Genomic DNA, 70735 nt, shown 5'->3' on the forward strand with positions numbered 1-70735 from the left:
TCCACCATTGACAACCATTAATAAGTTTTGAAACTTTGAAATCGAATTTGGGTTTTCAAAAACCATTATTTGTTTGAAATGAGTGTTCTTGCAAACAATTAAGAATACTATTTGGAGTTTATATCTCAATTTTGAGGGTGTTTTGGTGAAGATTAGACTTAATTTTGGCTGAATTTCATATTGAAACTCGAAGAAGAAGAAGAAGAAGAAGAAGAAGAAGAAGAAGAACACATGGCATACAATATGTAATGACCCGACCGGTCATTTTGCTTTCTAGAACCCCCTTCCTTAAATAAGACTCCCCATATGTGCTTTTACTGTTTTATGACTTACGGGGGTGGTTAGTTTGAGATTTGAAAGGGTTCGGGTTGAAATCGGGACAATTGATTCCTTAAGTTGGCCTTAAAAGGCTAAATTTGACTTCTGTCAATATTTTGAGTAAACGATCCCGAAATCGGGATCTGACAATCCCAATAGGTTCGTATGATGATTTCGGACTTGGGCGTATGCTTGAATCGGGTTTTGGATGACCCGGGAACGTTTCGATGCCTAATAGTGAAGGTTGGTTCATTTTAGGTTTAGAAGTTCTTTAAATTTGGTTTGGAGCGGGTTTTGGTAATATCGAGGTTCAAACGGAATTTCGAGAGAGAGGATGGCTCCGTAATGTCATTTAAGACTTGCACGCAAAATTTAGTGTCAATCTGAGTAGTGTAAGTATGTTTCGGCGCATTGGGAGTAAATTGAAGAACTTGAAGTTCATAAGTTTGATTCAATTGGTTTTGGGGTGCGATTCTTAGTTTTAATGTTGTTCTGGGCGTTCCGAGAGCTCGAGCGAGACCGTTTTTATGATTCCAAACTTGTTGATATGTTCGTGTGGGGCCCTGGGTGCCCCGAGTATCAATCGGACGAGGCTCGGACCAAGTTGGAAGTTTGGAGTAGCTGTTGAAGCTCCAGTTCTGTCATAATCGCACATGCGATTGGCCAGCCGCAGGTGCGAGCCAAGAGCCGCAAAAGCGAACCATTAAGGGCAACCCCGTCACCGCAGATGCGGAACATTTGGCGTGAGGGACTTGATCACAGGAGCGGATGGAATCGCAGAAGCGGCCCCAATGGTCCGCAGATGCGGAGCCTGGCTAGGTGAGAGGAATGCACACCTGCGGGGATTTTGCCGCAGGTGCGGGACCACAGATGTAGCCAAGGCACCGCAGGTGCGGAAATAGCTGGGCAGAAGGGTTCATTTAATGCGGGACTTAGGCCATTTCTAGCATATTTTCTTTCACTCTTGGGCGATTTGAAAGCTTTTAAGGAGGGGATTTCGACCTAGCTTTTGAAGGTAAGTAATTTCTACCTAATGTGAGTTTAATACATAGATTATGGGTAGATTTTAACATGAAAAATTTGTGAAAATCGTAGGTTTAGATGAAAAACTTAGATTTTGATAAAAATAGAATTTTACCACGAAAATGGTTATGGAACTTAGTGAAAAATCATATATTTATGTTTCTAAGGTTATGGGTAATAACTTTCTTCAAAAATTTTCGAAATCCGGGTACGTGGGCCCGGGGGTGAATTTTTAGAATCTTGCATTTAGGGTTGGGTAACCTCTTTAATAATTGAAATCCGTACTCTTGAGAACGTATTGATTAATTTGTATATTATTTGATTAGTTTGGATTGATTCGGCACCGACTTGAGGGTGTGAACGCATTCTTGAACCGGAAAGTAGGTTTTGAGACGAGGTAAGTCTCTTTTCTAACCTTGTAAGAGGGAATTAACCCCATAGGTAAACTTAATGAATATGTACTTCTAATTGTGGGGGGGAGGGGGGGCTACATACGCACGATGTGACGAGAGTCTGTGCGTAGCTACTATTCATGCTTATGTCCGAATAGATTTAGGCTTACGCCATGCTTTGTTGATACCGTTGCTTGTTTATGCTTACTAGTTGTTGGATTAAAGCAGAAGTTGAGGGTTTCATCATTTAAAGCTCCAAGTTGAATTTCTTATTTTTAGAAAGGAATTGAGAAATTATATATTCAACCGCTTCGCAAATATATTCCGCGAGCGGGGTAAACTTCCACTACTCTCATGGGAGCGGGTCGTTCGCCTCGGCAGAATTTATTGATATATTAGATGGTTCTGGCCATTCGACCATCGGCAGTGCACAGTATATTATTATGTATATTTGGATCGGGCCGTACGTCCTCGGCATAACTCGTACATAGTGATACCAAAATCCCTTTTTATATTTAATAATATTTCACGGACTTGAAGGGTGAAAGGAATAGATGAGAGAAATGGTTTGATTCTCACTTGAAAGAAGGATTTGCTTACTTACTTTATGTTTTGAGCGCTATTATCATTGTATATTACATGCTTAAGTAGAACTTCACATTATTATATTGTTGACTCTTAGTAAGTGTCGAAGTCGACCTCTCGTCACTACTTCTTCGAGGTTAGACTAGATACTTATTAGGTACATATTGTTTACGTACTCACGCTATACTTCTGCACTTGATGTGCATGATCTGAGGCAGGTGCATCTGGTTACCAGTCTGGTGCGCACACTTGACTTCTAGCTCGAGACTACACGGTGAGCTGCCCTTCCGAGCCGTTCAGCAGCAGCCGGAGTCTCTCTTTTGGATTTATATTTCTGTCTATTTCCTTGAGATAATAGACTAGTATTCTTTTGTATATTCTACTTGTAGCACACACACTTGTGACACTAGGTCTTGGCATGCACTAGTAGACCTATGATTTTGGATTTATTGTTATGACTTCGATTTGCATTCAATTGCTTTTGTTTAATTACTTCACAACAGTAAATTTCTAAAAATTTTATGAATGAGGAAAGTTATTCACTTTGCAAATATATTAAAAGTGGAAACTACTAGATTTATCAGTGTTGGCTTGCCTAACAACGATGTTGGGCGCCATCACGACCTATGATGAAATTGGGTCGTGACAACATGGTATGAGAGAACTAGGTTCACGTAGGTCTCACAAGTTATGGGAACGCCTAATAGAGTCTTGCGGATCGGTGCGGAGACGTCCGTATTTATCTTCGAGAGGCTATAGGGTGTTAGGAAACTACTCTTTGTTCATCTCTTATCATGCAATTGATGGTGTACTACGTTTCTTCCTTTAATTCTCTCACAGATGGTGAGAACGCACGCAGCAGACGTTCCAGACCAGGGAGGGGCTGCTCCCCTTGTGGCTAAAGGCCGAGGCAGAGGCCGGGGGAGGGCACCAGCCCGAGGTAGGGGGCGAGAACGTCCTAGAGTTGCCCCAGTTACACCGCCAGCGGAGCCAGTGGAGGATCCCATTATGGAGAAGCAGGGCGAGGTGCCCGCAGCAGAGCCAGCCGCCGTAGATTTCACGTTAGCACCGGGTTTTCAGGAGGTCATGGGCTGTATGTTGCGGTTCATGGATTCTATGACCTAGGCTGGTTTATTTCCAGCAGACCCAGCCACATCTCAGGCGGGAGGGGGAGCACAGACCCCTACTGCTCAGGCACCTGGGCATGCAGCTGTCGTATATCAGACCCCGAGTACACTACCCGTAGGCGGGGCCCAACCAGTTGCAACGGCCGTACCTGAGCCTAGACCAGCTGCGGTCGGTGAGCCGCAGAAGCTTTTAGACAGATGGACTAGGCTTCACCCTCCGGTCTTTGGGGGTGAGCGACATGAGGATCCCCAGGACTTTATTGATAGGTGCAGGGATAAACTGCACAACATGAACATATTGGAGTCTCACGGGGTGGATTTCACTACCTTTCAGTTAGGGGGCAGTGCACGTAGGTGGTGGAAGACTTATCTTCTTGGCAGACTAGCAGATTCTCCTCCTATGACTTGGGATCAGTTCACATGCCTATTCCTGGACAGGTGACATGACCCAAAATCCCACCACAGGCGTCGTGATGGTACTTAGTCTCTAAGATTAGGTAAGCCGATTACAATTACAATTCAAGCCCTTTTTTTTGATAAAGATATAATTTAATACACGTGTCGAAACCAACAACGAAAATAATTTTAAAAACCTCCCAAGACTGATAATACTGAGTCACAAACTCTAACTGAATTTATGAAATGATCTCAATGATTGAATATACAATATTGTTCGAATAATAATTAACAGTACAATAAAATGGAAAGACTCCAAGGGACTGCGATAACCAAGCAGCTCTACCTTGAATCCTTGCGATCAACACACTAACTCTGCCCGAGTCCGATATCTCCAATACCTGGCTCTACACCAAAATGCGTAGAAGTGTAGTATGAGTACACCACGGTCGGTACCCAGTAATTATCAAGACTAACCTCGGTGGAGTAGTGATGAGGTACAGTCAAGACACTCACTAATCAATTAACTTGTGCAGTGTATAATAACAACAAGAACACCATAAATATTGTTCAAACGAATAAGGAACACAAATACAACCAATCAATCAAGTCCCTCAAATATACGTCTTTCCAATGTAAGTACTTTAAGTATAAATCTTTCAAATATAAATTTTTCAATAAAAATCTTTAGAATATAACCTTGTCAAATAAATATATATTTCGAATATACTCCCTTCAAATAAATTTCTTTCAACTATAATTCTTTCAAATAATATTTTTGGAATATAATTCCTTCAAATAAAAGTTACCTTGTGACACCTCATTTCATAATCATAAAAATACGGGTCTCAACCCACTTCCATATTTTCACAGCACCTCGTGCCCATATTTCTATCACAACTGCACGGACAACTCACGTGCCAATAATATCAATGTATATAAGATCCACATGATCAATTTATTTTCACTAAAGTGAGTTTACAATTTTTAAATCAACAAAGAAATAAATTTATTTTAGAAATCATTTGGGTGAAGAAAATAACATTGCACTTAGGTTAAAGCATCAGATAAACTACTGATTTGGATGTAAAACTATTTAATTTAAAACATAATAATAATTTCTTTTATTTAAATTAACTCAATCATCGAAAATCAGTAAGAAAAAACAGAAATATACTTCTTCAGAGTCTCGTGCTAAAAAGCCAAAGCCAACACAATATAACTAGGAGCACAAAATACATAATAATAAAGTCAACTAGTACACTACGGAAGAAGACAAGAATTTACATATTAAATGAAATAAAATCACCCAAGACAAGAACATAAATAAAGAAATATCAACATGGCACTCGTACCGCCTCGTAGTCCCAAATCATAAATAAATTGACAATATCTCATTTCCTTATATCACCGCGGGAGCCTTCACATTTAATTTTAAAGAAATTATTTTTTCCGAAATAGCATCCCGCGTTTTAGCCACCCTAATCACACCGCATGACTTCTAGTAGTTCCCCTACTAGCCACGCGTTTCAAGCCACCCTTATCTCACCGCATGCGTTTCAACACCCCGACCTTATATCACCGCATGCGTATCAATATCACAATATTTCACAAACCGCACCCCAAGTGCCCAAATATCACAACATAATACAACTTGCACCTCAAGTGCTCACATATCACAACATATCACAAATTGCACATCAAGTGCTCAAATATTACAACATATCACAAATTGCACATCAAGTTCTCAAATATTATAACATATCACAAATTGTACATCAAGTGCTCAAATATTACAACATATCACAAATTGCACATAAAGTGCTCAAATATTACAACATATCACAAATTACACATAAAGTATTAAATATTACAACTTTCCACAGAAATCAATAATACATTATTTTTTCACAATAAGAAGCTCATGGCTCGACCATAATGTGCACAAAATCTTAACATATATATCTGGGAGTGAACAAGCCAACAAAATAATATTTCATATAAAAATCAAGGTGGCAATCACACCAAATCATCATATAAAAATAAATCGAACAAAACAAGGATTTAGGTAAGACAATTAAAGGATTTAATAAGTGCCAATAATTTCCAATTTAATACATAAAAGAGTCTAAGGATTTTAACCAATGTAATCTGCACATATAAACCAAGTACGTACTCGTCACCTCGCGTACATGATTTTCAATCACACAAATTGCACATAAGACTCAATGCCTAAGGGGAATTTTCCCCACTCAAGGTTAGGCAATATACTTACCTTTTTGAAGTTAGGCCGATATTTCAAAATCGCATTCTTGCTTGAATTGAACTCCGGACAGCTCAAATCTAACCAAATTAATTCAATTAACTGAATACTAATTATAGGAATTAATTCCATATGAAAATACTAATTTTCCAACAAAATTCGAAATTTTAGTCAAAACTCGCCCGTGGGGCCCACATATCGGAATCTGACGAAACTCACAAAATCCGATAACACATTCAATTACGAGTCCACCCATACTAATTTTATCAAATTCCGATAACAACTCAACCTCCAAATCTAAAATTTTCGTTCTTGAAAGGTTTTGCAAAAATCTTGATTTCTTCAATTTAAATACGAAATAAATGATGAATATAACCATGGATTTATGAAATATAATCACTTTTGGATATAGGACACTTACCCAAGTCGAGGTCGTGAAGAAATCCTCAAAATCGCCCAAGAACCGTGCTCCAAAAATCCAAAAACGAAATGAAGGAAATGACCATTTTTGGTCCTTAAGATTCTGCCCATCCGTCACTAAAAGTCAATTTTCCGTCACTAAAATTCTATTTTTCGTCACTAGAAGTTCACACCAGAACTTGCTTGCACAAACAGTTATTTTTTCACTAAAAAGGTTCTAACTCCATCATACGAACTCGAAATTCGACGATTCTTGTTCCTATGAGTCACAAATAATAATATGAACCTAGTCGTTCAATGGAAACTCAATTTGGAGCTTATTTGCTCAATGCGATACCAATTTCACTCGTTAAACAATTAACTCATATTTTGCGCTAAAAATCCAATCGCGACTTGATGAAATTAGACCAAACTTTCCAGATCACTCCTATAATTCATTTTAAAAATTTCGAAAGTCTCAAAATCAAATTTTGATCTCTAGAACTAAAAATTAACCTTTGGATCATTACATTCTTATGCTGAAAACATCAAACTCTTCCAAAACTCTTCCCCGACAGCCTGTAGTATATCAACCATAACTTCTTGTACTCAACTCTAACTGCCAAACGGTTTAAATTTCTGGAAACTAGATACAAAGGGATACAACTTTTATATTCTTCCCATCGCCCAACTCCTTATAAATTGTGAGATATAAGCTCCCAAATTCAGCCCTGTGCAGAAGAAATTTCTGGCGATGCACATTGCTGTAGCCAAAAACTGCAGTACCAGCTTTAGTCAAGCAATCATAACTTTTTGTAAATATGTCCAAATGATAAATGGTTTATCATTCTGGAAACTAGAATCAAAGGGCTATAATCTTCATGTTTTGAAAATTTCCAGATTCCTTATAGATTTTGAGATATAAGCTTCCAAAATAGGTTCCACGCATCCGAAATTTCTAGCGAAATTGCTTTACTAATCTTCATTCAGTTGACCATAACTTTATGTACAAATATCCAAATGATAAATGGTTTAACTTTCTGGAAACTAGAATCAAAGGTCTACAACTTTCATGTTTTGAAAATTTTTATATTCCTTATAAATTTCGAGATATAAGCTTCCAAATTTAGCTCTATGATTGTACCAGTTGATGTCCAAAAACAACTTCTGCAGCAGAAATATTCCAGCAGCTCCTTTTGTCCGAAATCCATTCCGTTAACTTTCCGAAATCCACCCGAGGCCCTCGGGACCTTAACCAAATATACGAGCATGTCCTAAAATACAATGCGAACTTAGTTGAGGCTTTAAACCATGCCAAACAATGCCGAAATTATGAATCGCGCATCGAATCGAATTATGAGTTTTCAAATCTTCCAACTTCTATATTTTGCACCGTAACGTATCAAATCAATTCCGATTGACCTCAAATTTTGCACACAAGTCATAAATGACATAATAAATCTAAGAAAATTTTCAGAACTAGATTCCGACTCCGTTATAAAAAAGTCAATTCCCCGGTCAAACTTTCCAAAAATTTAACTTTTGCCATTTCAAGCAAAATTCCACTACGGACTTCCAAAAAAATTTCTGGACACGCTCCTAAGTCCAAAATTACCATACGGAGCTATTGGAACCATCAAAACTCTATTTCGGAGTCGTTTACACATAATTCACTATCCGGTCAATTATTTCAACTTAAGCTTCCAAAATAAGAATTGTTCTTTCAATTAAATCCTAAATCATCCGAAAATCAAACTTGACCACCCTCGCAAGTCATAATACACATTTCAAAGCTGCTCGAAACCTTAAGTCACCGAATGGAACGTAAATTCTTAAAATGACAAGTCGGGTCATTACAATAGGTATATCCTACCCTCCTAGAGGGAAGAGTTGCGGTGTCAGTTTGAGCGGCTCGAGCAGGGTCAGATGTCAGTGACCGAGTATGAGGCGAGATTTTTTGAGTTGTCTCGCCATGCACTTATGATACTTCATACTGAGGCGGAGCGAGTACGGAGGTTCGTTACGGGGCTGCACTCTAGTACTCAGGCTAGCATGGCTCGGGAGGTTGAGATGGGGACTCCCTATCAGTTAGTGGTGGAGATTGCTCGCAGGATTGAGGGTTACCGTCAGAGGGGTAGAGAGAAGATGCAGTGGGACAAGAGGTCTCATTTTTCTGGAGAGTTCAGAGGTGCCCCAGGTGGGGGCAGAGGTCATTTTGGGAAGGATCAGCCCAGCAGGCCCCCATATTCAGCACCACCACCTCCTCGAGGTGTTCCAGCACGACCCTATTTCAGTGCTATGCCGGAGAGTTCTTACCAGCCACCGGCTATTCAGGTTCTTCCAATGGGTACTCCGGTGATCAGGGTTCTTCCAGTGCCTACTTTAGTGCCATACCAGAGAGTTCATATCGCTCACCATCTATCCAGGGTTCTTCCGGTGGGTATTCAGGCCATCAGGGTCATACTTCAGGGCAGCAGTACACCGCTCCGAGAGGTTGTTATGAGTGCGGGGATCCTAGTCACATGAAGAGGCATTGCTCCAGATTTCGGGGCAAGGCAGTGCAGCAGGGTTAGCAGCCCATGATCACAACTCCAGTAACTGCACCGGCCATCCGGCCGCCTAGAGGCGGAGGGCATGTGGGTAGGGGCCATCCCAGAGGTGGAGGTCAGGCAGGCGGAGGCCAGCCAGATAGAACTCCAACCAGATTTTATGCTCTTCCAACCAGACCAGATGCAGTGGCCTCAGATACCGTGATCACATGTATTATCATTGTCTGCGGTAGGGACGCTTCAGTATTATTTGATCTAGGATCTACCTATTCGTATCTGCCATCTCTGTTTGTTCACCTTCTGGATATTCCTCGTGAGTCCTTGGGTACTCCTGTGTGGTCATATTCTGTGGTTACGAGACTAGAACAGATCTTCTGTTGCTTGATATGACTGATTTAGAGGTCATCCTGGGCATGGACTGTCTATCTCCATATCACACCATCCTTGATTGCCATGCCAAGTCTGTTACCTTAATGATGCCAGAGTTGCTGAGGTTGGAGTGGAAGGGTTCATCTATCAGCACATCTAGTCAGGTCATCTCTTTTCTGAAGGCTCGACATATGGTCGAGAACGGTTGTTTTGGATTATCTAGCCTATGTTCGAGATACCACCACAGAGTCTTCAATGATTGATTCAGTGTCGGTAGTCTGGAGTTCTCCAATGTATTTCCTTCTGATCTTCCAGGCATGCCACCGGATCGTGATATCGACTTTTGTATTGACTTGGCTCCAGGTATCCAACCTATATCTATCCCACCGTACCATATGGCTCTGAAAGAACTAAAGGAGTTGAAGGAACAGCTTGAGAAGTTACTAGCCAAGGGGTTCGTCAGACCGAGTGTATCACCTTGAGGTGCACCAGTATTATTTGTGAATAAGAAAGATAGGACTATGCGGATATGCATTGATTACCGTCAATTGAACAAGGTCACCATTAAGAACAAGTACCTGTTGCCACATATTGATGATTTGTTTGACCAGTTGTAAGGTGCTAGGGTGTTCTCCAAGATCAACTTGAGATCAGGGTACCATCAGTTGAAGATTCGGGACTTCGATGTTCCGAAGACTGCTTTCCGTACTAGATATGGCTATTATGAGTTTCTAGTGATGTCCTTCGGCTTGACTAATGCCCCAGCGGCGTTTATGGACTTGATGAACAGGGTGTTCATGCCTTATATTAATTCGTTTGTCATTGTCTTCATTGATGATATTTTGATTTACTCACGTAGCATGGAGGAGCACGAGTAGCATCTGAGAGTGGTGCTTCAGACCTTACGGGAACAGAAGCTATATGCTAAGTTCTCCAAGTGCAAGTTTTGGCTAGATTCTGTGGCATTCTTGGGGCATGTGGTATCAAGACCCAAGAAGATTGAGGCAGATCAGGGTTGACCTCGTTCTACTTCGGCGACTGAGATAAGAAGATTCTTGGGGTTAGCAGATTATTATCACCGGTTCGTGGAGGGCTACTCATCTATTGTAGCATCTTTGACTAGATTGACCCAGAAGGGTGCTCAATTTCATTGGTCCAATGATTGTGAGGCGGGCTTCTAGAAGCTCAAGACAGCTTTGACCATAACACCCGTCCTTGTGTTGACTTCCGGTTCTGGGATGTATATTATGTATTGCGATGCTTCACATGTTGGCTTGGGTTGTGTATTGATGCAGGAGGGGCGAGTTATTGTATATGCTTCACGTCAGCTGAAGCCCCATGAGAAGAATTATCCTGTGCACGATTTGGAGTTGGCCGCGATTATTCATGCTCTTAAGATCTGGAGGCATTATCTATATGGGGTGTCTTGTGGGGTCTACACTGATCATCACAGTTTGTAGTATTTGTTTCAAGCAAAGGGATCTCAATTTGAGGCATCATAGATGGCTTGAGTTACTGAAGGATTATGACATCACCATTCTTTATCATCCAGGCAAGGCGAATGTAGTCGCGGATGTCTTGAGCAGGAAGGCAGAGAGTATGGGTAGCTTGGCATTCATTTCAGCAGAGGAGAGGCCACTAGCCTTGGACATTTAGTCCTTGGATAACAGACTTGTGAGGTTAGATATTTTAGAGCCCAGGCGAGTTCTTGCTTGCGTCGTTGCCCAGTCTTCACTATTGGAGCAAATCAAGGCTCGACAGTTTGATGATCCGCACCTGTTGGTTCTCAAAGAGACGGTACTACAGGGTAGTGCCAAGGAGGTTTCTATTGGCGAGAATGGTGACCTGCGACTTCAGGGTCGTCTATGTGTTCCTAATGTCGATGGCTTGAAGGAAAGGATTCTAGAAGAGGCGCACAGTTCTCGATATTTCATTCATCCAGGTGCTACGAAGATGTATCGTGACCTGAGGCAACACTATTTGTGGCGATGAAGAAAGACATAGTTGAGTATGTAGATGGATGCCTAAATTGCCAGCAGGTTAAGTATGAGCACCAGAGGCCTGGAGGTCTGAACCAGTAGATCATTATACCTAAGTGGAAGTAGGAGCAAATTACTATGGACTTCGTAGTTGGGTTGCCACAAACTTTGCGGAAGTTTGATGCAGTTTGGGTCATTGTAGACAGATTGACCAAGTCAGCACACTTCATTCATGTGATGACTACATATACTTTAGAGAGATTGGCCCAGATTTATATCCAGGAGATAGTTCGGATGCATGGTGTGTCTATTTCCATCATTTAAGACAGAGGTCCTCAGTTAACTTCATATTTATGGAGAGCAATACATAGTGAATTGGGGACCCGTGTAGAGCTCAGCACAAGCATTTCATCCACAGACCGACAGACAGTCGGAGCGGACAGTTCAGATATTGGAGGATATGATCAGAGCATGTGTGATTGACTTTGGAGGATAGTAGGATCGGTTCTTGTCCTTGGCCGAGTTTGCTTACAATAATAGTTACCAGTCTAGCATAGAGATGGCTCCATTCGAGGCTTTATATGGTCGGCGGTGTCGTTCTCCCATTGGGTGGTTTGAGCCTGGCGAGGCTAGGTTGTATGGTACTGATTTGGTGAAGGATGCCTTGGAAAAGGTAAAGTTGATTCAGGAGAGACTTCGCATAGCCAAGTCCCGACAGAAGAGTTACGCGGATGAGAAGGCGCGTGACTTATCATTCATGGTAGGCGAGAAGGTTCTCTTGAAAGTCTCACCGATGAAGGGAACCATGCGGTTTGGGAAGAAGGACAAGTTGAGCCCAAGGTTTATAGGCTTATTTGAGGTGTTAAAGCGAGTTGGGGAGGTTGCTTATGAGCTTGCTTTGCCTCCCAGTCTATCAGGAGTTCATCCGGTTTTCCACGTGTCTATGCTCCGGAGGTATCATCCTGACTTGTCACATATGTTAGACTTCAACACGATTCAGCTAGATAAGAGTTTGGGTTATGAAGAGGAGCCAGTTGCCATTATTGATAGGCAGGATCGCCAGTTGAGATCCAAGAGGATTTTCATGGTAAAGGTTCAGTGGAGGGGCCAACTAGTCGAGGAGGCGACCTGGGAGTCCGAGGAGGATATGCGGAGCAGAAATTCTCACTTGTTCAGCACTCCAAGTATGATTCTAGACCCATTCGAGGACGAATGTTTGTTTAAGAGGTAGAGAATGTAACGACCCGACCAGTCATTTTTCTTTCTATATCCTCATTCCCCCTAAATAAGACTCCATGTATATGCTTTTACTGTTTTATGACTTGCGGGGGTAGTTAGTTTGAGATTTGGAAGGGTTCGGGTTGAAATCGGGATAATTGGTTCCTTAAGTTGGCCTTAAAAGGCTAAGTTTGACTTCGATAAATATTTTGAGTAAACGACCTCGAAATCAGTATTTGACGATCCCAATAGGTTCGTATGATGATATCGGACTTGGGCGTATGCTCGGATCGGGTTTTGGATGAACCGGGAGCGTTTCAGCGCCTAATAGTGAAGGTTGGTTCATTGAAGGTTTAGAAGTTCTTTCAATTTGGTTTGGAGCGGGTTTTGGTGATATCGAGATTCAAATGGAATTTCGAGAGTGGGGATGGCTCTGTAATTTCATTTAAGACTTGCACGCAAATTTTGGTGTCAATCCGAGTAGTTTAAGTATGTTTCGGCGCATTGGGAGTAAATTGAAGAACTTGAAGTTCATAAGTTTAATTCAATTGGTTTTGGGGTGCAATTCTTAGTTTTAATGTTGTTCCAGGCGTTCCGAGAGTTCGAGCGAGTCCGTTTTATGATTCCAAACTTGTTGGTATGTTCGGGCGGGGCCACGAGTGTCAATCGGACGAGGCTCGGACCAAGTTGGAAGTTTGGAGCAGCTGCTGAAGCTCCAATTCTGTCATAATCGCACCTGCGCTTGGCTAACCGCAGGTGCGAGCCAAGAGTCGCAGAAGCGAACCATTAAGGGCATCCCAGCCACCGCAGATGCAGAACATTTGGCGCACCTGCGTGACCGCAAGTGCGAGGGACCTGATCGGAGGAGCGGATGGGCTCGCAGAAGTGGCCCCAATGGTCCGCAGATGCGGAGCCTGGCCAGGTGAGAGGAATACGCACCTGCGGGGATTTTGCCGCAGGTGCGGAAATCGCTAGGCAGAAGGGTTCATTTAATGCGAGACTTAGGCCATTTCTAGCACATTATTTTTCACTCTTGGGCGATTTGAGAGATTTTAAGGAGGGGATTTCGACCTAGATTTTCAAGATAAGTAATTTCTACCTAATGTGAGTTTAATACATAGATTATAGGTAGATTTTAACATGAAAATTTGTAGAAGTTGTGGGTTAAGATGAAAAATCTAGGTTTTGATAAAAATAAGATTTTACCACGAAAATGGTTATGGAACTTAGTGAAAAATCATATATTTATGTTTCTAAGGTTATGGGTAACAACTTTCTTCAAAAATTTTCGGAATCCGGGCAGGTGGGCCTAGGGGTAAAATTTTAGAATCTTGCATTTAGGGTTGGGTAACCTCTTTAATAATTGGAGTACGACTTCTTGAGCACATATTGATTAGTTTGTATATTATTTGATTAGTTTGGATTGATTCGGCACCGACTTGAGGGTATGAGCGCATTCTTGGGAAGTAGGCTTTGAGACGAGGTAAGTCTCTTTTCTAACCTTGTGAGAGGGAATTAACCCCATAAGTGAACTTAATCAATATGTACTTCTAATTGTGTGTGTATGTGTGGGGGGGGGGAGGGGAGCTACGTACGCACGATGTGAAGAGAGTCCGTGCTTAGCTACTATTCATGCTTATGTCCGGGTAGATTTAGGCTTACGCCATGCTTTATTGTTACTGTTGCTTGTTTATGCTTACTAGTTGTTGGATTACAGCGGAAGTTGAGGGTTTCAATTTTTAAAGCTCCAAGTTGAATTTCTTATTTTTAGAAAGGAGTTAAGAAATACTACGATGAATTGAGAAATTATATGTTCAACCGCTTCGCAAATATATTCCACGAGCGGGGTAAACTTCCACTACTCTCATGGGAGCGGGTCGTTCGCCTCGGCAGGATTTATTGATATATTAGATTGTTCGGGCTGCTCGACCCTCGACAGTGCACAGTATATTATTATGTATATTTAGATCGGGCCGTACGTCCTCGGCATAACTCGTGCGTAGTGATACCGAAATCTATTTTTTATATTTAATAATGCTTCACGGACTTGAAAGGTGAAAGGAATAGATGAGAGAAATGGTTTGATTCTCACTTGAAAGAAGGATTTGCTTACTTACTTCCTATTTTTGAGCGCTATTATCATTGTATATTACATGCTTAAGTAGAACTTCACATTATTATGTTGTTGATCCTTAGTAAGTGTCGAAGTTGACACCTCGTCACTACTTCTTCGAGGTTAGACTAGATACTTACTGGGTACATGTTGTTTATGTACTCACACTACACTTCTGCACTTTATGTGCAGGATTTAAGGAAAGTGCATCTGGTTACCAGTCCGGCGCGCACACTTGACTTCTAGCTCGAGACTATACGGTGAGCTGCCCTTCTGAGCCGTTCAACAGTAGCTGGAGTCTCTCTTTTGGATTTATATTTCTGTCTATTTCCTTGAGACAGTAAACTAGTATTCTTTTGTATATTCTACTAGTAACTCACACACTTGTGATACCAGGTCTTGGCATGCACTAGTAGACTTATGATTTTGAATTTATTGTTATGACTTCGATTTGCACTCAGTTGCCTTTGTTTAATTACTTCACATCAGTAAATTTCTAAGAATTTTATCAATGAGGAAAGTTATTCACTTTGCAAACATATTAAAAGTGAAAACCACTAGATTTATCAGTGTTGGCTTGCCTAACAACGGTGTTGAATGCCATCACGGCCTATGATGAAATTGGGTCGTGACACAATATACTTACGAAATTGTAGTAAAGTTGTATTATAATTGTATATAAATTGTATTATGTTGAAGTTACATTTTGTTTTTTATTTGAATGTTGTATGAAATACAAGGTGGGTTGCTCTGATGGTAAGCACCCTCCACTTCCAACCAAGAGGTTGTGAGTTCGAGTCACCCCAAGAGCAAGGTGGGGAGTTCTTGGAGGGAAGGATGCCGAGGGTCTATTGGAAACAGCCTCTCTACCTCAGGGTAGGGGTAAGGTCTGCGTACACACTACCCTCCCCAGACCCCACTAGTGGGATTATACTGAGTTGTTATTGTATGAAAGTTGAAAAATAGTTGTATAATGTATGAATCATTATATAAAATTTGTATTTAAGTTATCAATACTATCTTTTTACATAAAGTTGTTGATATGCATCAAAATTATATTAAGAGAGTAAGCTTTGATTGGAATTTTAGAGAGGAAGAAGCACACACCACAAATAAAATATATACAAATCAGATACAAAATATTTACAAAATACATATTGTATAAAAATTATATTTAAGTTATATGATGTTGTAGTTGTATTTATCTGGGTAGAAATAATGTATGAACGTTGTAGATAAGTTGTATAATATATAATATATTTATATTCGTAAATGAGATATACATGGATATCAATTGAGATACATGTGTCGTAAAGACATTTTTCAACCAATTTCAGTTACGAATTTTGATTCAAACCAATCCAAATCACTTTCAAATTTTTTTCAACTTTTGTATATGACTTTGTCCAAGTATTTTCGATAAATTTCAACTACACCCACTCAAAAACAACTAACAAATTGCAGATTTCAAAGTTGAAGTTGAATATTCTGAGATTTTTTAATTGAAACTTTGCAAATTTTAGTTTCCTTTCTCGACTTCACCAATAAAATGACTTTAAATGCTGAGACAATTGAAGTAATCGACTTTAATGATTGAATTATTTCTCCCCTTTAAAATTTTTGGGCTGAAAATTCCTATCTTTTTTAAAGTTAATTGTTGCTAACCCAGTTGTTGTGTTGTAATCCTTGAATTTTTGTGATGAAAGCTGCTATTGGATTTGATTGCTAAATATTTTGGATGAAAACTTAACCAGCTGGTACGAAAAACATTGTCTTCCAACTTTAACTGAATTGTTGCCTAATGGATAGTACTTTCATGGCAATAACTGGGGACCATTGGGAGCTGGGACCAAATGACGAATCTTCTCATCCAACTAGACCGTTTCCATAATTAAATATAAGTTCGTTCCGGAGAGAAGAGGGGAGAGAGGAGAGAAAAAAAGAAAAGGATGTAACTAAATCCCTTGATTGAAGGCACTAATAATGGATTGAGAGCCCTTTAATGTGGAATGTATATAATTTGTAAGTAATCCTTATTTGGGGAGGGTAATATACAAAATTAAAATAATTTTGGTAAATAAGTTTCAAATATTATATAGGAACGAATTTTTGCAAAGTTAATGGACCATATGTACTAATGATAATAGGATGGGAACGCAAATAGAAATATTCTCAAACTTAAGGGACTATTTGAGCATAAAACTCAAGATCGTTCAATGAAAATTGTAGCCCATTATCACACTAAACATTCTGAATCCCTAGGTGGTTAAGCTTTGACTCCATAGCATAGCAGCTCCCCTGATCGTCGGATCGTGGTTAGTGTTCTCTCGATCTCTTTCTCAAAGATCTTACATTGTTATTATTTCTATTTCTCTGTTTCATAAGACGGATGATTTGGGATGATAAATTGCATTTCATAATAATTACTATAATTAAATATTCAAGAAAATAGATGAGTTAACATAGCTCAATTTTCGAATAAGCAATGTTAGTTTAGGCAGAGATAAGAATTAGGGTAAAGAAAGAATTTTTACATTCGGCGGTCATGAAGTAGCAATGTTATCTTCTTATATAATTGAAGAAAGACTTAGATTATCGTCCGGCAATGGTTGTTGCATTCTGCAATCTTAACTCAGATTCTGGTCTGAAGAAGCTTGATGAGTACCTCTTAACCCGCAGTTATATCACTGGGTGCGTGATTGTTCTCCAAATCCTGTTTGATGATCGATTATGTCTTTTTATATGCCTTAAGCATTTGTTTTGTTTGTTCCACGCTCAGGTACCAAGCTTCCAAGGATGATATCAAGTATTCATCACTAGCAAAACCACCACCATCTGAATACGTAAACGCATCTAGGTGGTATACGCACATCGATGCTCTTCTGAGAATCCCGTAAGTTCCACAACTTTGTTTATTCTATTTTCTTTGGTGATCGGTTTAGATATTCTTAATTGTTTTTTAGTATAATAAGGTCTAACATGTTAAATGTTGGATTGACTTGATCCACCTAAGGTTCCTTATTTTTTAGTTTGGATGTAATTGTGAATGTTATTCCAGACCACAGTTGTAGAGGATGACGATGATGTAGACCTATTTAGTGAGGAAACTGAAGAGGAAAAAATAGTTGCTGAAGAGCGTGCTGCAGCTTTGAAGGCTTCTGGAAAGAATAAAGAATGTAAGTTATTACCAGTATATCCAAATAGTTTCTTTTTGTATTTGTATCATCTAGTGGATAGGGATGAGAAGGGGAGCCTTGGCGTAACTGGTAAAGTTGCTGCCATGTGACCAGAAGGTCACGGGTTCGAGCCGTGAAAATAGCTTCTTGCAGAAATGTAGGGTAACACTGCGTACGATACACCCTTGTGATCCGGGCCCTTCCCCGGACCCCCCCGCATAGCGGGAGCTTAGTGCACTGGGCTGCCCTGTTTACTGGATAGGGATGAAGAGTTTCTGGTGTTTGTTTAAAGAAACACACTGGTACGATTTAATAGGATTTTAAAGCCAGTAAGAACAGAGTTTTAAATAATATAAGAAGCGACCCAATTTGTAAAAACTGACATTTTCTCTTAAACTTGTTTGACTTAAGCTGGCAAGTCCTCAGTTCTTTTGGATGTAAAGCCATGGGATGATGAGACTGATATGAAGAAGCTTGAAGAACTGTTCAGATGGAAGGATTGTTTTGGGGAGCATGTATGTTTTATATTAATTCATATTGTTATGTTGTAGGAGTATTTCTTTTACTGTTTCACTACTCACTAGAAAGTTTTTTTTACTGGGGGAGGGGAGGGGCATGTGTGCGTTTCATAATTCCAGCATCTTTGAGCATTTCACTCTCCAGTGCATGTGGATCCTATCTTTTAGTACCATTCGTCTAGCCAGAATTTCAAGAACTGCATTATAAACTGTTGAAGCATTTTACTATGTAGCACAATCACCTAACCCACTATGACATTTGATTGCTGCAAAACTTGTCCCAGTTGCATATGGTATAAAGAAGCTGCAAATCATGCTTACCATTGTGGATGACTTGGTATCTGTCGATGATCTTGTTAAAGTCGCTGCACTACACCCTTGTACCATATATTTGTTTACATCATCCTAATGACCTCTCACACACATTATCAACATGGGGCAAGGGATTCCATGTCCCTAACACTTGCAAATCAAAAGAAAATATTCTCTCAAGTGCTAGCCACCACTTCTCTCAAGAACAAAGTTGTTACAACCTCAAGGAACAAATCCAAAGATTGAAGATATCTTAAGTCCTTAGGTTCGTTGAGTCTTTGCTATTTTGTTCTTCATTTGTAATCTTACACTACTTTCAAGAAGTGTCTTTGTATGACAGATTTAAACCATTTTTTGGTTTAGTTTCTTGACTAGAGTTAGTCAAGGTTTGTTGCTTTGTGATAGAATTATTGCAAATGGCTTACAATAGAGTTATTGTAAGGGGAGAGAGATTAAGAGTTTAATTCCTAGATTACAATAGGTTGTAATATGAAGTTTGCTAGGTTTAGTGGAGTTGAAATCCTACTAGGGTAGGTCGTGGTTTTTAATCCCTTGAGCAAGGAGTTTTCCATGTAAATATCGCGTGTTATTTATTTATTGCCGAATTGTGGGAACAGATAGAGAACCCGGTTCCCTATACTATTTGGTTTTACAATCTATTGCTTATTGTGGGAACTGATAGAGAACCTGGTTCTCTATACAGTTTGGTGGACTCTTAGTTTCTATCAATTGGTATTAGAGCAGGTTCTTTATAAAAGGTTAACACCTAAAAAGGATCCTCATCATGGATGCTCCACCAAACTTCGAGGAAGGACAATCAACTTATAGACCCCCAAGATTCAACGGCCAATACTATGGTTGGTGGAAAACAAGAATGCATGACTTCATTATGGTTGAAGACTCCGAGCTTTGGGACATGATTTGTGATGGTCCCTTTGTCCCTATGAAGGCTGTTGAAGAGGGAACAAAGACTGTTCCAAAGACAAGAAAAGAATACAATGGTGTTGACCGAAAAGTTGTTGGGAAGAACTTCAAGGCGAAGAAGATTCTTGTGTGTAGTATTGAACCAGACGAGTATAATCGTATCTCGGCATGTGAATCTGTCAAGGAAATCTGGGAAGCTCTTCAAACTGCTCACGAAGGGACTACTCAGATAAAGCAGCCCAAAATAGATATGCGTACAACTGAGTATGAACTCTTTAAAATAAAAGAGGATAAGACCATTCAAGAGATGCATACCCGTTTCACCTCCATAATCAATGAGCTTCATTTACTTGGTGAAATCATTCCAACCAACAAGCTGGTCCAAAAGATACTCAGTGTTCTACCAGGTTCCTGGGAGAGCAAGGTTAATGTCATCACTGAAGCCAAAGACCTGCAGAAGCTGAATATTGACGAGCTTATTGGAAATCTCAAAACTTATGAGATGAAGAGAAAGAAGGATCTTGAAAGAAGAGGGCCCAGAAAGGAGAAGAACCTGGTTCTCAAGGCTGCCAACAAGGATTCAAGTAGTGATGAATCTGACATGGAGTATCTCACTCGAAGATTCCAAAAGATGATTCGAAAAAATGGTGGGATTCCAAAGAAAGGAAGTTACAGCAGGAATTTCAAAGGAAATGATTGTTGTCATAAGTGTGGAAAGTCTGGACACTTCATTAAAGACTGTCCTCTTCATAAGAAGGATCATTACAAAACCAACACTGATAAGGCGGCTAAGAGGAACTAGGTCCCTGACAGGAAGTTCAAAAGAAGAGATACGACTAACAACATGGTGAAGCAAGCTTTGGCTGACTGGGGAGATTCCTTCAGTGAATCTGAAGGTGAAGATGACCAAAGAGATACATCTACGATGGTTGCTGACAATGGATCTTCAGAATATGAGTCAATCTTTGCACTCATGGCCAAATATGATGATGATGAGGTAAGTTTTCTTGATGTTCAAAGAAATTTGAAAACTTACTCTAAGAAAAATTTGATGTCCTTAGCAAATATGTTGATTGATGCATATCATAGCCTCATTAATGATAAAAATGCTTTAATAGAAGAAATTGGTGGCACAAAACAAGAGAGGGATGATATGGTAGTTTCCATTGTAGACTTGAAGGAACAAGTGGAAGAAGTAACTAGAGAAAATAACTTGTTGAAAAAACAAACGAAAAAATGGATGGACAACAATAAGGGTAAAGAAGTGACTAGTGAGGCTCAACTTGAGCTTAAGAAAGTTAAAACAAGTCTTGTTGCTGAGCTTGAAAAGAATAGACAATTTCAGGAGGATTTGAAAAGGGTTAAAAATGATCTTGATAAGTCACTTAAATGTACCTGGTTCTCTGATGTAATAGCGTCTATGTACAAGAGTAATGGTGGAAACAAGCAAGGAATCGAGTTCCAAAAGGCTAAAACCTCCTATAATCCCCATAGAAAGTATGTAACTGTGGCTGATAATTGGTTGTGCACTCACTGTGGTCAAACGGGTTATTACAAGGACTCTTGTAAAACTAAAATTCAGTCTTTGCAGAAAAATAAAGTTTTTGTTGAAAAGAGACATACTGTTGAGGAACCTGGTTCCCTGAAAAGAAAATATGTGTTGCCTGCATGGGCAAAAGAAGTTTGATTCGCCTGTTCTATCATTGTAAGAGACCCAAACTAGATTGGGTTCCTAAGTCTAATCAGTGATTTCGTGTGCAGGCTGAAGTGAGAGGTAGCAGTCAAAAAAGGGTATATGGACAACGGCTGCTCTAAGCACATGACTGGAAGAATGAGTGATTTCCTCTCACTCTGGGCTTTCCAAGGTGGGAGTGTGTCCTTTGGAAACGACAAGAAGGGGTATATTTTTTGTTTTGGCAAAATTGGCAAAACTCTCCCATGCAATTAAAAATTACCATGTGAGTAGCTTGAAATAGATCTTGTTGAGTGTGTCTCAAATCTGTGATAAGGAAAAATGAAGTGAAGTTCTTATCCAAATCTTGCACTGTCACCAATCTCAAAACTGGTGAAGTGGTTTGATAGCCAAAAGGTTCAAGAACATCTATGTTGCAGACCATGATTTACTGAATAGTGGTGATCTAATATGCCTAAGTGTTATTGATGATGATGCTGAGTTATTACATAGACGACTGGGGCATGCGAGTTTTTATTTGCTGAACAAGTTGGTTATGGAGGACCTGGCTCGTAGGCTGAAGCAGTCAACACCGCATGCTACTTGATTAACAAGTGCATGATCAGGTCCCTTCTTGAGAAGTCTCTCTGTGAACTGCTCAATGGGAGAAAACCCAAGCTGACTTACCTAAGAGCATTTGGATGCAAAATGTTTTGTTCTCAACAGTGGTGGCAAAGGGTCACATAACAAAGAAGATGAAGATGGAGAATTTACAAATGCTTCTGGTGAGGCTATAGATATTGCAAATGGAAAAACTGATTCGATGTGTCAAGTCAAGCAGAGCGATGAAGAAGATGCAGCAGAATCTCCAAAAGGCACAAAGAAACCTGGTCTATCTATCACCTTGACTGAAGCTGAACATAGTGTTTCTGATGTTGCATTAGGTACCCTTGATGCAAACCAAATAAGTTGAAGTCATAATTCTGTTGATGTCAATGATGTTTCAAATATGGAGGAACATGGTGCTTCAAATTCAGAAGTTTTAAGTACTTCATGGAGCTGTTGAAAAGATTTGAGATGGAGAATGCTAAGACCATAGATACAGCTATTGCCACTACTACTCGTTTAGACATAGACGAACCTGGTTCTCCTGTCAATGAAACTATGTATAGGCGTATCATTGGATCTCTTCTGCACTTGACTGTTAGCAAACCCGATATTGTTTTTAGTGTTGGGTTGTGTTCTGGGTTCCAATTAAGCCCAAAAGAATCTCACTTGAAGCTGCCAAATTTTGTTGAGAACGTAGGTTCTGGTCCTCTTCTATCCTTCAGGAGATAATTTTGACTTGATTGGATATGTTGATGCTGGGGATAGGGGAAGAAAAGAAAACAAAGAGGGTCTTTTTTTTAGGAACATGGCTCCTTCATTCACTTGCTCATGAACTCGCAGCTTCTCCAGAAGCGACAAGGAGGAGGGGGAGATGGGGAAGGCCGATGACTACATGAGGGGGAAGAGGAACGTCTTTATCAGAATATTTTTGCTTCTCACTTCGGTCAACTAGCAATAATATTTCAGTGGACTTCCGGAAATCTGTTTCATATAGCTTGGCAAGGAAATTTTGAGTCGTGGGTACAAGACCCTTTACATGTAAGACCTATTGCTCATGTAATTTGGGATCATCATTTTGGTCAACCGATCGTGGAAGCTTTTACTCGAGGGGGTGCTCTTGGCCCAGCGAATATCGCTTATCATGTTGGATATCTAGTGGATCAAAAAGAGAACATCTGGAATGGCACATTTTCTGGGGTCATGCTTGATCTCAAAGGGTACAAAGAAACAAAACCATGTGGCTCTTTCTACTATTGAAGTTGAATATGTGGATGTTGCCTCTTGTTGTGCTCAACTGATGTAGATCAAGCAACAACTAGAAGATTTGGGTGTGTTTACATATTATATGCCATTGTTGTGTGATAATACAAGTGCTCTAAACATTGCAAAAAACCCGGAACAACACAAAGGAACAAAGCATATTGATATGAGATATTACTTTTTGAGGGACAATGTTGAAAAAGGGCTTATTTGTATGAAGGTCTGCAAGACAGAGGATCAGGTAGCATATATCTTCACCAAAGAACTGAGCAGAGAACACTTTGAAAGAGGTCGTCTAGAGTTAGGGTTGATCAAGCTCAACTAAGGACCCAGTTCCTCGATGATTGGCTATGTAAAGAAGGAAAGGTATAATGCAAAAAGTGTTTTTCTGGTGGCATCTAACTCAATTCTATACCGTTACGGGTATACACACATAGCAGTTTTAGGAGAAAACAAGTATGAGTGACATTGCAATTCTAGGAGTTTTTGCTCAAATTTTCAAAAACCATCAAGGAACCTGGTTCTTGTGACTCATGTTAGTAGTCTCTTCAATACGTATATGCCTTTTTAAACTGTTGAAGTATCATGTCATTAATTTATTCCCGCCTCCCTTTTAATTTTTGAAGTCCAAAATGTTAAACCTTTCTGAACTGACCTGTTGCCCCAAAAAAAAATCCTTCTCTCACACCCAACCAAAACCAATTCTTTTCTTCAAAACCAAATCAACCTTATCTCAAAAAGAATCCTTCTCTCCAAATATGCCAGAAGTGAACCCAACTCTGTCACTTTCCAAAATCCTAACTCCATCTTAATCGAAACTCAAGAAGTCTTTGGTAGATTTTGATGCGACTGTAACTTAAAAGGAACGGGGTAGATCTAATATTCTAGAGAGTGAGGCTGAAATTGTTGTTGGGTTTGTAGAAGCCTTGAAGGATGGGGAAATTGGTCAATGTGCTGGAAAAGGGGGAACTGAGTGAGGGACCTGGTCCCTAAATCTTCTTAGGATACTAATTCTGGTGATGATCTTTTTCTCTTGAGTTCTGTGCTTAAAAGATCCTCCGATCCAGTAAAAAGGATTGATGAAAAGTAGGTTGATTGATGATGAAGTGGTGTGACCGGCTGATGTGGTGATTGTGGAAGAGAGAATGAAGTGGAAAAATCTTTACTTGTGAGAAAGAATTCCAAAAACAAATAGAGAAAAGAAAGTTGGCTGAGAAAGATGCAACAGATGATAAGGGTGAACAGATTAAGAAGAAGAAGAAGAATAGGGAGACATGGCCGCTCAGGGAAAGAAAGGGTAGTGTGAGTGAGGAACTTGGTTCCTTACAGTAGCAAAAGGTTGAGTTATCGGGTTTGGAGAGGTAGAAGACTCTGAAGTCTCAAAAAGTGTTGTTAGGCAGAGTGTTGATTATGATATTGTTGAAAAATGGAGGAACTTCTTGACATTGTTGAGTTCCAAAAATAGAATCACCTCTTTGTGCCTCCATGTCCTAACGTTTATGAAGAAGAAGTAAAAACTTCTATGTTGTATGTGATACTCTGATGTTATATGTGCATGGGACTGAGTTTGTTCTTGATGAGGAGAAGTTTGGGGAGATTCTTGGTGATCTGATTGATGGTTCAGCCTGCTCAGATAGGTAGAGAACCAGGTCCCCGTGGACCCTTCGCTGAATAGAATTCTAAGTTGAAGGGTGAGAACGAAAGATTGAGGAAACAGGTGGAGGACCTGAGAGAGCAGATGATCATTGATCAAAGGATTGTGAATAAACGAATGGACGTGCTCATCAAGGCCTTAGCCCCTTACTTTTCTTCCTGCCTAGTGATCAATGTCTTTCACTCCTTCCAAATTCCCTCGAATCTGTATCTTATTTTGATCCCTATGTTTGATGACATTGGTACTTTAGTTGTTTAAATTGTCATATTCTATATTATTGAAACTACTATGCTTTTGTTATAATTACTCTACTATGGGCAATTACTCTATTTTGTGCAATGACATTCACTTGTTGTCCGTGTTATTATTTATGTTGTGTTGCCCAAGTGACATGAGTTAATGTTGTTGAACTTCATTTTGGTTGTGCTTCTTCTGTTATTCTTTTCAATGATGCCAAAAGGGGAAGTTACATAGATGTCAACAGGGGGAGAAACAAAATTGAATTGATATAATGTGTTGTGCATGAAAGATAGCTCTGCTTCGCAGGAGGAATGTTGCTGATAACATGTTGATTATAGGTCTGATCCGCAGGGGAACATGTGAGGAATCTGGTTCTCAAGGGGAACATCAATTTTGGGTTTGTCATCATCAAAAATGGGGAAATTAATAAGTTATACTATTTTGTGTTTTGATGATTTGCCAAACAGTCTCGAGGAACCGGTTGTGATCAATTCCTTTGTTCTGGTTCTCGAGGGGAATATGGCTGATTTGTAAGGGGAACAATGTGGAGATCTGATTCTCAGGGAGAATATCAATTCTAAGTTTGTCATCATCAAAAAGGGGGAAATTGATAAGTTATGCATCTTTTGTTTTGATGATTTGACAAACTTCATGAGAGAACCAGATAAGGAACTTAATACAATTAGTTCCCTTGCATTCAGAGTAACTAGTCAGATATCTGGTTCAATTCTCAATGAAATCAGATAAGGAAATATCAGAGGAAACAAATAGAGATCAGTTCCTCCGGTCACAGTACAGGTCAACTCCTTACCGCTGTTAAAGTCGTTGCACTGCACACGCAATAGTGCATCAGTCACTTTATGGAGCATGCCTTGTATCATAAATTTACTAACATCATCCCAATGACCTCACACACACATATTATCAACATGAGGCAAGGGATTCCATGGCCCTAACACTTGCAAATCAAGAGATAATATTCTCTCAAGTGCTAGCCAACACCTCTCTCAAGAACAAAGTTGTTGCAACATCAAGGACCAGATCCAAAGATTGAAGATATCTTAAGTACTTAGGTTTGTTGAGTCTTTGTTATTTTGTTCTTCATTTGTAATCCTACACTACTTTCAAGAAGTGTCTTTGTAGGACAGATTTAAACCACTGTTTGGTTTAGTTTCTTGACTAGAGTTAGTCAAGTTTGTTACTTTGTGATAGAGTTATTGCAAAGGGCTTGCAATAGAGTTATTGTAAGGGGTGAGGGAGAGTTTAATTCCTAGATTGCAATAGGTTGTAAACTGAAGTTTGCTCGGTTTAGTAGAGTCGAAATCCTACTAGGATAGGTCGTAATTTTTAATCCTTTGAGCAAGGAGTTTTCCACGTAAATATCGCGTGTTCTTTATTTACTGCCGATTTATTGTGGGAACAGATAGAGAACCCGGTTCCCTATACTGTTTGGTTTTACAGTATGTTGCTTACTGTGGGAACTTCATTTGCTGGACTCTTAGTTTCTATCCGTTTGTATTTTTGTTTCTGCTAGATTATTTTGCATGTTTGTTTTGCCCTTTTTTGATCATCTGCTGCTTGTGACAGGAAATTATTACTGCATGGAGGCGATTGAGATGAGCGATGAATCATCTTGAAGTTTCAAGTTCTTTTTCTCCTCTCTGTGGGTTTCCTATTTTGTTTTTCTAAGAAAGTTAGATCTGGTACAGTCCATCTGTTTTGTTCCTTTGGATGGATTTTATGAAGAGTTGGGTAGTTTCCTTGAAAGGGTTGGAATTTTGCACTTGATGAATGCAAATACGATATCCAAGTTATTTCTGTAGATATCTGCATAGCTGCAACACTACAATGTTTCCCACCAGTACATTTTGCAACATTGACGCATGAGTTGAAACTTAAAATCTCCTATCTAAATTTTTACTGAATCATGTCACATTTGGTGTTGTTGGCGTATTTTCAAGGTTACGAATCTCATATTTTAAGGAGGCTTACCTATAGAAATCCTTAGGGTGATCTGATAAGGTAAAAACACTGACGTTAAGTCATTTGTCTACCATGGAGGTCAACCTTCATATTCACTATGATTAAGCAATAAACGGCTAAACCCGTGAGTTTGAATTTTAAAGATCTTTTCTGCACATAGAGCATGTGTGTTTTGATTTTTGAGTTTTTTAAAAAGTAAGACATGAAAGAAAAAAAAGGACTATAAGCTACAGCCAAATTTGACGAAAGAAAGATCGGAGACCGTTCACTAATGGAGGCCAGCAGGTTTATCAGGACGATTAATTGTTGAATATTATTCAAAATGCATTTGCTCTATTGCCAAGATACCCCCAGAATTTGCAATAATCCAATCCTCAATTAATTGACGAAGTGCAATTTATTGCTACATTAGATTTGCTTAATCTATGCTTGCTATGTGCGATGTGTAAAAACTATGATTTGACTAAAAAGGGCAAAGTTTTCATTGCCAAAAAAGGAGCTCAATAATGTCTATCTATGGTCGATACACCAGAAAGAGTGATATGAAGACAAGTTGCAGAAGCAGCTATAACTCAGTAAAAATCAAATCTACAGAAGTCAAAAGCACATTCTCCAGCAACAGCTTCGCTTTTTAAAATCTCTTGTACCTGCTTCCACCATCTTTGCAGGGCTGCCGGTCCACTCTGAGGTTAATCTGCTTGATAAAGAATTACCTTAGTAAAGAGTTGCGATTGAGGTCACGCGTGAGAAATAGTTTTGCAGAAACTTACACAGGAAATGCAAAAGATTTTGTGCTGTTGGTGCTACTCGAACGAACAGAGATGTTATCATTGCATTGCTTCGATGCTGAGACCACTAAAACAGTCGAGTCTTCAAAATCTGGAAGCTTTTCAGTATTCTGACTTGCAAACAATGACGCTAAACTTCTCATTGGCGTTCCATCTTCAATGCTGGAGCCTTTTTTCTCCTTTGAATTTGGTTTTGATCCTTCTCTAAAAGTTGAATCTGGTATATTGCTTTTGTCACTACATGCTTCCTTGTTCATCTCTTGATCCTATAAAAAAGAAGTTAAAAGGTGAGAAGATCATGTCAATAGTAATTGAGCAATAATAAGAAACTTCTGCTGCATCATATCTTCTTGACAATTTACTGTTAGGTTTCGTGAATGAGCCTGAATGAGAAATGAAAGAGGCACCTTATGAATTGCATCTCTTCATCTCACCCTTTCATTGTCTATAAATTTAGAGGTTTGGCCTCATTTTTCAGCCATGGAAAATCTCTGAAAACTTCTCCCCTCTTTTCTACATTGTTGCATTGTTTTTCAAATAAATAAAGTATCAAGTGTGATTTGCTCAGTTTGTTGAATTCGATGAAGTTGTGTAATTTCGATTGCCAGTATTACAGAATAGTTTTTCCGTTCTATTCTGGGAGGAAGTAATCCATAACCTTGGGCAACAGTGAGGAGATTAAATTCCTTAAGGATACTTGTGGGCTCGGAATTATTTTACGGAACTAACATTTTTTTTTCCTCCGATTTTCTGGTTTCGAACACAGAATACATAACATTTACGCGATAAGAGAAAGAAAAAGAAAAAGAAAAAGAAGTAAAACAGAAACTGAATCAGAACAAGACAAGAATTGCTAAGTATAGAGAATATACCTGATTATATTTATTATCAACCAGCTCTCCATCCAAACTCTGGTCTTTTGGCAAAGTATGGCTAATAGAAATGGCACCAGCAATCTCAACTTCAGCACCAGTATCAGCTTTACCTTTCATCAACAGCTTCTTAGAGTCGTCAAAGTGCTTAACAGTTCCCTCGTACGATTCAGGCTTGGATTCAGAAACATGCAACACTCTGTTCTCTAATTCTGCATTATGATCCAGCTCATACTTAAGCATGTAATAAATATTATCATGGTTCAGCTCACAATTTTCCAAAGAACATTCTTCCTCATCCATACAGATGTCCCTGAAATCTTTATGATTGCTGTCTTGAAGAAAAACGACTGATTCGGGTAATCTGCACTCCATATAATTCAGATCTTACAAATTCAGTACCCTTTCGTATGCTCTATTTTTCTACTAATCTTTTCTCTTCCTTCTGCTAAGGAAGATTGCATCTTTCTCTGCAGCGGATAAAGGAAATTTCATGTTCTCAGCATTCAATCACAAACGAAATCTATTTTAATACATAGATCATAGGTAACAATGTAACATGCTATTAGGAATTGTGTGATATCTGCATAACGAGAAAGTGAACAAGGGATACTTGCTCAATGGAAAGAAATAATATCCTAGTAGTACAGCTTCACCAATTTTCACTGTGGCACTATTTTTATATGAATTTACTAAATTCAAACATTTCCTATAAACAAGAAGCCAAGAATGGGAAACAACCTCTCTACTCCTCCGGGTAAGAATAAGGTCTGCGTAAACATTACCCACCACATGTCTCACTTATGGTATTTTATTAGGTTGTTGTTGTTTGTAAACACTTCCTATAAACAAGAAGCCAAGAATGGAAGTAATAAAGATTGAAGATTGCAAAAAATTAAAGCATGGAGAAGTATTGAATTGCAAAGAGAAGAAAAATATGATACCAATAAACAAGCCAAAACATCTAACCAAACCAGTGAAAGTGGAAAGCCAACTAATGAGGGATAGTAGATGACCTCAGATTGCAAGGTCTCAACTGTTCCTAATTTTGTGCCATTTGAGTAATAGCACACGATATGATCAAAGGCAATAGTTACGGATATATAATTGTGCCATTTCTAAAAATGATAGTTCAACAAATTCTTTATATTCTTCTATGCTTTCGCGACTAACTACATCTCCTAAATACATAATTTTTCCCGACGGCAAAATCACTCAGGTAGCCAAAAACTATACAAAAACTAAAAGTCCCACTAATCCAACGATAAATAAAAAGGGGGTGGGAAACAAAACAACAACTACTACTTAGATAATTTATTTAGACTAAGACTATGGAAATGGACATTTGATTAATGAAGTAAAGTACCTTTTTCAATCAACAGCTGATTGTAACCTGCAAACAGCCATATACATACACAGAAAGTCATGAGTTGGCGGAGAAGATATATGTACAAGAAGACTGAAGATGAAATTGAATTCTGAGAAAGAAGCAAAACGAAAACTAATTGTTTTAATCTGCCCAAGAATATTGGTCACTGCATAGAGAAGATCTTCTAATTCTTAATATCAGTTTCACATATATTAGGAAAAGAAAAAAGTGCATTTATAGGGAATTCTCAAGTTAATCCATGAACTGGATTACTCACTTCCTTATTTAGTGATAGTGATGGTGATTTGTTACTATAATCAAATAAAAGGTTGGTTTAATTTTCCTTCGTATTGTTACAGTAGGAAGTCTCTCATTTTCTGTTTTGGACAATACTTTGCGTGGGGAATGCTTAAATTAATTAGCCGACTAAAGCAGTTTTCATTAATTAGAACTGCAACTCTTTTATCGTATAATTAATATTTGAGTACTCTAAAATATAAATTATTGTATAGGTCCTTTGGTTTGGTGAACTAGGGACCATATATTTGGTCATTTTACCTCAATTAGCAACTCTAATATGTCCAAAGGGACAAACTAAGTGGCGAGATGCAATTCAAATGGTAATATCGGGAGAACAAATTTTATTGATCAAATTATACTGTCTAGTTGAATCTTGCCTATCATTTATAAATTATGTACGTAATAAATAAGCAATCACAAAATCTAACATTTTATCGAATTTTAGTGTCACGAGGATGCTTATAGACATATATTTTTTTTAAATATAAATTTCACCAATTTTTATGATAGAGTTTTACTGGGCATATTGCTAAAGATATTAATTTAACTTATATTTCATGCTAGTGGCAGTGAACGAGAAAAAAAATAAATTAATTGTTGATACACAATCCAATAATCTCAACTTTTAGCTTTCTAAGTTGGGAAATATACCTTAGATGGGCGATATCTAAAAGATATGACGTTGAGATATATAGATCTTCTCCTCGACAGTTACACCTAATTCTTATATTCTATCATGTATAAACTTGCTGGATGTTGAATATATGAGATGCCTCAAAATGGGAAAATGTGATATAAATTTGGAAGAAGTGAGAGATTATTTTAGATTTAAATTATATTCATTGATAATAATTCTTTTACACTATTAATATAGTTTAACTAATAAAGTACACCATTTATTCAATTTCTAGGTAACCATGTTAGACTTGTCAAAAATATTTATGTTCCATTGTACGTTTTTGTCACGACTCAAAACTAACCCCCTTTCGTGATGGCCCCTTTCGTGATGGCGCCTATCGTGGAACTAGGCAAGCCGACTCATTTCAAAAACAAAACGATATTTTCATTTCAAAGATAATTTCAAGATAAAAACCTCCATTTAAAGAGTTCAAATCAAAAGAAAAACAGAAGTGCGGAAAAGAAAAGCCCGACATCGGGGTGTTACTAGTTATGAGCTTCTACTATAATCTGTCTAATAATATCAAGGCTAACTCAGCCTGGAAAATAGCTAAACACTAATAGAGAAAGATAAGAGGGAGAAGAGCAGGGGCTGCGATCGCCAAACAGCTACCTTACTATCTCCAAGAAAATCTGCAACCATAACACTCAATAACCGCTACCGTGTCCAGCTATACCTGAATCTGCACACAAAGTGCAGGGAGTAACGTGAGTACGCCAACTCAGTAAGTAACAACAATAAATAAAGACTAAGCAGTAGTGACGAGAAGTAAAGCATATAACGTTCATATCAGAAAATCTCAATAAAATACCACATGCTTTTAAAAATCAAGATTTTAATCAAACATCTCGTTTAAACCCAATTCCAGTAAAAATTATTTAAAGACATTTTTTCAACAGTTTTTCAAACAAAGGCTCAATGCAAAGGTGAGCAAAATAATGAAATCATAAACAGCCCCTCGGGCAAACCTCACAATCACTCGTGCCACTCGGGCATACCTCACAATTACTCTTGCCACTCGGGCATACCTCACAATCACTCTTGCCTCCCAGTCACTCAGCACTCAGCACTCGGTACTCGCACTCAGTAGGTACCTGCGCTCATTGGGGGTATGTACAGACTCCGGAAGGGCTCCTTCAGCCCAAGCGCTATAATCTGCACGGACAACTCACGTGCGATAATAATAAAGTATGTTGCAGGCGGGCAGCCCCGATCCACACTCATCCTCACCAATCAGGCCCTCGGCCTCACTCAGTCACAAGTATGCTGCAGGCGGGCAGCCCCGATCCACACTCATCCTCACAAATCAAGCCCTCAGGCATTCCAGTAAAACAGGGCATTCGGCCCAAAACATTTATATGCATCAAAATAGAGTCATAAAACTAAGTTCGGTAAACAAATATAAACATGACTGAGTATAGATTTTCAATCGAAAACAGTGAGAGGATGACACGAAACAGCCCCTGAGGGTCCAAACAGCATTGGCACAAGGCCCAAACATGGCATTCAGCCCAATTTACATAAAATCTTTCTAAATCATATAAGTATCAATGGTTTCAACAAAGTATGCAACTTTACAGTTACTACGGGATGGACCAAGTCACAAATCCCCAACAATACACGCCCACACGCCCGTCACCTAGCATGTGCGTCACTAAAAATAGTAGAATGATACAAAATCCGGGGTTTCATACCCTCAGGACTAGATTTACAATCGTTACTTACCTAAAACCGGTCAAATATCTACCCCACAATGCTCTTGCCTCTGGACTCTGCCTCTAAATGCTCCAAATCTATTCACAATCAGTATAATACTATCAATATACGCTAATGGAATGAATTCCACAAGAAAAGCTTCAAAATTAGACCAAAACCTGAAATTGGCTCAAAAATTACCTGTGGGGCCTACGTCTCGGAACCCGACAAAAGTTACAAAATCTGAAAGCCCATTCAACCACGAGTCTACCCATATAAATTTTATCAAAATCCGACCTCAACTCGACCCTCAAATCTATAAATCTTATTTCCAAATTTCTAAGTTCCAATCTCCGATTTACACCTCAAAATCATGTAATCTAGTCGGATTATTCGAGGATAATTCAATATTATAGAGTAGAAATGATTACAAGGGACTTACCTCAAGTTTTTTTTGAAAATATATCCAAAAATCGCCTCTCCTCAAGTTCCAATTTGCCAAAAATGGCAAATGGGACGAAACCCCCGTTTTTATAATTCTGCCCAGACATCCTCGGTTCTGCCACGATCTTGGCCTTCGATCGAGGTCCTCGATCCTGGTTCTCAGTCCTGGCCCTCGATTATGTCTTCTTCCCAGCCTTCAATCGTGACCCTCAACCCTGGGCTAGATCATGCCTTCGACCGTGACCCTCGACCCTGGGCTCGATCATGCCTTCGACCGTGACCCTCAACCCTGGGCTCGATCATGCCTTCGACCGTGACCCTCAACCCTAGGCTCGATCATACCTTCGACCGTGACCCTCGACCCTGGGCTCGATCATGCCTTCGACCGTGACCCTCGACCCTGGGCTCAATCATGCCTTCGACCGTGACCCTCGACCCTGGGCTCGATCTGGGCTTACATCTGGGCTCGATTTCTGGGCAGAAGCAATTTCCAACAGAAGGAAATTGCAGCAGCTATTCTAGTTCAATTTTTGATCCGTTAACCATCCGAAACTCACCCGAGGCCCTCGGGACCTCAACCAAATATACCAACAAGTCCTAAAATATCATACAAACTTAGTCGCATCCTCAAATCACCTCAAACAACGCTAAAAATCATGAATTACACCCCAATTCAAGCCTAATGAACTTTGAAATTTCTAATTTCTACAAACAACTCCGGAACCTATCATATCACGTCCGATTGACCTCAAATTTTGCACACAAGTCCTAAATGACATAACGGAGGTATTCCAATTTTTAGAATCGGATTCCGACCCCGATATCACAAAGTTAACCCCCGGTCAAACTTCTCAAAAATAAAACTTTCGGCATTTCAAGCCTAATTCCTCTACGGACTCCCAAATAATATTCCGAACACGCTCCTAAGCCCAAAATCACCATACGGAGCTATTGGAATCATCAAAATTCAAATCCGAGGTCGTTTACATATAGGTCCATATCCGGTCCACTTTTCTAACTTAAAATTTTCAATTATGAGACTAAGTGTCTCATTTCACTCCGAGTTCCTTCCGGACTCGAACCAACCAACTCGATATAATATAATATAGTTGAATAACACAAAAAGAAGTAGGAATGGGGAAAACAGGGTTACAACTCTCAAAACGACCGGCCGGGTCGTTACATCCTCCCCCTCTTAAACATCCGTTCGTCCTCGAACGGGTCTAGAAACATACCTGGAGTCTCGAATAGGCGTGGATATCTGCTCCGCATCTCCCGCTCGGTCTCCCAAGTGGCCTCCTCCACAGGCTGACCTCTCCATTGCACTTTTATTAAAGTTATATCCTTTGACCTCAACCTTCGAACCTGCCAATCCAAAATAGCCACCGGCTCCACATCATAAGTCATATCACCCTCTAACTGAACCGTGCTGAAATCCAAAATATGGGATGGATCTCCAATATACTTCCGGAGCATGGAAACATGAAACACTGAATGCACACTCGACAAGCTGGGTGGCAAGGCAAGCTTATAAGCCACCTTTCCTATCCTCTGAAGCACCTCAAAAGGCCCAATGAACCGGGGGCTCAACTTGCCCCTCTTCCCAAACCTCATAACACCCTTCATGGGTGATACCTTCAGCAAAACCTTCTCCCCAACCATAAAAGACACATCACAGACCTTCCTATCCGCGTAGCTCTTCTGCCTAGACTGTGTCGTGCGAAGCCGCTCCTGAATCAATTTAACCTTATCTAATGCGTCCTGGACCAAGTCTGTACCTAAGAGCCTAGCCTCACCCGGCTCAAACCATCCAACCGGAGATCTACACCTCCTCCCATACAAAGCCTCGTACGGAGCCATCTGAATACTCGACTGATAACTGTTGTTATATGCAAACTCCGCGAGTGGCAGAAACTGGTCTCATGAACCCCCAAAATCAACGACACAAGCACGCAACATGTCCCTCAATATCTGAATAGTGCGCTCGGACTGCTCGTCCGTCTGAGGGTGAAAAGCTGTGCTTAACTCAACCTGAGTACCCAACTCTCGTTGCACGGCCCTCCAAAACTGCGATGTGAACTGAGTACCCCTATCTGAAATGATGGAAACTGGGACACCATGCAGGCGAACAATCTCTCGGATGTAAATTTCAGCCAACCGCTCTGAAGAGTAAGTAGTACCAATTGGAATGAAGTGCGCGGACTTGGTCAGCCGATCCACAATAACCCAAATAGCGTCGAACTTCCTCGAAGTCCGTGGGAGCCCAACTACAAAGTCCATAGTGATCCGCTCCCACTTCCACTCTGGGATCTCTAACCTCTAAAGAAAGCCACCCGGTCTCTGATGCTCATACTTAACCTACTGACAGTTTAGACACTGAGCCACAAACCCAACTATATCCTTCTTCATCCGCCTCCACCAATAGTGCTGCCTCAAATCCTGGTACATCTTCGCGGCACCTGGATTGATGGAATACCGCAAGCTGTGGGCCTCCTCAAGAATCAGCTCTCGAAGCCCATCTACATTAGGCACACATATCCGGCCCTGTATTCTCAGCACCCCGTCATCACCAATAGTCACATCCCTAGAATCACCTCTCCGAACCCCGTCCTGAAGAACGAGCAAGTGAGGGTCATCATACTGACGCTCCCTGATACGGTCATAAAGAGAAGACCTGGAGACCATACAAGCCAATACCCGACTAGGCTCCGAAATATCCAATCTGACAAGCTGGCCTGCCAAGGTCTGAACATCTAATGCCAAAGGTCTCTCTGCTGCTGGAAGATAGGCTAAACTCCCCAAACTCTCTGCCCGGCGACTCAAAGCATCGGCCACCATATTGTCCTTCCCCGGATGGTACAAGATAGTGATATCATAGTCCTTAAGAAGTTCCAACCATCTCCGCTGACGCAAATTAAGATCCTTCTGCTTTAACAGATACTGCAGACTCCGGTGATTAGTATAGATCTCACAATGAACCCCATACAAATAATGACGCCAAATTTTCAAGGCATGAATAATGGCTGCTAACTCAAGATCATGGATATGATAGTTCTTTTCATGGGTCTTTAACTGGCGCGAGGCATAGGCAATCACCCTACCCTCCTGCATCAAAACACAACCAATGCCTATCCTCGAGGCATCACAATACACGGTGTAAGAACCTGAAGCTGATGGCAAAACTAACACTGGAGTTGTGGTCAAAGCAGTCTTGAGCTTCTGAAAGCTCTCCTCACATTCATCCGACCACCTGAATGGAGCACCCTTTTGGGTCAATTTGGTCAAGGGCGATGCAATAGATGAAAATCCCTCCACAAAGCGACGGTAGTAACCCGCCAAACCAAGAAAGCTCCTAATCTCCATGGCTGAGGACGGTCTGGGCCAACTCTACACCGCCTCTATCTTCTTATGATCCACCTGAATACCCTTACTGGACACCGCGTGCCCCAAGAATGCTACTGAACTGAGCCAAAACTCCCATTTAGAGAACTTTGCATAAAGCTTCTCCTCCTTCAATCTCTGCAATACAGCATTCAAATGCTGAGAGTGCTCTTCCTGGCTACGAGAGTACACCAGGATGTCGTCAATGAATACAACGATGAATGGGTCTAAATAGGGTTGGAATACACTGTTCATCAGATGCATGAACGCTGCTGGGGCATTGGTCAGCCCAAAAGACATCACCATAAACTCATAATGGCCATATCGGGTTTTGAAAGCTGTCTTGAGAATATCTGAATCCCGAATCTTCAGTTAGTGATAACCGGACCTCAAATCAATCTTGGAGAACACCCTCGCTCCCTGAAGCTGGTCGAATAAATCATCAATACGAGGCAAAGGATACTTGTTCTTGACTGTGACCTTATTCAACTGCCTGTAATCAATACATATTCTCATGGAACCATCCTTCTTTTTCACAAATAGAACCGGTGCACCCCAAGGTGACACACTAGGCCGAATAAACCCCTTATCAAGGAGTTCCTGAAGTTGTTCTTTCAATTCCTTCAACTCCGCCGGTGCCATACGATACGGTGGAATAGAAATGGGCTGAGTGCCCGGTAGGTCTGCAGGAAACATATCCGAAAAATCACGTACCACCGGAACAGAATAAATGACAGGAGTCTCTGCACTAACATCCCTCACAAAAGCCAAATAAGATAGGCAACCCTTCTCAACCATGCGCTGAGCCTTCAAATATGAAATCACCCTACTTGGTACATAATCTATAGAACCACTCCACTCAACCCTCGGAATTCCCGGCATAGCCAACGTCACTGTCTTAGCGCGACAATCTTGAATAGCATGACATGGAGATAACCAATCCTTACCCAATATCACATCAAAGTCAACCATACTGAGCAACAATAGATCCACTCGGGTCTCCAGACCCCCAATAGTCACCCCACATGACCGATATATGCGGTCCACAATAATAGTATCGCCCACAGGAGTAGATACATGTACAGATGAAACTAAGGACTCACGGGGCATATCCAGAAAATGGGCAAAATACGAGGAAACATATGAATACGTGGAATCAGGGTCAAATAATACTGAGGCATCTTTGTAGCAAACTGAGACAATACATGTAATCACAACATCTGAAGCAATAGCATATGGTCTGGCAGGGAGAGCATAGAAACGAGCCTGACCACCCCCTGATCTGTCTCCCCCTCTAGGGCGACCCCTAGCTGACTGACCTCCACCCCGAGCTGACTGAGCGGGTGGTGAGGTAGCTAGTGCTGTAGTCGGAGGCTGACTCCTCTACTGAGATAGACCTCCATGATGACGAGGACACTGCCTCCACATATGCCCAAGCTTCCCACACTCAAAATAACTCCCTGGTGCTGGCGGCGGAAACTGAAGGGAACCCATGGCACCGGGATAACTGGTAGAAGAACCTGGCATGGAAGAGCCCTGAACAGGTGGAGCACGGGACGAACTCTGAACTGGAAGGGCACTAAGTGATGAGTGGACCTGATGAGAACTGTGAGAACCATAGCCAGATGATGCACCCCGATGAAATGACCGAGCTGACTGAGCCTGTCTGAAATGACGACCTCTACCGTGCTGGAACTAACCCCCAAAAAGAGCACCGCTGAATCCACCCTGACCACGAGGCCTCTTGGCCTCCCGCTTAACCCTCTCCTGACCGCGAACCATCTCAATCTGCCAAGCAATGTCGACAACCTCATCAAAGGTAGCACCCGAAACTCGCTCTCTGTTCATGAGTAACTGTAGCTGATAAGTGAGGCCATCAATAAACCTCATGATCCTCTCTCTGTCCGTGGGAACCAACCAGATAGCATGACGGGCCAACTCGGAGAACCGCATCTCATACTGCATCACAGACATATCACCCTGGCGTAGCCGCTCAAACTGTCTACGCAGCTTCTCTCTGCGGGATCGAGGCACGAACTTCTCCAAAAAGACCACGGAGAACTACTGCCAAGTAAGGGGTGTTGCGCCAACAGGCTTACGCCTCTCGTAAGTCTCCCACCATATGAGTGCAGCCCCAGAAAACTGAAAGGTAGTGAATGAGGCCCCACAAGTCTCCATAATACCAGCAGTACAGAGTATCCTCTAACACCTATCCAAAAAGTCCTGAGCGTCCTCTCTCTCTCTCTGCCACTGAAAGGTGGTGGCTTAAGTCTCCCAAACCTCTCCAACCTGCGCTGATCATCCTCAGGCATAGCAGGAAACACATATTCCTGAGCAACAGCAACCGGATAGGCTGGTGGTGCCTCTGGTGTCTGAAGTCCCTGAATAACCTGCTCAGGTGTGCGAGCGACGGGAGTCTGAGTGCCTCCCCTGGCCTGAGAAGTGGTTGCGGCCGTCGAAATAGAGACCGCCTGAGCAAGGCCAGTACACGCTGTCAGAATCTGAGCTAAGGCCTCCTGAAGGCCTGGAATCATAATAAGCACATGTGGTGCCTGAGCTGGTGCATCAACAACTGGAACTTGGTCCTGATCTGGGACAACCGGTGGATCTGTAGGTACTGCCCCAATTGTTGTACGGGCTGCACCTCTGCCCCTACCACGGCCTCTACCGCGGCCTCGGCCTCTCGCGGCCTTGGCTGGTGGTACTGGTAGCTGGCCCTCCTGACCGGTAGCACGAGTCCTCACCATCTGTGAGAGAATGAAACAACATATGTTTAGTTACTAGAATCAACAGATTTGCACGACAAGAATTCAAGAATATGGAGTTTCCTAAAGGTTCTGCAGCCTCCTAAAGATAAGTACATACGTCTCTGTACCGATCCGCAAGACTCTACTAAACCCGATCATGACTCGTGAGACCTATGTAACCTAGGCTCTGATACCAATCTGTCAAGACCCAAAACTAATCCCCTGTCGTGATGGCGCCTATCGTGGAACTAGGCAAGCCGACTCATTTCCAAAACAAAACGATATTTTCATTTCAAAGATAATTTCAAGGTAAAAACCTCCATTTAAAGAGTTCAAATCAAAGAAAAACAGAAGTGCGGAAAAGAAAAGCCCGACATCGGGGTGTCACTAGTTATGAGCTTCTACTATAATCTGTCTAACAATATCAAGGCTAACTCAGCCTGAAAAATAGCTAAATACTAATAGAGAAAGATAAGAGGGAGAAGAACAGGGACTGCGATCGCAAAACAGCTACCTTACTATCTCCAAGAAAATTTGCAACTATAACACTCAATAACCGCTACCGTGTCTAGCTATACCTGAATCTGCACACAAGGTGCAGGGAGTAACGTGAGTATGCCAACTCAGTAAGTAACAACAATAAATAAAGACTAAGCAGTAGTGACGAGAAGTAAAACATATAACGTTCATATCAGGAAATCTTAGTAAAATACCACATGATTTTAAAAATCAGGATTTGAATCAAACATCTCGTTTAAACCCAGTTCCAGTAAAAATCATTTAAAGATATTTTTCCAACAGTTTTTCAAACAAAGACTCAATGCAAAGGTGAGCAAAATGATAAAATCATAAACAGCCCATCGGGCAAATCTCACAATCACTCGTGCCACTCGGGCATACCTCACAATTACTCTTGTCACTCGGGCATACCTCACAATCACTCATGCCTCCCAGTCACTCAGCACTCGGCACTCGCACTCAGTAGGTACCTGCGCTCACTGGGGGTGTGTACAGACTCCGGAGGGGCTCCTTCAGCCCAAGCGCTATAATCTGCACGGACAACTCACGTGCGATAATAATAAAGTATGTTGCAGGCGGGCAGCCCCGATCCACACTCATCCTCACCAATCAGGCCCTCGGCCTCACTCAGTCACAAGTATGCTGCAGGCGGGCAGCCCCGATCCACACTCATCCTCACAAATCAAGCCCTCGGGCATTCCAGTAAAATAGGGCATTCGGCCCAAAACATTTATATGCATCAAAATAGAGTCATAAAACTGAGTTATGCGGTAAACAAATATAAACATGACTGAGTATAGATTTTCAATCGAAAACAGTGAGAGGATGATACGAAACAGCCCCTGAGGGTCCAAACAGTATTGGCGCAAGGCCCAAACATGACATTCAGCCAAATTTACATAAAATCTTTCTAAATCATATAAGTATCAATGGTTTCAACAAAGTATGCAACTTTACAGTTACTACGGGACGGATCAAGTCATAAATCCCCAACAATGCACGCCCACACGCCCGTCACCTAGAATATGCGTCACTAAAAATAGTAGAATGATACAAAATCCGGGGTTTCATACCCTCAGGACTAGATTTACAATCGTTACTTACCTCAAACCGGTCAAATCTCTACCCCGCAATGCTCTTGACTCTGGACTCTGCCTCCAAATGCTCCAAATCTATTCACAATCAATATAATACCATCAATATACGCTAATGGAATGAATTTCACAAGAAAAGCTTCAAAATTAGACCAAAACCTGAAATTGGCTCAAAAATTACCTGTGGGGCCTACGTCTCGGAACCCGACAAAAGTTACAAAATCCGAAAGCCCATTCAACCACGAGTCTACCCATATAAATTTTATCAAAATCCGACCTCAACTCGACCCTCAAATCTATAAATCTTATTTCCAAATTTCTAAGTTCCAATCTCCGATTTACACCTCAAAATCATGTAATCTAGTCGGATTATTCGAGGATAATTCAATATTATGGAGTAGAAATGATTACAAGGGACTTACCTCAAGTTTTTTTTGAAAATATATCCAAAAATCGCCTCTCCTCAAGCTCCAATTTGTCAAAAATGGCAAATGGGACGAAACCCCCGTTTTTATAATTCTGCCCAGACATCCTCGGTTCTGCCACGATCTTGGCCTTCGATCGAGGTCCTCGATCCTGGTTCTCGGTCCTGGCCCTCGATTATGTCTTCTTCCCAGCCTTCGACCGTGACCCTCGACCCTGGGCTGGATCATGCCTTCGACCGTGACCCTCGACCCTGGGCTGGATCATGTCTTCGACCGTGACCTTCGACCCGGGCTCGATCATGCCTTCGACCGTGACCCTCGACCCTGGGCTCGATCATGCCTTCGACCGTGACCCTCGACCCTGGGCTCGATCATGCCTTCGACCGTGACCCTCGACCCTGGACTCGATCATGCCTTCGACTGTGACCCTCGACCCTGGGCTCGATCTGGGCTTACATCTGGGCTCGATTTCTAGGCAGAAGCAATTTCCAACAGAAGGAAATTACAGCAGTTGTTCTAGTTCAATTTTTGATCCGTTAACCATCCGAAACTCACCCGAGGCCCTCGGGACCTCAACCAAATATACCAACAAGTCCTAAAATATCATACGAACTTAGTCGCATCCTCAAATCACCTCAAACAACGCAAAAAACCATGAATTACATCCCAATTCAAGCCTAATGAACTTTGAAATTTCTAATTTCTACAAACAATTCCGGAACCTATCAAATCACATCCGATTGACCTCAAATTTTGCACACAAGTCCTAAATGACATAATAGAGGTATTTTAATTTTTAGAATCGGATTCCGACCCCGATATCATAAAGTCAACCCCCGGTCAAACTTCTCAAAAATAAAACTTTCGGCATTTCAAGCCTAATTCTTCTACGGACTCCCAAATAATATTCCGGACACGCTTCTAAGCCCAAAATCACCATACGGAGTTATTGGAATCATCAAAATTCAAATCCGAGGTCGTTTACATATAGGTCCATATTCGATCCACTTTTCTAACTTAAAATTTTCAATTATGAGACTAAGTGTCTCATTTCACTCCGAGTTCCTTCCGGACTCGAACCAACTAACCCGATATAACATAATATAGTTGAATAACACAAAAAGAAGTAGGAATGGGAAAAACAGGGTTACAACTCTCGAAACGACCGGCCGGGTCGTTACAGTTTTAAATTGATATTGTATAAAATTCATTTACTATCAACACACAATTTACTATCAACACAGAAGTTAAACTCACGTATTACAAGGCTTTAATCTCATTTGAATAATATGATTTATAAGTCGCATTGTAGGAATACAATTTATAAGTCGTATTTAAGAATTCGATTTAGTCGCATTTACGAAATGTATCTTATGAACCGTACTTACTCAAAGACGACATATAAATGATTACATAAATGCGACTTCCTAGTAAATTTTACTAAACTGAAGTTGGAAGCGTCTAATGATGTACTCCCTCCGTCTCATAATATGTGTCGTGAATCTCTTGTGCACGCCCCTTAAGAAAGAATAGTTTTTGACTACTTTACCCTTATTAAATATTTTCTTAATTTATGTGTCATCTCCATCAATGACATTATCCATATTTTTACTAAATGTGAATGCAATTGATTTGCTTTATAAATATATGAAGAGACATCTAGGATAATTAACAAATTAGTAGTGCAAACTCTTCCAACAGCTAAATGGCATTCATTTTTCCTTCGAACAAAAAATTTCCAACTAAAACTATTGTGGAGCCAAAAAATTCAACTTGAAAGTTACTTTAGTCCCATTCGAAAATTTAACATTCCCCACCTAAAAATTTCTATAAAAAAGAATGCTTCACTAAATTGTTAAAATGAACATGGATCCAACACAAAGTTATCAATTTCCATTGATCCAAATATATCTAAATATGCCAGGTGAACTTCATGTTGCTAATGGTGTTAGACCACAAATTCCTGATCTAAATATTACTATAGAAACTATTCCTGACCAAAATATTGAATTTACCCATCAAAGAGTTAGAACGTCTTCTGTGAATCAATTGTTTTTGAATTTAAATACAGAGCCAAGTATTCTTAACATTGGCTTCAACTTCACAATGTATTGAATCTTCAATGATCAATTGAGTTTTCACTTCATCTCCATTTTCTTTATATTCTTTCATTACGTGTACTCTAGCAGAACTTCAAAAGTTTGAATATACTTTATAAAGAACTTTGGTATTTAAAATATTGATTGCATTAGTATAAACATGATTAAAGTGTTTAAGATTACAAGGTATATTCTTGGTATTTGAATAAAATTATCCATAAGTAATGTGTTTGTAGTCTTCTAAGATAATTAATTATTAAGGATAAAAAAGGAAAAATATAATATATTTTGTCTTGAACTTCTAAAATGACAAATAATTTGAGATAAATATTTTTAGTAACCACGACACATATTATGACACGGAGGGAGTAGCACCTAAGCTAGGTAGAAGTTAGAAGTAAAACCTACATTAGGAGCCGACAAGAATAAAAATTGAAAAGGTAGCCTAATTAAGTATAGGTTTGGTGATTCTAATAACATGCCAGCATGTTTTGCATTTACCTATTTATAACATGGTGATTCATCAATTTTCTTTCCTTTGAAGATCTTATAATTGATTTGTTTCATTTTTTGTTCCATTTAAAGGCCATATTTATTTAAACGAAGAGCTAAAATTATATTTGGAGAAAAGAGGCCGGCCGGCATATAGTATGGTCAGCGTTTGGCCCTGATCGAGAGTTTGAACCGTAATTACTTAGAAATCAATGGGTACTTTAGTAATTTTACCTTTCTTTTTTTTTTAGTTGTAACGTCCCTTAACGCAGATTGAAAATGTAGCCTGGAAAGAGCAAGGAATTTTAAAAAAGGGCAAAAAGTGAGCAAAACTTTCTTTTTAAAGTCACAGCAAAATCAAAGGCATTTCAATTTTCAAAATTCTCAAAAATCACAAATCTGTCTACTGATATTCATCTCCGATAATGTATGAGGCCCAGCAGTTGTTGGATTTGCAGGACAACAACAATGGCGGTTTCGGTGGCGGAGCTGACTCCAGGTCTTGGCTTTCCGGCGAAGACCGCTCCCCCACTCTCCGGCGAACTGATTCTTCTCTCTCTAATTCGGCTGCTGGAAATGTTGACCGCATGCTCTTCAATGACCTCGTCGAGATCGTTCCTCTTGTTCAGTCCCTCATTGTAACTTTTTCCCTCTCTTGAACCTATTGTTTTTTTTACTTGCGCCAAGTTATTCTTATCGGGATGTAAATTTTGAAATTTTCATGTGATTTCTTACAGGATCGAAAGGCGAAGAGTTCATTTACTAGAAGGGGATCAATGACCTACACTAAAACGCCTTCAAAAGAGTCGCTTTACAAGAAGGTAGTTCCTCCCCCCTACACCCCCCTTCCCCCCTCGCTCCCCAAAACCGGGCATCTTTTTTAGTCTTAAATCTAGAAATGGTATGATTCTACTGTGATCTTTCGTGTATTTGTATTAAAATTATCTGCTGTCTGAGTTTCAAATTGCTTGGTAATTATAGTCTTCCGTGTGTAAATTTCTTTTTTAGTGTTTGTATATAGAAATAGAAGCAATGTTTAATAAACCCCAGTTCCCTGGAAACTCTTCCTTTATTGGAACGAATTTTCCTTCTTCATTTCCTAGAACATTATGAGGCTTGAGTTGATGAAACTTAATTAATGCTTTACCTTCCTGGCAACATTTTAGGTAAGAAATTGCAGCTTTTGGTAGATTAGGACTTTGGCAATTAGGTTTAAAGATACAGCAAAGTAAAGTGCTGGTGGACTGAATTTTGACTTACCTTGAGCTGTAATTTTTTTTTATGGCTAATAGGAGTAGTAATTCAATTCTTGTATGCATATATCTTTTTTCAGGATTTCAAGTTGATAATAGTGTCGTATCAGAAAAGTAAAGAATATTAAGTACATTGTCCATTTTTCCAACGAATGCTTCAAATTCTATACTGAACATGTTCTGTGAAGTGCCTTACTTTACTGCCATCTCTTCAGTAGCTTCAAAGTATAAGGTAGGATGCGATTTGCTTTAAGTCCAATAAGCTGTCTAAACCCAACTGAAATTTAAGTTTTTCTTGGTTCTCAGACCCAGTTTTCACTTAGGTCTCCTTGAACTAGTGATTGAATGTCTATTCAAGTATTGTTAAGAGTACTTTCACCAAGCTATTTCCTGGTTCGATGGCAATATGGATCCAGATATATTTTTGAACACATGGCACCTTTGGTTTTATGGTTCTGCCCTGCTTTCTAATTGTGATAGACTCTTTGAAAGTCAAACTCTCTGGATTTCACCAAATATCATTTATTTGGGTCCATTCTTTGTCTCTTCGTGTGTCTCCATGAGAGAAAGTGAGATACTAGAAATGTTAGAAATGTTACAGTGTTGCTACTTTGAAATCAGTGCTTCCGGCTGGTTTGGACATGCTCCAGAAACCAAACTGGAGAGAATCTTCTGTTGGTTTCTAATGAGTTAAGGAAAGTAAGTTTTATGTTTCAGCTAGGCGGAGACAAACAATAACTAACATAAGTTGATCTCTTGGGTAGGATAGGGCTCATTTATAAACGAGAGGCTTGGTTGACATCAGGTTGAATTTGATGTTGGGCAAAGTCAGTCAAGTTTTAGCATGAGACTTTTCAAGAATATAAATTGGGTTAGACAAGATAGGGGTGCAATGGCACATGATGATTGCAAGTATATTCCTTTTCTACTAAATTCACCATCCTGCTTTCGTGCCACCTCAGTCTAATTACCACGAATAAGGATAACCCTGATATAGAGGAATGATACTAAGAGATAAATTCACATTTTTTTTCCCGGTGCGATGGGGGAATCAATTTAGATAGAAGAGGTGCAATAGAATTTCTCACGAGTGCCTCACAGGCCATTGCAAACACTCTATTCAGGTAATCGTATAGGAGTAACTAATATAGTTCATAGAAGTCATAAGATTTGCATTCCATCAAAACAATTTGAGTTAATCTGCAGGCTTCTTCGTCATATCGAGATAGAGAAATCCGTTGGGAGATAGAAGTTGTCACAAATCAAGCAAAACATGAAAAAGTTCAAACAAGTGACCACAAATTGCAGTATTGCAAATTACTTATGCGATTCCTTACAATCCGTCTTCTCTATATTCTTGCAACTGTAGTGAAAAGCTGCTTCCATCTGGGAAGTAGTTTCTTCAAAAGACTAAGAACGTAAATTATTATATACTATGCAGGGTGCTTGTTTTTAGATAAAGTATATTAGGGTGGTTCTCGATTACAAATAATGCGATATAAGTCAGTTTGTCGATTCCGGTATTCGCTTGAGTACTTTTTATTGTGATTGCGTCTTTCAATTGGGTTGTTTTTATAGATGTTTCAGTCTTCCTTGTTATATTTATCGCGTTTTTCAGCTTGTACTGAATGCTCAATTGACTGATAATATTGTAGGGGACATCCTTCTTTTGGGATCTGCAATTAGGCTATAGTTAAAAGATGGGCAAATTAGAGGCTGGAGTACAAGGCTCAACATGTTAGTTACCATTTCAATGGCAATCCGAAGGTTGAGAGAGCCTAGAAAATTAATATAATATAAAAATTCTTCACATTGATTTGAGGAGTAATAACTATTTGTATGGAACAATAACGGCAGGCATTGTTCAGGTTCATGACAGGCCAGCACGAATCAAAATTGGGGATTCCTCTACACAGACTAAATTAGAGTTTGCATTAAAAGGAAAGCATCCTATATGCATCCAACTTTGGTGGCTACAGTTGCCATGAAACTTGGATATGCTGATGCAAGAGAAAAGTGGCATGATGTATTAGCCTCTAATAGTAATGTTTTATTTGAGGTTATAACTCATACTACATCAATATCTACAATTTTACTCATAAAAAATAAAATAAAAAAGAGTTAAAAGGAAGTTTATCTTACTCTATAACAATTTCTTTAATGTACTATTTCTCTCCTTCCGCTCGATATCTTGTCTCAGGTAGTAGGTGAAGCCATTTCCATCAATTTGCTACTATAAATAAGCAGTCAACTTCGTCCTAGCTGAGAGCTGACCAAATATGATACTTGTATTAGTTGTGTATGTGAAATTAACTTCTGATTGCTTGCATATTCTTCTCTGTAAGGTTGTCCGTGCTAAACAAGTTTGTTTGTTTGTTTATACCCTAATTGTATGAGAACGAGCATGCTTTCTTTTGGTCCATTAGAGATGCTAACACTGATGACTGCTGCAGACGTCTGAAGCAAAAGGAAGGAATGCAGCTCAATCAACTGCGACAAAAAAGCATAGGGACCAAAATAAAAATGTTGGCGGTAACCAAGATGGATGCACTGAGAACTTCTCAATGATTTCCTCAAGGTCATCTTTTTTAGAAAAAGATAGAGAAGAATTGATGGCTTTGAGGGACCAAGTGGAAGATCTGCAAAAGAAATTATTGGAGAAAGATGAACTTTTGAAGGAAGTTGAGATCTCAAAGAATGAAATGGCTTCTATTTGTGCTAAACTAGATGAAATGAAGAAGGAATATGCTGAAAAGGACTCTTTACTCAAATCGACTCAAGTGCAACTCTCTGATGCAAAGGTGAATATATAATGTCAGCTTACGCCCTTTCCAACCCCAACCCCCAAATTGAAATGCAATTTTTTCTAGAAGTGTGTTGCATGGCTTAACTTAAAGGTCACTAAATTACCCTCTTAAACATTTGGCTCTACTTTGGCTGTTTTAGACAGACTAAGAAACAGAGATCACTTAGGACTAGTTATATTTTCATATCCTTTGCTTTCTGTTGGGTATCAGGAAGTAAATGCCAACCAGAAGTTTCAATCAATACGTTCTGGTTAATTTTCCTGAGGCTGTAAAATTTCACATTACTGCACTTTGAGACTGGCTCCTCTATTACTAGATCACTGCTTAGTTTGTATGCAGATTTTCAGGGGTAAACCCCCAACATGATGTCTTCCTTTTTGCTCTCCTTAGGTTAAGTTAGCTGACAAGCAAGCAGCTGTGGAGAAGTTGGAATGGGAAGCGATGACTTCCAGCAAGAAAGTGGAGAAACTCCAGAACGATCTAGAGGTGGTTCGGCAAGAAGTAGCATGGTTCATGCAGTTTGTTAAAAAATTGACAAAGAATGGTTCCAGGTCTTTAGCTGAAGATTATGATGTCATCCCTTACTTATGCGACAAGAACATTGAAACAGTAAGCTAACCTTCCACACCTGTTTTCTTGAATGCTATTAAAACTTCGTTTTATTTTGTCAAGGGTCTCTTGCCCCCCCGCCCCTTGCGCAATCTCTTGCTAGGTCAAGCTATAAAGGAATTTACTTGATATATTTATCTTCTCAGCTTCTACTAGTTTATTTCGGATTTGTAAATCTGAAATTCGTTTTGTACAGGATCACCCGCACGAAACAGGAATGCAGGAACTGGAGGTGGCAAGAGAAGCATATGTTGCAGCAATTGCTGCTGCTAAAGAAAATCAAGATGAAGCATCTTTTTCTGCAGCTGCCAAAGCAAGATTATATCTGCAGTCACTTGTTCTGAGAACATAAACATGGATTCTGCTTGGGAAATTGACTGCTTTAGTTTGTTCTATTACTGTGCAAATTGATGCTGTTTAAATAATTTATGGTCACAGTAAACTTCTCCATTAATTGTACAAGAAATATGTCCACGATTGATTACCAATATACAGAAGCTCTCTGTTGCTATGGAATGTTCTTTTTTTGAGTAATGTGCTCGAATTCAGAATAGTGTTGTCGGACGTTACTTATTAAAAAAAAAAAAAAAAATCTCTCGACCTTCCCATTACTCGGTTTTGTTGCTGGAAATAAGAAAAATGTAATAACAAGGACAAAAGGTTGATCAATGTATATTCTTAACAGTTTGAGAATCCAACAGGAAAATCTCGTAGGGGGGAAAAGGGGGAGGAAAAGGTATCAAAATCTGCAACAGGGATGACGCACACATGTCCAAGACTTATGCTTCCCGTAACGTGGGTCTTCCTCTGGTTTCGGCATTTGAGCTGGACTGCCCATCCATTCCCAGCCCAAACTGCAATTTTAGCCATATTTTGCTAAAACAAATTAATAAGTAACAACTATAATGCAAATTTTTTTACAACATACATAAGAGTAAAATAAGAAGAAAAAAAAGGGATGCTTACACAGGGAAGGCAAAGGAACCAGTGCTGCCATTAGAGTGATCATTAGACTCACTTGATTCCGCAGATGGAGTCGTCTTGCTTTCACTAACATCACCTATGTGACTGATCTCTTTATCGACCACAGCCGGTGGCCATTCCTCTTCCATATCGTTGCTCCCTTTTCCCTCACCCTGCCAATAACAACATAATGTTATTTCTAAAGTTGTGACAGCGGAGTAGTGTGATTATGCTACTATTGACAGATTTTATCAGTAGTTTTCTATTCTAAATAGAAAGAAAGTGAGATTTTTTTAAGTGCTACAGTAATTTTCATTACCAACTGACAGGTTGAAGGTTTTGGTAAAGAATAAGTGAGAACATTATATTGTTGATTAAGCGGAGTAAAAAAAGATACAAAAAATAACGGAACTTGTCTTAAGGACTTTACCTTTTCATCATTATCTTCTTCAGTTGTACCATAACTATCTTCTCCATCTGGACTGACCTTGTTCTTTTGACGGTGATCATGGAACTCTTGTCCATTCTCTACATAATTAAGCTGCTTTTACAAGAGTTCAAAAAAAAGTGTCTTATTAATACTTATTCTCGCAATTTTAAGTCATATTAAAAAGTTAGACCATGCTTAGACATTACTAGTCTCAATCGAATTATGTATTATTATCTATACCGTTAATAATGATATTCCAAATTCAACCCACAGAAAATTATTATAAAATGAAAGTAAATTAGAAGAGTTAATCACCAACCTTCCTACAAACAGGCCTTGGGCTTAAGTTAACATGATCAACTTTCTGTTGTAATTTCTCCGACTTTTTATCTTCCACTATATGTATTCCTCCATCATCTTCAAAGCAAAATACTATGTAATCCTCTTCTGAGAAACGAGGCCAGCTTGAGTCATTGCCTCCCTCTTCAGCCTTCCCTTCTGCTGAAATTTCAACAAATTCTTTCCTCTTCTCCGTTTTCTTTTTCAACTTTTTCCTGTTCTTCTTTCTGCTATGATCACCAATAGGGTCGAAAACCATGTTTCTACTCGGTTTTTGAGGCGACATAGCACAAAACATATCTTTTTCTTCCTCTACCAAAAATGTACTATATATATATCAATTAAAGTAAAAGAAAAAATAACAAGAGCAGAAAAAAATATTGAAGCTTTAGAGTTAGGTAATTACCTAAGGGGAACCTGCAAGCATAGAAACAAGACACCCAATCTTTAATTCGCCACCTTACAAGCCTGGTTATTGTGAATGGACTGCTCATTCTTTCTTGGAGCTGTTATTCGAAGTTTTTTCCTTAAAGAGAGAATGTTAAGGAGAGGGAATTATGGGATTTTTGAATTTGAAAAAAGAATTAAAGGAGAATGAAGACATGGGAGCATGAAGAGTGGGAATTACAGTTGTATATATCCCATCCCATAATGATTAATTAATAGAGTCGGTTATGATTTCCTCTAACATGCTATAATGGGAGTAAAAACGTGGAGATATATATGGTAACTTTCAAGAACACAACGTCTCACACTCACTTTTAATTTTTTTCCTACACTTTGTTTGTCAGCCCAAAAGAGATAATAGAATCCAAATCCAAATCCAAATATAGAAGAAAAGAAAAAAAAAATACTGCTTTTAATGCTACAGTGTTTGGATCACCATATTCTCGTGAACTCTATACTTCTCGATGGTATTGAGTCGAGCTATTTCAAAAGTTCAAAAAAAGTGTGTGCGCTTTATATTCCTACTGTTTTAAAAATGTCCATTGCTAGATTTGTAAAATCTTCTTTTAATTTGGTCCGTAATCAGAGGCGGATCCAGGATTTCAAGAGCATGTGTGCACTATTGTGAAGATGCAGATTTAGAATTTATATTTGACGAGTTTAACTTTAGTATCTACCATGTACCTACTACATTTTTGAAATTATAGGTTCAAAATTATAATCTTTTAAAATTTTTAGTGATTTTCACGTATATATCTATACTCTATACTGAAAACAAGACCATCCGGAGTGAGATTTGAACCACCAATTTCACTCGTAGAGGTGCACCCAATGATTATTGCACCATAAGAGTCTTTGAGCATGGGTTCACACACATATAATTAAACAATTTTCAAAAAATATAACATTATTATACATAGTTCAGGGAGAGAAGTATGACTTCGCGTAAACCCATACCCTAAGACTCAGATACGCCCCTGTCCGTAATTGGTAAATTGTATGTATATGTTAAGTTCTTCCTACAATAGGGAAGTCTCTACAATTTAATCCCTACCTTTAATTGGTTATTAATTGTCTCTTCTTTTTATTTATTTATATTTCTTGTTTCGACGGACATTTCTAAAATAATTTTTTCACTCTCATTTAAGACTTATCCATGCAAGTGTATCACACTTTTTAGGACCCATTTGTCCATAAAACAAATTTTCTCTTTTTTTGATTTTTTTTTCTAGAAATGTGTTTGTCCATAAAAATTTACAAGTTTTTGAATTTTTTTCGAAAATGAGTTTTTCAAATCAAAATTTTCAAAAAAATAAAAATAAAAATTCCCTACTCACAAAACTGCAATATTTTTTCAAGTAAAATGCATGTCCAAACATAATTTCAAATTCAAATACCATTTTTCAACTTAACTTTAAGTGCTACTTTTGTTCAAAAATTATAATTTTTATGTCCAAACACCTACTTAATACTACGTGGTTTCGAATGGGTTGTTTTTCCCTCCAGCTTCACACGAAAAATTAAATGCTCAACCAACTTTAAGCTATAGAAAATTTTCCCTTCTATCGTTTCTATTCTGCTCTTTACGTTACCAAGAAGTCTTAAGTCTTCTTGTAAATTTGTCGTAAATTCTGATCCACTGTTTTCTTCAATATAGTAATTTTAATGTTATGTGTACCAAGTATTTTAGTTGTTCCATCTCTTTTATATTTAAGTTTCGTCAATAGATTTTTGAGTTTTGATTATCATTGTAAAGTTATCAATACATGCAATTTTATATTTCTAACCTTTATTCTGTTTCTCTGAACTCTTTCATTATTCAAATTTAATAGTTTTTGATTAATACTTATTTACTCTTTTCAGTACAGAAATAATTTTTCATATAGGTGAGCTAAATAAGATAAATTCAAAAGTAAGAATACCATTACATAACAATTTCTGAATCGAAAGAGTGCTAGTATAATTTGTAGGGTAAAATAGACATTTACAAACTGAATTGAGATGAAAATTGGCAAGTTCTATTTTTTAAACAAAGTTAAAGGGGAAAAATAATTTTCCAATGAATAGGTAGACATTTCTACAAAGTAATTTTACACAGTTGTAGTTGGAATTTTTTTCACAATCAAATTTGTCTCTTTGGGGAAATTTGATGATCTTGGAACGACTAGTAATTTTATTTTTTTAGGTTACCGTCTTATATATTTCTTTCATTTTTTTTCTATCCCTTTATAATGGAAAAATAATATTATATAGCCACTCTCAAAATATTTATCGAAAAAATATATATATTTGTATATATATATACATTATATATAAAAATTATATAAATTTTATACAATTTTTGGCTATCGAATATAAATAATTTTTGGCGCGTGCTAAAAGTAATAATACCTTTTATATTTTTTGATTTTAAGTCAAATCGCCCTTGTTTCTAATTCGTTTGGTGAAAAGAAAGGGATAAAAAAGAGAATTGAGGAAAATTACGAGTGGCAGAAGTCGGCGAGACAGGAAGAGATCACGTGCATGAGCCGGAGATCGCACGTGAGCATCAACTCCCCCGCCAAATATTAGGTCTTTGCTACTCCCTCTCAACGGCCATCGCCCAATATCAGTCTATTTCAAGAGCGGAGCAAATGGAAGAATCAGAGACAAGTTTGGAAGTGCGTAGCCTAATGGGCGAATCCGTAATCGTCTCCGTTTCACCGGACAAAACCATTCAAGAACTCAAGCAACTCCTCAAGCAAACTTTCCCTCCCGCTTCAAATTCCCCAAATTTCCATCTTTTTCTCAAGGTAATTTCTTCCATTCCTCTCCTATTTGCCTGAGAATTATTGAAATACAAAAATTTAGTTTCTAGCAGAAAGCAAAATTTTAGTATTATTTTTTGATGTTGATCTTGTGCGGTATACTTTATAATCAGGGTGTGAAATTGGGTTTAGAGAGTAAGGTAAGTGACCATTCAGTTGTAAGTGGGGAATTTCTGGTACTTGTTCCCTATACAAAGAAAGACAGACAACAGAACAAGAAAACCGAGACACCTACAAGTTCAACTATCCTAGTTGGTGGCTCAACTCTGAAACAGGCGGAGGCAGCATGGTCTGACATGATGCAAGACTTGTCTTACTTGAGCGGCATCTCTGCGGACGACAATCAGACCGAACTTCGGTTGGATGCAACACACAATAGCAGTGTTCCGGCAAATTGTTCTTCACAGGTAAAGCGCAAGAGAAGCGTCAAGAATGACAAGATGGAAGGATATGCAGATGAGCTAGTCTTGAGCATACTAAAATCATCTACCAATGACATGGATGACGAGAAAGCTAAGATATTTGTTCAGGTTTTAGCGTCTATAAATTGTTTTACCAACCCTGGTTCAGGTGACTGCGCTTGTAAGGAAGCCAACAGAAAGGACAATGCGGTTGATCCATGTTCAAGTTTTAGTGATTCGTGTGGGTGCCCAACGTGGTTGAAGAGTATAAGTAAAGTGTTTTCTTTTTTAAACGTTTATTCTGCTTCCTTGCAACTTCAGCAGGTACAAGTTACCTACTCTAGTCTGAAGGGAGCACTTGATCATCTATGTCCGTTTGGATTTCAAGCCAGTGTGGCAGATATCGAGCAACTTTCTCTACTTTGTCCTAAGGTACTTTGTTTGGAGCTCTGACTATTTTGACAGTTTTATCTCCTACTTTCTTTGATATTTTTCAACATTTTTGTCCAGTAGTATCCCATACTATCATCACATGCTGACTTTGAGCTTTGGTCTCACTCATTCATTTTTGGCAATGGATAATTGTTGGAGGGCCTAGCATAAGTGCCTCCGGGTAAACAGAGGCGGACCTACATGGAGATGAGAGGGGTCACCCGATCCCGCTAGTCTCGGCAAAAACCGTATACCCCTCAAATAATTTTGATGTGGCGCCCTCAAGCAGAAAAGCTGAACTGCTCCGTTGGTTTAATAAGTTGCATAATGTCCTCCCTCACTAGAAGACCTGGGTTCGAGACCCAACACCAGTTCTCTTTTTTCATTTTATTTTTTTTTTCTCTTTGAATTCAACATAGTGTAATATCCTGTATTTAGTGGTCAACTTGTTTTTTTTTCTTTATCTTTTCTAAGTTAATGAACAATAATTTAGTACTAGTACATAGAAGGGGATAAAATATTAACAAATAGCCAATCACCTTCTTTATCCTTATATCTAAAACTTATTTTGAGAAGTGCTTTTGAAAAAAGTACTTTTGGAGAGAAACAGTTTGTGTTTGGCTAATCACTTTGAAAAGCACTTTTGAGCAATAATTTGTGTTTGGCCAAGTTTTTCAAAAAGTGCTTTTAAGTATCAAATTACGAATAAGGACATGAATAAATTTACTTAACAGTTAATAATATAAGTAAATAAATAATCTTAAAAATTTGTCATTACAGGAAAAATTATATCTTTTCATTTTATTTAAGTAAAATATGAAAATAAAATTTAAACGTACGTAATTCTTTTTTTTTTTGGGTACGAAAGATAATATTGCATTAAACTAAAAAGAGTTACTACAGAGAGGGTGATGCATGGTGTGCATCGTATTAGTAGCGCTACATAGTTGGCTATTACACTGAGGATGATGACATAAGTTTTTTCCAAAAAAGGTCTGATCAGTTGACCCAATGAAGTTCTCTACTATAGTAACGCCATTGGTAGTTGTGATTGCATGTCCGTCATCGTGGTCAACAAAAATGTCTGTTTCCATATCCGGGGCCTGTTCAGTGGTTATGCATGTTTTCTTCCTATAGCGTATGGCTCCTGCTCGATCCAGTTGTAATGTGATGCTGACAAAATCTGGTGGCACGTCAAAAACACTAGGTTTTGTAGTTGGTGCCATGCTGCAACCTTCTTTAGCTAATCGATCGGCCACCTCATTTTCCTCTCTGTAGATATGTGCAATTGTGACACTATGCAGCTGGTCCAGGAGGTGCCTGCAGTCAGAGATAAGATTAGTGTAATGCATGTTATTGTTTTTTAGCAGTGTTAGTACCTCTGACGCATCAACGTTTACTTCCAGTGGAACCAAACGGTGAGTGGTTGCCAATTCCAACCCATGAAAGAGGGCTTGTAATTCTGCATGAATGCTGGTTGTGATGTTGATGTTACCTGTAAATCCAATAATCCAATTTCCTTCTGAATCACGAATGAGCCCCCCTATACCTGCTTTGTTAGTTGCTAAGGAAGCTGCTCCATCAGTATTTAGCTTGAAGTAATTTGGTTTCGGAGGGATCCATTTTATAGGCTGTAGTAATGGTGTTTGGTTTTGATTTCAGTTTGGTGGCCAAGTAAGTAAATTCCAGGGCTTGGTTAGTGACAAATTTGATAGATAGCTCGTGTTGGGTATGATTAAAATTATTGTCATTACGAGTAAGCCAAATGTGCCATAGCGTATACGAAAGAACAATTTGATTGTTAATGCGGTAAGGCATGGCATTGGTTTTAGCCTTCATCAAAGGCATTAACCATTCCGAAGGTTGTGATAATCTGTTAATGTGGTTGACAACATCAGTCAACCCTAGTTGTGCCCACATGGAATGTACGTTTGGACAGTTTAGAAATATATGATTAATTGATTCTTGTGCGCTATTACAAATTTTGCAACGATCGTCTAAAAGTATACCTATATGATGCAAATATTGTCTCGTAGGTAGACGGTTGTGCATTATAAGCCATAAGAACGTTTTAATTTTAGAGGTAACCGGAATTTTCCAAATCCAAGCATATTGGGGTGTTGATGTTTGGGATACTGTTGGTAGGCAGTGGTGGAGTAGTTTATTATAAATTGATTGCACAGTAAATTTCCCTTGATGTGTTAAACCCCAGTATAGAGTATCAAAATTAGTGGCGTAGGTAGGCACATGTATCCTATTGATAATGTTTTTAGGTGATCCGTAAAATGAAAGGGAAGTTCTTCCCAATCCCAACCATTGTGAGATATGTTAGGTAGCTATAGTCCTGCTAAGGTGGTTCGAAGGCATAGGACCAGCTATGAGTGATCTGATTGTGGTGTTTGGAGCAAGCCATGTGTCCGTCCAGAATCTTATGTTAGAATTGCTACCAATTTGCCACTGGATTCCATGTTGGCAGTGCATCCAACTCAACATGATATTTTTCCATGTATTAGAAAATCCCCCTTTTTTAGGATTATTCTTATACTTTTGTAAAAGAGTGTGTGCCCAAAGTTGATTGGGTGAGTGAAAGAGTCGCCAGGATAGGCCTGCTAATAGAGCATTATTTTTTAGTTCCAGTCTCTGTATGCCTAATCCTCCCAATAATCTTGGTGTTGTTATTTGTTTCCAGTTGACTAAATGTATTTTCCTCTTGAGAGGAGTAGTGCCCCAAAGAAAATTGCGCATGTATTGCTCCATTTTCTTTATAATAGATTTAGGAATTGCAATATATTACATGATATAGTTGGGCAGACTAGTAAGGGTTGATTTAATAAGGGTTGTTCTTACTGCCAATGAGAGGAAATTTGTTTTCCATCCCGCAAGTCTGGCTTTGAAGTTGTCTAGGAGGAATTGAAAATCGGATTTAGTAGGTCGTTTTTGAAACATTGGGAAACCCAAGTATTTGCCAAAAGTGGTGCCTTCATTCATGCTAAAGCAAGAGAGGATGTAGTTTTTGGCTTCAATAGTGCCATTCCTTGAGAAAAAGATCTTTGATTTTTGGAAATTTATAGTTTGGCCTGATAGAGTCGTAAAGGTATTAAGAGTGTCAATGATATTGTGACAACTGGTATTAGTTACTTTAGAAATTAGGATGATATCGTCTGCAAAGAAGAGGTGTGATAATTGCGGGCCATTGTGAGATAATTGAATGGGTTTCCATAGTAGGTAGTCAACTGACTGGAAGATATTGCGGGAGAGACGTTCCAGGCACATAACAAAGATATAAGGTGATAGTGGATCCCCTTGTCGTATACTCCTTGATGGTTGAAAATAGTTTGTACGCATGTTGTTGATCAAGATAGAGATTGAAGACGTTGTAATACATGACATTATCAAGGAGATGAGTGTGTTTGGGAGGTTGAAGTAATGAAGCGTATTTTTGATAAAAGACCATTCTAATTTATCAAAAGCTTTTTCCAAGTCTAATTTGAGTAGCATTTGGCCAGTGTTGCCTTTTTTTTTTTTTGTTGAAGTGATTGAGAATTTCCTGTACAAGGATTGCATTGTCAGTTGCTCGCTTCCCTTGTTGGAAACTAAATTGTGTGGGTCCTATGATTTTATGTAGGAATGGCTTGAGACGAATCACTATTATTTTGGTGATCAATTTGTATATTGTGTTGCAAAGACTGATAGGGCGATATTGGGTAATAGAAGTCGCATTTTTTATGTTTGGTATTAGGCACATGTAGGTTTTGTTGATCTCTGGTGGAATTTGATTTTGATTGAAAGCTTTGTGACAGAGATGTACAACTGAGTGGCCCACTTCTTTCCAATATTTTTGGAAGAAATATGGGTGTAACCCATTTGTGCCAGGCGCCTTGAATGGTTGAAAAGAAAAGAGGGCTTGTCGTATTTCTGACATGGTTAATGAAGTTGCTAATTGTTGTTGGTCAGCAATGGTTAATGATGCTTTTGTGGCTGAACCAAGGTGAACATTGGTGCTCGAGGATTGAGTCGTTTGAAATAATTGATTGTAATATAAATAGATTTGTTGTTTAATTTGTGTAGGATCAAATGTCCAGTTTCCTACACTATCCTTGAGAGCGTTAATGCGATTACGTCTACGCCTCTGTAGAGTAGTCATGTGGAAAAATTTAGTGTTGGCATCGCCCTCGTTTAACCAAAGGATTCGTGATTTTAATTTCCAAAAGTCTTCCTCCTGTTTTAGTAGGCCACTAAATTCATGTGCTAGTTGAATTTCTAAGTTTTGAAGGAAACTACTAGTGGGGTAGTGTATGGAAGCTTGAATTCCATTAATTCTTGCAAGTAGTTTACGTTTTTTTGTAAATAGGTCGCCAAAAGTATGTTTATTCCAATATGTAACATTATTTTGGAAGTTATTGGTAGCTTCAATTAATGTGGAGGCATTTTGCCAGGATTGTTGGATAACAGTTTTAAAAGTCGGATGTGTTGTCCAAAATTTTTCAAAACGGAAAATTGGTTGCCTAGGGGTTCTGTTTGGTTGTAGTGTTACAAGTAATGGACAATGGTCCGAATATGTACGAGGGAGGTGTTGCACGACTGTTTCAGGAAATAAAGTTAGCCAATCATAGTTTGCTAGAAGCCGATCTAGCCTTTCTAGGATAGTGTGACCATGACGTTGTTTATTAGTCCAAGTATAGCGACTTCCCCTAAAACCTAGGTCGACTAACTTACAATAATTAACTGGCCAACACTCAGCCCCATACAACATCGTCGGTCTGACCACCACTCTGTAGAACTTACCCTTAAGTTTCGGTGAGACCTTCTTGTCACACAAAACACCGGAAGCGAGTCTCAATTTCATCCATCCCGCCCCAATACGATGTGCGACATCTTCATCAATCTCCCCATCCCCTGAATAATAGACTCGAGGTACTTAAAACTCCCTCTCCTAGGGATGACCTGCGAGTCCAGCCTCACCTCCCCTTCCCCTCCTAGAGTCTCTGAACTTACACTCCAAGTATTCTGTTTTGGTCCTGCTCAACTTGAAACCTTTAGATTCCAGGGTCTGCCTCCATACCTCTAATTGCGCGTTCACACCGTCTTGCGTCTCGTCAATCAATACAATATCATCTGCAAATAGCATGCACCACGACACCTCCCCTTGGATGTGGCGTGTCAGTACGTCCATCACCAGAGCACACAAAAACGGGCTGAGTGCCGACCCCTGATGCAACCCCATCATAATCGGAAAATGGTCCGAGTCTCCACCCACCGTCCTCACTCAGGTCTTTTACTCCATCATACATGTCCTTAATCAACTTAACGTAGGCAACATGTACACCTCTAGCCTCCAAATATCTCCACAAAACCTCCCTCAGAACTTTATTGTACGCCTTTTCTAAGTTGATGAACACCATATGCAAGTCCTTCTTTCTCTCGCTATGCTGCTCCATTAATCTCCTAACAGGTGGATGGCTTCTGTAGTCGAACGACCCGGCACAAACCCAAATTGGTTCTCGGAAATAGTCACACTCCTTCTCACCCTTAGCTCTACCACTCTCTCCCAGACTTTCATAGTATGGCTAAGCAGCTTGATACTCCGATTATTCTTGCAATTTTGGATATCACCCTTGTTCTTGTACACAGGAACCATCGTGCTCCACCTCCACTCTTCGGGCATCTTGTTCGTTCTAAAAATGACATTAAATAACCTAGTGAGCCACTCCAAGCCTGCCTTGCCCACCCTCTTCCAAAACTCCACCGGGATTTCATCCGGCCCGGTCGCTTTGCCCCTGCTCATCTTACGCATAGCCCCCTCAACCATCAACTCTAATCTGCCTACAATACCCAAAGTCACAACTACTCTCGGAGAGCTCCAAATCACCTAGTACAATGCTCCTGTCCCCCTCCTCGTTCAAGAGACTATGGAAGTAGGTCTGCCATCTCCGACGGATAAGCCCCTCATCTAACAAAACTCTACCTTCTTCGTTCTTGATGCACTTCACTTGGTCCAAGTCACGCGCCTTCCTTTCTCGCGCCTTGGCTAACCTGAACAACCTTTATCTCCTCCTCGGCCCTCGAGTTCCTTATACAAACGACTAAAAGCTGCAGTCTTGGCCGCCGTAACTGCTAGCTTAGCCTCTTTCTTAGCCAACTTATAATGCTCCCTATTCGCCCTCTTCTCCTCCTCGTCTACACTTATAATCCCTTTACCTCATATAGTTATTTTTATCTATCATCATAACCAAATGGATTTTACGGGAGTCAGGTGGTTGCAGCCCCCACAGTCTCTTGAAGTTATATTTTTTCCCTTTTAAATTGCTAAATATTTTGTCATATCAGTTAGAAATGGCTTTGCCCCCCTCCTTCTCGCGGCTACTGAACCACCCCAATCCAACCTTGAGATCTAGCTAAACCATTGATCATTGAACTTTTATTATCAAGCACTTACGTGTTATTTTCTTTTAGGTTGTACACATTGTTGATGCTGATACAGAGGTTAAAAACTTCAAGGATGGTATTGTCATTTTCAGAAACTCAACAACAAAGGGAGACCAGCATGCGAGTATGTTTAGTCATATTTAACTCTTTGATCAAGGAAAATGGCTGCTTGATCACTGAATAAGTCTGTTTTTCTCCTTTTCTGCTGAGTAGCCCAAAAAGGTGTGCCCATATCAAGTGTTTTACACACAATGAAGAAAAGGGAATATGCATTCCGAACAAGTCTTTTGAAGTTTGTCAAGTTGTTAAAGGTATGATTTACTTATCAAACCTATAAACCTGTCTTGACTCTTATTTTTTAATTTTAAAGTTCATTTTGGTGTTGTGAGTTTCCAAAGTTTAGAAATATCAGGCAGTTAAGATGCAGAATCTCAGTCATGAAACTTTTTATTTATGCCTGTGTTATTATGACTTATGGCATGTATTTTTATGATGTGTTGACTTTTTATCTTGTAAGTTCAACGTCACATTACTGTTGTGTTGGCTTATCTACTTGGTAGTCAGACTACAGGACTCTTCTCTGATGATGTGCATCATGACCAATTTAAAAAGTTGGTTTTCTCATCCCTTTTTTTTATACTGCATTTAAATGTCTAGCCCAGTCGATTTTTGGTTTAGTTTCATTTATTTGTGTTTATGCTAAAGTCCTTCACTAATGTAGTAAGTTGCAGCTATCTTAAAGGAAAGAAACTTTTGAAAGAAATATAATATCTAGCAAGTAAAATTGTTTGGCATTTTGTGATCTCAAGTTCTTTCTATTGGAAATTACACAGGTACTTGGGTGGTATTCTGAAGTTCTGGTTTAACTTAATGTTATAGATGGACTGTGACAAACATAAGCGTCTCTTTTTAATGCTGCTTTAAAAAAAAGTCAGTGGTGTCTAGCATCTCGACTAATCCACCGGGTAGCATGTCTGACCCACAAGCACAGGTTAGGTGTTCCTGCTCAGCAACGCTAGAGCGCATGGGTTCAAGCAAGTGTTCACCGTTAGAGCGGATGGGCTCAAGCAAGTGTTTTATTGTTTTTATTTTCTATTAAGTTGTTGATCCTTCTATATCCGTTGCTCGTTGTGATCGTTCAATGTTCTGAGGTTTCCTTCATAGTTTTTATGCCGGCCACCAGTTTATCATTATCCCTTCTCTTTAATCCGGGCTTGGAACCAGCTATTCTTTCACATAAGTGGGAGTTGATTGATATTGACTGACTCATTGTGCCAGTTATTTGTTTCATAAACCACAATTCAGTAAGATTTAAATTATTAAATTATGAATATTGTAATGCAGCGTGAAAATGGAAACGAGTTCACTAAAATTTCCCTGGAAGATTTCATTACCTTTGTGAAGCAAGGTGGTGTTGGTGCAACAGGCATTGACACAAAGCGAGCAGGTTCTCATTCTTTTGAAGCAAACTGTTGTGTAAGTCTTAAAACCCTGCACAAGTCTCTTGTAATTGATGCTCTTTTAATCCATCATAACATGCTACATTTATGCACATCAGTGTTGTCAAAGGCGCACTTAAAGCGCGCTTGAGCCTTGAAGCGAGGCTCAAAACACGTTGAGCGCTTCGCCTCGCTTTGTGGGCGCTTTAGTGTTGCATCAAAGCTCTAAGGCATACTTTTCCTTGCCAATGAGAGTAATCTTGAGAAGGCGACCTTAAACAATTGATATTTCACTTTATCGTGAATTGTTTTTCAATTTCTTTGTCCATATATTTGTTATTCATGCTTATAATGATTAGTCTTGGACTACATGCATAGTTTTACTTTTTCTTTTTTTTCATTAAGCCCACGCTTTATTTGCGCTTAAAGCCCCAACGGACCTTAGAGCTTTTTTGCGCTTTTCGCCTTTGATAACACTGATGCACATCTTTCCACAATCTTTGCATCTTGATTGCACAATTGCAGTTGTGAGACTCCAATTCACACCTTCCTCTGCATCTGAGTTTTACGTTGTAATTCTTCTTCTTCATTACTAGTGCTTGCATGAGTACTAGAATTATCTTTATCTTTGTTTTTTCAGAGGTCACCCAAACTTATAAAGTAATTATTCATTGTTAATAGGCACAGAAATAATGGGAACTTAGCAGAACACATCTGCTCATTTTGCTCTAAAATTCTTTCACCTTTTAAGATGCTAGTGATAAATATCCTCTTTTGCTAGGACAAATGCCAATCAGATATTTTAGTAATTGTTAATTCTAGAAAGGGGCAATTTCAATTTTCAATGAAGTGGGTAGATGAAGGGTACAAAAGAAAGACTAGCAGTGGCCTTTTTCAGTGGTACAGCTAATTGCTGTGTCTTGAATGACCTTTTATCAATGCCAGATTCCCTTGGTTTTTGTGGTCCTTTTTTTCTTTTGATAAATGACAAAGAATTATAAATGATTTAAGTTGAATACCCGAAAAAGAGTGCTGCAATTTTGATAAGCTTTTGACATGCAGGATACAAATCCTTTGACACCTTTGGAAATGGTGGAACATCTGAGAAGGGGGTTTGGATCTGATGGACAGGTTTTTACCTTGTTGCTTTTATTCACTTTTACATTGTGCTTCTCCCCTCTTGACAACTGCATATATTCCATTTTCTTTTCTTATGGGTGAGTTACTCCGGGAGTGCGTTTTATTGCTATGCTGTCAGAGAAAATTGAAGTCCTCATTTACTTCAGTGGGCATGTGCTTCAATTGTGAATGACTTCAAAATGGCTACTATATGACCCAAGTATTACTGTTAGAGGCAAGCAAAGGTTGTCCACCATTATTTCTGTTCCTGCTGCAGGTTGTTCATGTCGAAAAGATCAGTGCCCGCAATGCCACCTACGTTGAGATCCCAAGTTCACTTTCAGAAAGCACAATGTTGGCATTGAAAAATGTTGGAGTTACCAGATTATATAGCCATCAGGTAAGGTACTGGTCTATCTAATTGTGGTTTCCCCTTAAAACAAAACTTTTCTCTAAAACTTTCTAAGCATTTTTCTACAGGCTGAGTCTATTCAGGCTTCTCTTGGGGGAAAAAATGTTGTTGTAGCTACCTTGACATCCAGTGGGAAATCTCTTTGCTACAATGTGCCAGTTTTGGAAGTATTATCCCAGAATTTGTCAGCATGCGCGTTATACCTCTTTCCTACGAAGGTTCGTAACTTTATTTTTCCAAGCTTAATTGTTGAAAATTCAGTCTTTTGGAAAGGTAGTCTCACAGAAATCTTTTGCCTTTACATTTTTTGCTTAGTTTGTTGGATGGGCTTTGCGTCTGTTAAGATTTGCTTCAATTCTGTTGTAGTCTTAACAAATCTTTATTAGCAACTTTGCAGCAGCTTCTACATCATTTGAGTTGTCAATGCAGGCTTTAGCGCAAGATCAACTAAGGTCTTTATTAACCATGACAAACGAGTTTAGTGCTGGCTTTAGGATTGGCGTATATGATGGGGACACTTCTCAGACGGATAGGAGGTGGCTGCGTGATAATGCTAGACTGGTATTCAGTAAGTTTTAATGTTTAGATAGGCTGAGCATTTCTGTTCTTGCCCTTTTCTCTGTTAGTCTATTTCTCTACCTCTCGTTTCGCTTCTCTTATGCAAGTACTGAAATTTCATCTGCTTATACAGTTGATCACAAATCCTGATATGTTGCATGTTTCAATCTTGCCATGTCATAGACAATTCAGTCGAATTTTATCAAATCTTAGGTAAATTTTCCTGATCCTTTAGTCCTTTTTGTTTTACATTACTAATGTGCTTGAACCTTTCCTGGTTCGTTCTTTCTCTTAGTGTCCTGGAAGTACTCTTTTTTAAATAAAAAAAAAAGATTGATTTTTTGACGCCTTAATCTTATTTGCATGTCTCAGGTTTGTCATTGTTGATGAAGCTCATTCTTATAAGGGGGCATTTGGATGTCATACTGCTCTTATTTTGAGGAGGCTTTGCCGACTTTGTTCTCATGGTACTCTTTTCCTTGTTGTCTACTGCTACTACAAGACTTTTTCTATCTTTTTCTATGTCTTGTTTGTTCCTTGTGTTGAAAATTAGCTTTTAATTGATTTCTCATGCAGTGTATGGCAGTAATCCTTCATTTATATTTTCTACGGCGACTTCTGGAAATCCCGTGGAGCACTCAAAGGTATCAATAACATGGATAGTTTCACTGTATTGAATCTTTAACTAACTTAGGTAGTGCTTAAAGTTTTATCTGTATGGTTTACATTATGACACGAGAAATGAAGAAGATAAGTGAAAGAGAGATGACTTTCTACCAGAATACACCCAAAAGAGGAATGAACTCGCCACCTTGAGGAATATGCCAAAAGAGCTGAGAGTTAAAAGTAGAAGAAACCCTTCTTCTGAATAGCTAAGACACTCATAAAATTCAATCACAAAAACTATCTCCTACATGCTTGGAGATAGTTTTTGTGATGGATCAACCCTTCATCTCTAGGCTGAGAATTTTAAACAAAGCTCACCCACTACGTCTACCGACATATTACTTTGCACTATAAAATCTAAATCTACTCTACTGGAATAAAGTAGACATGGAATCGGGTTATAATCTTTGAAATCCAACCTAAGTTCTATTTAAAAATACTTTAAAACGGGAATTTCTTCACCAAAATATGAAGTGTTAATGGTGAAATTGGCAACTCATTTCCCAGCCACCTTAACATACCTCAAATAGATTGACCACATCTTACAGTAGGAGACTCCGAATGATGATTCGTTTAATCTTTTGGAGAATAGACATCCTCTAAAATTCATGATTTAATTCTTTCTTCTTATCAAGAGATATTTTTTCATTGGAATTCTTCTTATACACAGATATTATGTTGATGTTGACTCTTATTCAGCCTCCTTTCTGTGCTCTTGATAGCTTTGTTGTGTTTTTGCATTCATATTTCTCTTATTTTTTAAAATAATCTGATAATATCATGTTAATTGTCGCCTATTACTTTTCCCTGGTACCATGGAGGATCACATTTCTATAGTTTCTTTATAAGCTAGTCATTCACATAGAAACCTTGAATGCTCAAAACTTTACAACATTCTTATTCTTCGTTAGCAGATGTTCCCACCTCTATGTGTGGAATTCATCTAAAGCTGAAGTCTAGGATGAACTTCGCAAATGCTTGCATGTTATAAGACTTCAAATAGAGGGTTGTGTATACACTCTATCATTTTAGACTAGTTACTACTTGGTGATTTTATAAATATCTCATCTTCTCGCCTTGAGGTAATGTAGGAGCTCTCAAATCTACCAACAATGGAGTTGATTCAGAATGATGGCAGCCCATCTGGCTCAAAGCTTTTTGTGTTATGGAATCCTCCTTTACGCCTGAAAATGGTATGTTCCGTCGTAAAGTCCTATAGCTCCCGTGTATTCAATGGGAAGCTGTTTTCGACTTTTCGTTCATCTGAGGTACTTCTATCTTGCAGATCTCAAAGAGAATTAAGAGTGGCATTGATGATGACTCTGTTGACAAACATCTGATTGCTAGAAGATCAAGGTTTAAAGCTTGTCCTGCTTTCTGTCTATTGAGAATTGGATATAGATCGCACCTCGTGTTATCTGAATACATATTATATAGAGCCTGTATTCCCCCCCCCCCCCACCCCCACCCCACACACAAACTGGGCCATCCTCGCTACATCAGGAAGGAAGGAAGTGCTGTTTCATTTCTCAATATACAGGAATATATACCAGGATATATTCTTCAAAGCGTGACAAATTTGTTAAGGTATCGGAAGAAAAAGATGTAGGCGTAGGAGACAATATATAACATGACACTACCAACATGCCTATTTTTTTTATTTATTTTGCACCGGGTGTCCGAGTCTCTTTGAGCCCCGACTAATCCCGGGGGTGCACAGGCCCTCGGCAAGGAGTTTCCCGCAAGTGCACCACGGTTAATTCAGGTTTTACCCAGTCCGATGGCCCTCAGAAATTGTTTGCACCCAGTGGGTTTCGAACTTGAGACCTTGAAAGGGAGCAAACCCCAAGGCTCAAGTCAATTGCCACTAGGCCAACCCTACCAACATGCCTATTTGGACGTATTGAATGAATAATTATTTTATCTATAAAGAAAGTTGAATGAGAAGATATCGGCTGAGTAGATTACGAGTCAAATAGGTTATGTGGAGAGAATACATCTATAAGCTTAAGCAATGATCATGTAAGAATTCTGAAGAAATTAGGGTAGAGCTTAGGTCATCAGTTCTCCTTTGTAATTTACAGAAGCTCACTGTAATGAATGCACGACAAGTCTTACAACGAGGATAACTAAAGGCAAGACTTGCACGATATCCCCATATCTGTTTTTTTTTTTTTTTTTTTGGATATAGCACACATAGGAGACCTTGATAACTTGTTGGTAGAGACTGGTGGCATTGTGTAGTCGTCATGCATTTTAAGCAGGATAATAGTACGAATGCTATCCATAACTTATGGTAAAGATTTTACTTACGAAACAAAAAAGTGTAAACTGGATAAGGCTACTGCATTTAATTTGTGATGGCACTTGATTTACTGACAAATAATCTGACGTATGTTGATATGATCATTTTTACTGCTAAACATGTAGGAATGCTATTGGCTTCATTGCTAAAGATATGTAGTATCCGAAGTAGCATAAACAAACTTTTATCCTGCCTTACTAAGAGGCTTGTGTTAGATTATTAGTTAGTGCCAGGTGCCTTACTATCACCTTGCACCTTGGTTTTTTCCTTTGTTCCTTATATCTCCCATTTTTTGTTTCTTATTATGCACGTGATCCACCTTAACACTCCATAAGTTGGATGCTTGAGAAAATGTTAGATTCTTAGAAGTTAGCCCTAACAGGAATGCTCTTACCTTATTGCCCCATGCATTTTCTTTCCTCTTTTCCTTTTTCCCCTTTTCTTCGTTATTTCATGATCACAGAGAAGTATCTTAATTTCTAACAGCATTTTGTCTCTGTTTCTGTCACAGTCCCATTTTGGAGGTTTCTTGCCTTTTTGCAGAAATGATGCAGCATGGTCTTCGTTGTATTGCATTTTGCAAAACACGCAAACTTTGTGAGCTTGTTTTATGTTACACGTAAGTGAAATTGCATTATAGAATCAAATGGTTCGTTCTCATCTTATCTTCTATTAATAGTTGTGCCGGAATAACTTTTTGTCCTAAGGCGTGAGATTCTTCAGGAAACATCACCTCATTTAGTTGATACTATATGCGCTTACCGAGCTGGTTATGTTGCTGAGGTTAGCATCTATAACTTGGTTCAGGAGAGTTTGCTCATCCTCTTTATAGTTAATCTTTCCCTAGGAAATTTACTTAGACAATTGTTTTTCATGTTGCTCTAAACTTGCCTGCAATTGGCTTGTATAATTTATTCAATTTTATTTATTTTGATCCGTTGTAAAGCATCCATATTCCCACTTGTTCAATTTTTATGCGCTTGCAAAATAGCATGATTCATACCTTATACTTATGACTGATGCTCTTCATAATAAAATAATTTGTCGCTAATGTGACCAGGAGGTCACAGGTTCGAGCCGTGGAAACAACCTCTTGTAGAAATGCAGGTTAAGGCTGCGACGTTAGACCCTTGTGGTCCGGCCTTTCCCCGGACCCCGTGCATAGCGGGAGCTTAGTGCACCGGGCTGCCAATAGTATACTTCAAGCTAGTCTGCAAATTTGCCAAATGATTTCTGCCTTGGATTCTTTGGAAATGAATGAGTGGAAAGAGATTTATAACGAGATTACTTTTTTCTTGTTAGACATAAGACTTCATTTAGAGATAACCTTCTCAGGATACAACCAAAAGAAAGCACTACACTAGTTCTGTATGCAGACAAACTGTATTTGTAAGGAATACTTTCTTGTAAGCAAGGGTTTAAAGTACTTTCACCTCTCAAAATAAATGATGTATTACTACTAAATCATTCAGAGCTTTGGATGTGTTTACTCCAGATTATTCCATGGTACTGTACCCTCACAAGAGTTAGTTCTCGTTAGATATAAGCGACCAATGAAGAGCTGATGTTCTCAGGATACAACCAAAAGAAAAAACACAACACTGTCTTGCCCATGCAGACAAACTGTACTTGTTAGGATAACTTTCTTATAAGCAAAGGTTTAAAGTACTGTTGCCTATCAAAAAAGGAAAAGTTATCTTTACTAAGCATTTCAGAGCTTTGGATTTGCTGATTCAATATTACGTTGTGTTACTACCCATCAGTTTTGTTGGCTCAAATCTAATCTTCTGTCACTTTTTTTTCTTTATCGTATATGGAAATTCAGTACTTATTATAGCTAATTCTCGCTTCCATAGTTTATATTTGGCACTTATGCTTATTGTTTTAGCATAGATAAGTAGGGTATAATTTGCATATTGGCAAAAAGATAGTTTGACCTTAGTTCTTCATGGAACAGGATCGCAGAAGAATTGAGCATGACTTTTTCAATGGCAGTATATGCGGTATTGCTGCTACAAGTGCTCTTGAATTGGGTATTGATGTAGGACATATTGATGCAACCCTACATCTAGGATTTCCAGGCAGCATAGCTAGGTAGTAACTGTTTGTTTGTATCCCTCCGACGATTTCACACTTTTTATTCTCAAACTGATATTGTTCCAAATTTTTTCATCAAGTCTGTGGCAACAAGCAGGAAGGTCAGGCAGACGAGGAAATGCATCACTTGCAATTTATGTTGCCTTTGAAGGGCCTTTGGATCAGTATTTCATGAAGTTTCCCCAGAAACTTTTCAGGGGCCCAATTGAATGTTGTCATATAGATGCAAGAAACCGGCAGGTTGTTTTGATTTCTTCTTTTCTTGACTTTTCCATCATTTTCAAATTTAGTGATTGAACCATGTTTTTAGTAGGGAATTCACTTAACATTCGAAAAGCATTTGACAGGTTCTTGAACAGCATCTGGCTGCTGCTGCTTTTGAATATCCACTGAGCTTGTCTGATGACGAGAAATACTTTGGCCCTGGTTTGGAGAGTCTCATAATGGCACTTAAAAACAAGGGAATTCTGAGTACAGATATATCACGTAGTGCTGCTGCCAGAATATGGAGCTACATCGGGCTGGAGGTATGATCCTTTGAGTGTAGTGTTAATTGACGATAATGTGTTTGTAAGCTGGGTGTGGTTAGCTTTTCTAATCCATTCTATGCTGTTACCAGAAGATCCCCTCAAGTGCAATTAGTATTCGGGCCATAGAAACTGAGCGGTACAAAGTGATTGACATGCAAAAGAATGAAGTCCTGGAAGAAATTGAAGAAAGCAAGGCTTTCTTTCAGGTAAAATAGTAGCAACTACATTTGGAAGTTCTTGTGATTATAATGTTTTCCTATTGTGAGAAAGGGGAAGAACGAAAACACTAATAGGAAAAGGAGAGGGAGAGGGAGATCATTATTACGATGCCTATATTCATGTGTGTGTATTATTTTAGTGCAAGAGAACTCTTAAATTCTTGAGGTTTTCTTTTGGCTTCTTTTGAAGTTACCTTGTAAAGTTAATGAGTTTAAGCCCGAATAATTTACAGGTTTATGAAGGGGCCAATTATATGAACCAAGGGAAGACGTATCTTGTGAAGGAGCTTGATGTGGCAAACAGAATTGCTTGGTGCCAACGAGCGGACTTGAAATATTACACCAAAACTCGTGACTTTACTGATGTCCATGTCACTGGTGCCAACTTTGTATGTGAAGATCTCAAGTAGTCCTGTTCACTTTCCTATATGTTTTTCAAGGACTGCCTCAGTCTTCTTTAAGTGGTGACCATTTTGCTTAATCTCATCGTAGAG

The 70735-nt window shown here is 39.2% G+C and overlaps 4 protein-coding genes and 1 long non-coding RNA gene across 15 annotated transcripts in view; 3 read left to right on the forward strand and 2 right to left on the reverse strand.

Annotated features, from left to right (window-relative positions):
* The first annotated feature begins 16923 nt into the window (after positions 1–16923).
* LOC108947824 (uncharacterized) lies at positions 16924–27029 on the forward strand. Of its 3 annotated transcripts, none has more exons than XR_011414961.1 (5): positions 16924–17046; positions 17511–17624; positions 17790–17907; positions 18327–18422; positions 26684–27029. It is a non-coding gene; the product is annotated as an uncharacterized lncRNA (long non-coding RNA). The 3 variants fall into 3 exon arrangements; XR_011414962.1 differs by having other exon boundaries at positions 18334–18422; XR_011414960.1 differs by lacking the exon at positions 18327–18422.
* A 508-nt stretch (positions 27030–27537) lies between these two features.
* On the reverse strand, positions 27538–30377 carry LOC104111812 (uncharacterized). Of its 4 annotated transcripts, XM_070197552.1 has the most exons (5): positions 30106–30377; positions 29481–29581; positions 28740–29209; positions 27850–28133; positions 27538–27773 (listed from the first exon to the last, which is right to left on the reverse strand). In XM_070197552.1, exons 3-5 carry the CDS (start codon positions 29112–29114, stop codon positions 27677–27679), a joined length of 756 nt encoding a protein of 251 aa, XP_070053653.1. In that variant the 5' UTR covers positions 29115–29209; positions 29481–29581; positions 30106–30377; the 3' UTR covers positions 27538–27676. The 4 variants fall into 4 exon arrangements, with proteins under 4 accessions (XP_070053653.1, XP_009619870.1, XP_009619869.1 ...); XM_009621575.4 differs by lacking the exon at positions 29481–29581 and having other exon boundaries at positions 30106–30376; XM_009621574.4 differs by lacking the exons at positions 29481–29581; positions 30106–30377 and adding an exon at positions 29684–29826.
* Positions 30378–44239: 13862 nt separating this feature from the next.
* On the forward strand, positions 44240–49168 carry LOC104101544 (protein MICROTUBULE BINDING PROTEIN 2C). The gene is made up of 5 exons (XM_009609018.4): positions 44240–44621; positions 44721–44804; positions 47690–48037; positions 48434–48652; positions 48849–49168. Exons 1-5 carry the CDS (start codon positions 44409–44411, stop codon positions 49002–49004), a joined length of 1020 nt encoding a protein of 339 aa, XP_009607313.1. The 5' UTR covers positions 44240–44408; the 3' UTR covers positions 49005–49168.
* A 145-nt stretch (positions 49169–49313) lies between these two features.
* Positions 49314–51440, reverse strand: LOC104101543 (protein BREAKING OF ASYMMETRY IN THE STOMATAL LINEAGE). 4 transcript variants are annotated; one of them, XM_070197554.1, is made up of 5 exons: positions 50791–51436; positions 50365–50696; positions 50046–50159; positions 49619–49788; positions 49314–49506 (listed from the first exon to the last, which is right to left on the reverse strand). In XM_070197554.1, exons 1-5 carry the CDS (start codon positions 50876–50878, stop codon positions 49392–49394), a joined length of 819 nt encoding a protein of 272 aa, XP_070053655.1. In that variant the 5' UTR covers positions 50879–51436; the 3' UTR covers positions 49314–49391. The 4 variants fall into 4 exon arrangements, with proteins under 4 accessions (XP_070053655.1, XP_009607310.1, XP_009607308.1 ...); XM_009609015.4 differs by having other exon boundaries at positions 50365–50710; positions 50791–51429; XM_009609013.4 differs by having other exon boundaries at positions 50046–50156; positions 50791–51424.
* A 1888-nt stretch (positions 51441–53328) lies between these two features.
* The window catches only part of LOC104101542 (uncharacterized), a 20410-nt gene continuing 3003 nt past the window's right edge, over positions 53329–70735 (forward strand). The window contains exons 1-21 of one of the 3 annotated variants that reach the window (XR_011414963.1): positions 53329–53623; positions 53752–54471; positions 60925–61021; positions 61111–61208; positions 62242–62373; positions 63399–63467; positions 63733–63855; positions 63936–64085; positions 64297–64428; positions 64559–64638; positions 64798–64892; positions 65002–65069; positions 66183–66284; positions 66377–66447; positions 67908–68015; positions 68104–68179; positions 69354–69490; positions 69574–69733; positions 69841–70020; positions 70113–70229; positions 70475–70705. Coding sequence is in view for 2 of the 3 variants with exons in the window: in XM_009609011.4 (XP_009607306.1) it covers positions 53465–53623; positions 53752–54471; positions 60925–61021; positions 61111–61208; positions 62242–62373; positions 63399–63467; positions 63733–63855; positions 63936–64085; positions 64297–64428; positions 64559–64638; positions 64798–64892; positions 65002–65069; positions 66183–66284; positions 66377–66447; positions 67908–68015; positions 68104–68179; positions 69354–69490; positions 69574–69733; positions 69841–70020; positions 70113–70229; positions 70475–70630 (3030 nt within the window). In the remaining variant the exon portion in view is untranslated. The remainder of the gene's footprint in view (positions 53624–53751; positions 54472–60924; positions 61022–61110; positions 61209–62241; positions 62374–63398; positions 63468–63732; positions 63856–63935; positions 64086–64296; positions 64429–64558; positions 64639–64797; positions 64893–65001; positions 65070–66182; positions 66285–66376; positions 66448–67907; positions 68016–68103; positions 68180–69353; positions 69491–69573; positions 69734–69840; positions 70021–70112; positions 70230–70474; positions 70706–70735) is intronic. The other 2 variants (XM_009609010.4, XM_009609011.4) reach the window with 2 other exon arrangements.

The sequence above is a fragment of the Nicotiana tomentosiformis genome, chromosome 3, assembly GCF_000390325.3.
Source record: "Nicotiana tomentosiformis chromosome 3, ASM39032v3, whole genome shotgun sequence".
In the NCBI taxonomy this organism is placed as follows: domain Eukaryota; kingdom Viridiplantae; phylum Streptophyta; class Magnoliopsida; order Solanales; family Solanaceae; genus Nicotiana; species Nicotiana tomentosiformis.

Bases quoted from the DNA above. Each gene is read 5' to 3' on its own strand.
- LOC104111812 (XM_070197552.1), bottom strand. From the start codon at position 29,114: ATGGAGTGCAGATTACCCGAATCAGTCGTTTTTCTTCAAGACAGCAAT. The intron at 28,134-28,739 runs GTATATTCTCTA...TCTTTTTTATAG, and splicing joins TTGATAATAAATATAATCAG to GATCAAGAGATGAACAAGGA. The intron at 27,774-27,849 runs GTAAGTTTCTGC...TTTATCAAGCAG, and splicing joins AAATCTTTTGCATTTCCTGT to ATTAACCTCAGAGTGGACCG.
- LOC104101544 (XM_009609018.4), top strand. From the start codon at position 44,409: ATGTATGAGGCCCAGCAGTTGTTGGATTTGCAGGACAACAACAATGGC. The intron at 44,805-47,689 runs GTAGTTCCTCCC...TGACTGCTGCAG, and splicing joins AAGAGTCGCTTTACAAGAAG to ACGTCTGAAGCAAAAGGAAG. The intron at 48,653-48,848 runs GTAAGCTAACCT...CGTTTTGTACAG, and splicing joins GCGACAAGAACATTGAAACA to GATCACCCGCACGAAACAGG.
- LOC104101543 (XM_070197554.1), bottom strand. From the start codon at position 50,878: ATGAGCAGTCCATTCACAATAACCAGGCTTGTAAGGTGGCGAATTAAA. The intron at 50,697-50,790 runs GTAATTACCTAA...CATTTTTGGTAG, and splicing joins TGCTTGCAGGTTCCCCTTAG to AGGAAGAAAAAGATATGTTT. The intron at 49,507-49,618 runs GTAAGCATCCCT...CTAAAATTGCAG, and splicing joins GGTTCCTTTGCCTTCCCTGT to TTTGGGCTGGGAATGGATGG.